At 37.6% G+C, this 72,089-nt stretch overlaps 2 long non-coding RNA genes and 1 pseudogene across 2 annotated transcripts; all 3 read left to right on the top strand.

Moving 5' to 3' along the window:
• Window positions 1-33,038: 33,038 nt before the first annotated feature.
• LOC147035389 (uncharacterized) lies at window positions 33,039-36,343 on the top strand. The gene is made up of 2 exons (XR_015062280.1): window positions 33,039-34,466; window positions 36,029-36,343. It is a non-coding gene; the product is annotated as an uncharacterized LOC147035389 (long non-coding RNA).
• Window positions 36,344-49,887: 13,544 nt separating this feature from the next.
• LOC147035387 (uncharacterized) lies at window positions 49,888-57,824 on the top strand. Its single transcript, XR_015062276.1, has 3 exons — window positions 49,888-51,735; window positions 51,898-52,124; window positions 57,159-57,824. It is a non-coding gene; the product is annotated as an uncharacterized LOC147035387 (long non-coding RNA).
• LOC147035388 (signal recognition particle RNA) lies at window positions 52,329-52,469 on the top strand (annotated as a pseudogene).
• Window positions 57,825-72,089: the final 14,265 nt, after the last annotated feature.

Raw genomic sequence — 72,089 nt, 5'->3', positions numbered from 1 at the left:
ATATATATATATATATATATATATATATGTGGAAATCTCATTTTGAAAAAGACATTGTGTTGGGTGAGGATTGAGTTGGGGTTGAGATTTTGAATGTGAGGGTTGGGACACACACACACACACATACACATCAACAAACAAAAGTTAAGCCTTGACTATTCAGTTGAGGATTCTGTGTTTGGGGTTCACAGATCTAAGAACGTCCACCCCTTGACACACATTATATACTGTTATACACCTCGGACTTGGCCCTCGAGTGTCCACAACGGTGTATAGTAGGAGGGAGTGAAGCGCCAACCTATTGCTCCAATTGCACACACACACACAAACAAAAGTTAAACCTTGACTATTCAGTTGAGGATTCTGTGTTTGGGGTTCACAGATCTAAGAACGTCCCCCTTGACACACATTATATACTGTAATACACATCGGACTTGTCCCTCTAGTGTCCACAAAGGTGTATTATCTGCTTAGTTTTGTCTTTTGTAATTCCTGTGAATAAAATGAACCTAAAATCTCTTCCCCTTCCAAATCATATATTTTATAAGTCCAAGGAACCGTATCTATTACATCAACAATTTTAAAAAGATCTTTCGTCCATCGTTCAGTAAAACCCTTTTCAAAATGAGATTTCCAGCTATATATTCTTACGATATCACCAACTTTGAACTTAGGTTTTCTGATATTAATCTCTTTTTCATATTTTAATTTTGTAAATGTTTCTGATGGTTTCATATTTGTTGACGTGTGAATCGTGTCATTATACTTATCCACAATATCCTGAATAAAAGATGACCATTGTTGTGAACCGAGTTGTGTGAATTTTTTATATAGTCTCTCTTTTAAGGTACGATTAAAATGTTCAACAAGAACTGCCTTCCCTTCATTAAAGGTACTGTATAATGTAATACTGTTATTTTTTAGAAAATTCATAAATGTCTTGTTATAAAACTCTCTACCCTCATCAGTCCACAATTTTTTAGGTTTTCTCTTACTTTTATTAAATATCTGTTGAAAAGCTAACATAAGAGTATTACCTGTTTTGTTTTTTAAAGGGACAACCCACGCATATCTACTCCTCAAATCAATAACGGTTAAAGCATACTTGTACCCCTTATCATTATTGAGTTCAATCAAATCAGCAGACCAGATATAATCAACTTCCTTGGAATAAACTTTTCTTCTCTGAAACTTTGTGAATATTGGTTTAAGTAATTCATCAGCTAATTGCTCTTCAGTCTTAATGGCATCATTAGAGCCTATAAGTTTTTTGAATTTCCAAGTCCAAGTTTCAATTTAGCACTAATCATCTTCTTCACGATGAACCTATCAACTTTTTCTCTCAAGGTTGGATTTTGTATCAGAGACAAATTATACAACATTTCTCTATCAGCTTCATGCTTTTCTTCCAACGTTGTGGTATTCCCATAATCAATATCGTGTCTCATGCACACTTCATCAACTCTATTGATTGGTTTACTCCAGGATTTAGGATTGTCTGCCTCATCTAATCTTTTATCCAAGTTTGTGCCTGGACCACAGAAAGAATACCCTGGAAGATGTAATTCCCTGGTATTCCAGTAGTTGTAAATTTACTTCCTGATAAAAACTTTTGTATATCTCCTCCGAGTTTGTGTTTGGAGATAAATTGATTTTTTTTTGAACCACACACCGAACATATACCTTTTTGTATAACCCTGTTATTTTTACTTTTAATATATGAAATATTTTTAGTATTAGTTTTCTTTTTACATTTGAGACAATAACTCATTTATTTATGAGAAAAATTCCTGCAGAGTGCAAAAACCTTTTTAGTTTCCAACATGCACATTTGAATCTTAATTTTTAAAACATAAAGAATCCTTAGAAATGCCTTCACTCTCTCCTCCATTTATTTAAGAAAAAAAAATGAAAAACTTGAATTAAAATCCATATCTTGTCGATGCTAATAGTCTTGTTGAAAGTATTGCAAATAGACTTGTCAATTCTTTGTTTTCCTCCTCGGTGGGTTGAGTTATTTTCTGTAATACCACCAATCTTTTTTGAATCTCACTGGTTTCCATATTTTGATATTTATTCATTCTCTCTCTTTCCTCCCTCTCTCTCTTCTCTCTTTCCTCCTTCTCTCTCTTCTCCTTTTCCTCCTTCTCTTTCTTCTCCCTCTCTCTCTTCTCTCTTTCCTCCCTCTCTCTATTCTCTCTTTCCTCCTTCTCTCTCTTCTCCTTTTCCTCCTTCTCTTTCTTCTCCCTCTCTCTCTTCTCTCTTTCCTCCCTCTCTCTATTCTCTCTTTCCTCCTTCTCTCTCTTCTCCTTTTCCTCCTTCTCTTTCTTCTCCCCCTCCTCCTTCTCCTTTTCCTCCTCTTCCCTCTCTTCTTCAACTCCTTCCTCATCCCTTACTATCCTTGAATCGTTTACACCCCATAGAATATTATACATATATTCATCAGGATTTCTTGTTATTCCTGTATCCAAAATATTTTTTTTTACAACAGGAAACCAATAAAATTTCTTTTGAATTTCTAAAAGAGCCTTACCTTTTCTTAACGTTATAATTTTTTCATTATTTAACATTCTAATTCAATCTAAAGTTGTCGGTTTATCAACATCAGCATAATGCCAATCTTTTATTGAAAATACCTCATTCTTATGTTGCAGAACATATTTATTAAAATAACGAATACCCTTTTCTTGAAGGTATGCTTGGACACAGAAATGATAATTTTCTTGAAGCCTTCTTGCTGTCATTTATGTATTAGAAATATATGTTAGAATAATATTATGGCACGAAACACCTCCCCATCTTCCCATAGTTAAATCATTTTGTATTTCCTTACTTATTATATATAATCCTGTTTTTTCTGTTTTCATGAGATAAACAAGGGCAAAACCATTATTATATTTACCCTTATTAAATTCTTTTATTTGTTGTTTACTAATCGTGGTTCCACAAAACTCATTCTCGATACCAAGTGCATAATATTCTTCCTTACGAGACTGATTTAATTGTTCCAGGTCTTCGAGGTTAATTTTAAATGACCAATTATACCCTAAATCATTCATATCATACCCCCATTGTTCTATTCTCATACAAACGATACGCCCTTCTTTATAAAAATTTATTTTAATTCGAACTGTGAATTCTGTATGACCTGGAGATAATATCAACACTTCTGTATCTTTGGAATACACAGCCGTTTTATTTAAGTATATATATATTGTGATAAATCGCTTAATCTCACCAAATCATTCGCGTCAGTCGGGCTTGAATAATTTTTTAATTTATAAGCATTTTTCATGTTAATATTTTTGTTTATTTTATATTTATGTCGTTCAGCCTGTGCCTTTGTATAATAATTTGATAAATCAATATCCAGTTCTTGAGATACACCAAAGATAGAACCATCTTTGCCAACATAAGTCATTTATATTAGATTAAAAATAATATCATAAAATTTTTTATTTTTGTTGAGTTGAAATAACACATATAGACATAATTGACCACAACACTTGGAATTTAATTCTTGGACTTGAAATGTTTGATAAACACCATTCTGTAAGAATTTTATGACTTCAACAGGTGGTGGAAGACCAAAACTATCAAAATAATATTTGTCTTGACTATTAAAAATACAAACCCAATGAGAACCGTTCCCGTCATTATCTTCTAAGTTCATAATAATATTCTTTGTATGTTTCGGCACATTTGTTAATTCATCTCTCATACAAATAACCACATTATGAATTTTTAATTTCTTACAATATTTGGCAAGTTGTAAATTTGATGTTGTATTCTTTCCAAATTCTTTCAACCACTCATCAATGCTCATTTATTTATTAGAAAGATATAATCCATTACCTCTTTTCGTTAATTTTACACCTGCTTGTGCTATAGAAGAAAGCATATCTCCAACTAACAATCTCGCTTTATCAGGCAGACCTTCAAGTTTTTCAGCAAAATCTACAATTACACCACTTCCACTAATTTGTTTCTCCAACTCTTTGTTATGTCTTTCCAATTCTTTTTGAGCCTGGAGTTGAGCCTTCCTTTCGTTGGCAGTTTTCACCGCTGTTGAAATACCACCCGTCAATGCTCCAACCGCACTTAAACCAGCAAATAAAGGAATTAGAAATGGGAGAAATCCTCCACTCGTCTCTCTTATTGAATATTTTTTCAACATTGGTTTTGTCATTTTAATTTTAAGTGAGCCAGTGTCATTCAAGATTTTAACCTGTTCTCTTGTGAGCAAAACATCAATTCTTACTGCTCCTTTTCTCTGAATTGTATTAACGTTAATCGTACAAGGCTTTTGATTTTGAACACAAGATGATAGTTTATGAAGATTGATTTGATTAACATATACCCCAGTTGGTACTTTGCCACTCATTTATTTAACAAAAAATTATGTGAGACTAATCATCACACCATTATCTGTATTAATCTGCAATTCTGTTTCTTCCAAAAGCAAATAATATGTATCAACTTCTTCACTCTCTCCTCTTTCAATGTATAGGGAAGTATCCACTCGATTAGACTTTATAGTTTCCTTTTGAGCGCTCAGGTCAAACGCATAGATTGTATACAAACTTTTAAATGCTGTCATATCCAAAATAGGTTCTTTATTTCCATTACTTTCACACACCTTTTGGTAAGACTTGTATGCTTCAGCAAAATCATTTTTTCCCAATTAATTTCCAATCTATCTCGTGGATAAAATGTTCCATCTAGAGAAACGCGAAGTTGTTTCACCTTAGCATTATCACTCAATGCATTATTCTTATCAGTCACAGTATCACCATCTGGCTTTTTAAAAATCATCCACAGATATCGTGGCTTTCCTTCCAGAACACCCAAATTCCACGTGTAAGTAGTTTGATTGAGTTTAATGTGTTGACATCTTCTTTTGAGGTATGATACACTGAGTGGTTTCTTTGAGTTAAGTCTTCGATTCAACATCTCTTCTGTTTTAAGATTAGGAGTATATTCACTGATATACCAACTCATCTCCTCAATTACAAATTTATTCTGTTCACCAAAAGCACTACCAACACCAAAAAGCAATCTATTTTCATTATCATTCCTTTGTAGTTGAAATCTAATTTTAAGACCATACAGAACTTTATCATAATCAGAAAATCCAAATATACCTTTAAGAGGAACTGCCACAGTAAAACTATTTTCTGCTTTTGTATCATCATTATACATTCCTTTCCTTTGAATATATCCAGGGTCTGTGTTTGTTCCCGTTGACATATCAGGAATAAAACCTTCGACAGACCCCTTTCCCATTCTATCACTGAATGTATAGAGTGTAAATTTCATCATTTCAGATACAGCAGAGACATAATCAACCGCTTCAACTTCTTGTGTTCCAATATACAATCGCACACTATCAAACATTTTCCAGAAGAAATCATTTACAAGTGTAGCGTTTGTGTTATTCCCAGCCTTAGTGAATTTAAATTTACACAACAAGAAACTTTCGGAGAGATTCAAATAGGTTTGTTGATTATTTATTTCAAAACTTTTTGTACCATTTGTATTCCAGTCTGTTCCAGTTATTGCATTTACCTTGAAGTAATCTTCTTTTAGTGGAGTTTGAGATAATAATAGTATCATCCAAATCATAGATACTATCAATTGCTTCCATACTTGTATTTATTTAGGAAAAAAGATGTTAAAACTTTTGAAACCCTGATCCAAGTATTTGAATTATTTTCTGTCGTTCTTGGGGTGACAACTGAGTTTTACCTTTCTTAATTTCTTTTATTGCTTGTAATTTATGAGATTCCTTCTGAGCATCTTTTATACTCTTTACAGCACCTGCTACATTTCCCACAGCAGAAGCAGTTGAACCAATTAGGTCTTTATGTTTAAGAATAGTTGAACCAATACCCATGAGAGTATCAATTATCCCATCTCCTCTAAATTGATGTCCGACACCCCTTTGTCTCTTAGGTTTATAGTATCCTCTACCAAGATACATACCTTCACCCTTGTAGTACGGGGAAAGGAACATCCCATCCCCTGTAATTATTTTATATTTTCCCAACTCGTGTTTCCTCACAATAACCATCGTATTTATTTATTGAAAAACTTCACGTAGGTGAATTCTGATAGATATAACTTCTCCATTAAAAGAAATCACACGATTATCTTGGTCGGTTATCCTAAAATTTACTCTGTGTATGGTTTTTCCTGACACAGGTAGATAAACCAAATTTTTAGGTTCCATATTGAATTTATAACCAATTGGGGTTGAGTATGCGCTGAATGAAAATATTGTATTTGTTTTTTTCCATCATTATAAGCACCATCAATCAAATCACAGTGAATTAACACCGAATTTATTCCTGAGGATATTTGAATGACATTATCACTGTAAAACGTCCCATTAGTTTCAATCTTTTTTGAGGAGAAACCTAATAACTCTCTAAATGAATTATCAATTGTGAAATCAACCTTGTAGTTATTTTTAACTTTAATCGTTGATTTTGAAGTATGTTTTTGAATGTTTATAACAATATTTTTTGGTTCATCACCCTGTTCTTTCATAAGACGAGCAATTTCGGAAGATATTTGAGAAATCTCGTATGCTCCGGGTGAGACTGTTATCGTTTTGTATCCACTTCCCGGATTATAACTAAACTTGTCATTTTTCTCGGTTATATTAAATAAGGTATTATAAGTTTCCATGGACAATAAAGATGCCTCATATTCTTTTGTTGTGTCAAGTTGTAGTGGGTATGGGAATGAAGATGTGTGGTCGCTTGTTGTGAAATTAAAACTCAGGATTGTGCTTCTCATCTTATTTAATATGAGATAAAATGTCTTTATATTGAGATTTATTAATTATTTTCATGTTCATCAACTGGTCTAAAATGGCTGATGCTTCATTAAAACAATTGTTATTTCCAGCCTTCTTACTGCCTAACAACAATAACAGTCTATTAACTAATTGCGATGGGTCATTTGGAAGAAAACTAATACCTGAACCAAGGATACTTAAAGCCTGAATAATGTGTTTCTCCTTCTCATTCTTCCTACTTTTACCAGAAAGAATAACCTTATAATTTAGAGTGTTCAGCAAATCAATATATACTCTATCATCATTATTTTCCATATCCAATGGTTTATCAATATACTTTGATTCATCCTCACAGTTGAACCTTGTCTTCCATCTTTTGTGAGAAGAAACATTAATCTCGGAGTTAGTTTAACAGGGGGTTGAGCAGAACTTAAGAACCTTAATTCATCATTAAATATCAATACCTTTTCTTGAACAAGATGAAATATTGCTGGTTGTTCTGTTGGAATGAGTCCTGCTTTAGTTTTTGAATCCGCTGAATATTCATTGTTTTGAACAGCATTCACAATATAATCAGGGGGTTGATTAATCTCTTCCAGTTGTTGAAATAAACCTTCATCATCATATTCTAATTCTCCTAAATGCTCTAATTCTTCCTCCGTCATTTGACTGAAATCTTTTAACATTTGAAGCTTTCTGGGAGTATATTCTACTGTGGGAACTGTGGAAACATCTTTCATTTTTTCTTGGGAAGTTTTTAAAAGTGGTTTAAAAAATTTCTCTTGTTTTCTTTCAAATGCTTCTTCGCCCGTTAGTTTCTGTCTGCGTTTCTTCTTTATGTCTTCCTGTTGTTTTACAACTTTTGAAACCAACTCTTGATGTTCCTTAAATCTTCTTGCTCTTTCTTTTGTATCCATTTATTTATTGTAAAATATCATTCAATGAATTGTAAAGATTAACAGGGAAATTTTCCTTTTCTTCATCATTCAAGTAGATGTGTTCAAATAAATCCTTTTCTTTAAATATTTCATCAAATTCTTTATGAACATTAATGCGAGTTGTAATTTCTTCTTCACTAATCCTTGCATCTCTGCTTTTCATACGTTTGCGTTGAGTTTCTTCATCAACATCAAAACGGAATGATAAAATCTTCACCCCGCTCAGATATTTAATAATTTGTCTCGTTCCTTCTGGATTAGTTTCTAATATCCCAACACCACCAGATTTTAGTTTCCTTAACTCACTCTTACAATGTGAATATTTTGTTGTACCAAGAGAAACCTCCTCAAATATTTGTCCTTCATTCCTCAATCGCATATGTTCCTCCACTGAAATATAGTGATAATCTTCACCTTTTACTTCTCCAGGTCTTATTGCTCTAGTTGTTGTTGATACAATGCGTATCACGGGGTGTTTTTTAAGTAAATTTACAATATTCTCATTTGTACTACACAAGAACCTTGATTTATGAAAGTTTTTTCCAGAAGCAGATTTACCCACAAGATTTATAATAATAGTTGTCATTTATATATGTAATTGTTTATAAAACAAAAAATATATCCCTTAATATCTCATCTTGTTTCACAACAATATATTTATATTTTTCAGTCGTGTGCTTCATGTAATCCTCAAATTTATTTTTACTACATAATGTAGAACAATTATCTCTCCAAAAATTATTGATATCTATTGAATTTAACTTGAATAAAATAAAAGTATTAGCATTGTTTCTGATGGAACGACGAGGAAGTTGAAAGTACGATTGACTAAGATAAATACAATTACAAGAAGAATGTCTCCCTCTTGTGTAGTAGCTGTCCATTACCATTTGGTTTCTCTCATTAACACAATCATCAAAGATAACGAGGTTCTTTTTTGATTTATCCAAATCTTGGGGAGACGGTATATCATCCGTATTATCACTAAGAATACAAGTTATAGGATTTGATTTCTTTTTACATCTCTGTGTATCACAAAATAGTTGAATTATATCTTCAATGTTATAATCATTTCGGTTTTTTTGACGTTTAAATAAACCGATTATATCTTCTTTTTGAAGACCAGCATTAAAACCTTGTGAGAGTAGTTGATACTCTGGTTGAAAACTCGACTTTGTGAAAATTATTAAATTATCATAATCTAAAAAGTTGGGAGTGAGGAGCATTTTCAAAAGTAAGCAGGTTTTTCCACATCCACTTGAACCAACTATGAGACATCTTAATGAATTTGGGAGATTTTTATGGTTGTTAAATTTTATCTTATTTTCCCAAATAGGTAAAAAATCATTCATTTATATATTTAGAAAACAAGTTATTTAATTTATTATTGGCTTTTTTAGAAACTCTATATTTTATCCTAAGTTCAGGTTTAATTTCAAGATAATCCATTATTTTATTTATACAATATCTTGTGTTGATATTTCCCTGAAAATTACATCCATGAATAATATATAACAACAATCCTTTGAACATTTCTCTTATACGTTCAGTTTCTTCCCTTGTAAGGAAAGGTGTGTTATCACCCTCATACTTTACATTCATTTCTCTAATCAATCTTGTAAAGTAATTCATTTTTGGTGTAAATCTAAAAGAATTATTTTCCTTTTTATATTTTTTATTATCATTAATTAGAAGATAATCACAGAATATACATTGTTTATAGGCTTTTGACTCTGTGTTTAACCCCCCTCTTTCACACACAGGACAATTCTCAAATTTGTCATATGAAGAATCAGGAAAGTCTAGCATATTTATAAAGTAAAACTTTACTTAAACTGAAATTCATCTATACTTTCAGTTGTATATTACCATCGATATCGATATACTTTTTTTCATTATCAGATTCAACGACAACATTTTTTATATTAAAGGTAATTTTAAAATTATCGTTAACTACTATTGAACGAAATGTCATTTCACCTGATATATTAACATCCTTTATTTCATCAGGATTTACATCTTTAGGGTTGTTGAAAAAAATACAAATTTATCCTTGCATATTACAGATGGTCTTATCTTTTCTTTCTAAAGCTTCATCCATAAGGTTTTTGTTCTTTGATACTTTTTCTTGTTTCATTGCTTTTTCTAGTTTTGAATATATTACTAGAAGGAGAGGAGAAACTTTTGTTAGAGATACTTTAATTGATGTTCTACCAGGTATACTAAAAGCCCTTCCACTGAAGGAAATTGAAGAACTCATATTATTTACCATAATAGTTTTTATCCAATAGTTGTTATATTTATCTTTGTTCAATTTTACATCCTTGACATATTTCTCAGTATCTTTAACAGATGAAGAGATTGATTGAAACTTGTCTTTTGTGTCTTGAAACATTGTATTTATTAAGTGAAAAAGTTGGAGGATAAAATGTTTTTAAGCACAGATTCACCTATAAATTAAACGAAATTTTCATCAAGAAAATTTTAGTTTAAGCGAAGTTTTATTCTATAAATATGGTGAATACAACGTACTGCGATGTTTGTAATCACGAATATAAACATTATAGAAAACACCTCCGAACCAACAAACACACATTTAATCTATTTCATCAAATATCTCCTCTTGAGTTGGAAAGAAAACATTGTGATATCTGTTCAAAGGATGTTTTGAAGAGTAGTTATAATAAACATCTTCAATCACAAAAACACAAGAAAAATGAGTTTAAAGTAAAGGGAGACTATTATATTGAAAACACTGATGGGGCATTTAAAGGGCATATAAAAATAAGGATTTTTCAATTTGGAGAACCCGGTCCATCATCAATAGCTGAATCAATTGAAATAGTGAAACCCGATGTTGAAAAATTTATTAAAAAGACATTAAAAGAAATGAAAACTTTAAAGTTTTATATGGGAGTGAAAATGAATATGAAAAGACAAGATGAAGAACATACTCCTTATATGAGAACAGGTCTTCATTTTATAACATCATTTCAAGATTTTTTGAATAGTGGGGTTTATGAAGAACTATCAAGACAAGAGGAGGATGTTGATAATACAGTGGTAGGAAGTGGATTCAATATTAAAAAAATCATCTTTTAGATATACACATTCTAAAATCAAACCCTCTTAAAGCTTCTTCTTATATTGAATTACCAAAAGAAATAAAACTAAAGAAGGCAGTTGTTAATATTAAGAACAATGATAATAAATGTTTTCTCTGGTCTGTTCTTGCTCACTTTCATCCACCAAAATGTAATTCAGAAAGAGTAAAACAATATATGAAATATGAGAATACCTTGAACATTAAAGATTTTAAATTCCCAATGCCACTAACAGATATTCCTAAATTTGAGAAAAAGAATAATCTTTCTATTAATGTATATGGATTAACGGATACAAACAAAGTTCAAATATTAAAAATTTCAAACAACTATAAAAATGAAGAAACACACATTGACCTTTTATATTTTAGTGTTGGAAAGAATTCACATTACACATACATCAATAATTTATCAAGATTAATCTCTTCTCAGGTATTCAGAACAGCAAACAAAATATATCCTTGTAAGCGATGTCTTAATTCATTTCATACAAAAGAACGATTAGAACAACATTCAAAATATTGTAGTAATCATAAATCAGCTGTAATTACAATGCCTAAACCTGGTGAAAAGATTTCTTTTGAAGATTATAATAAATCTATCATGCACCCATTTGTGATATACGCTGATTTTGAATGTATCCTTAAAAAGATAAATACTGCTTCTCCTAATCCAAAAGAACCATATACAAATAAATATCAAAAACATATTCCTTGTGGTTTCTGTTATTATATCAAATCATCTGTTGGAGAAAAGTAGAACAAACTTGAACATTATCGTGGAAAAAATGCTTCACAAGAGTTTGTAAAACGATTAGAAAAGGATTGTATAAGACTCACTAAATTAATGAAAGAAACAAATGAACCGATGAAATTAACCAAAGAAGAAAAATTAGAATTTAGAATGAACAATATCTGTCATATTTGTGAGGGGGAAATTAAGGAGTCTAAAGTTAGAGACCATTGTCATCTTACTGGTAAATATAGAGGTCCCGCTCATTCCTGTTGTAATCTTAATTATAAATTACCTTCTTTTATTCCAGTCTTTCTTCACAACAGCACCAACTATGATACACATCTATTTATAAATGAACTTTCAAAAACACCAGGGAATATTTCTGCCATAACAAACACAAGTCAAAAGTATATTTCATTTTCAAAAATGATATTCACAAAACCTTTAACTCGTATTAGGTTTCTAGATTCTTACAAGTTTATGGGAACACCACTAGCCTACCTCGCATCAAATCTAAGCTCCACGGACTCTTTTCCAAATCTTAATTCATTCTTTCCAAAAGAGGAAATTCTCACTAAAGAGGAAATTCAGATTAAAGAGAGAATTCAAAGTAAAGAGGAAACTCTAATTAATGAAGAAATTCTAACTGAAGATGAAATTCTAATTATAAAGAAAATTCGAACAATGAATGAAATTCTAACTAAAGAGGAAATTCAGATTAAAGATGAAATTCTGATTAAAGAAGGAATCCTTACGAGAGAGGAAATTCAAACAAGGAATGAAATTCAAAGTAAAGAGAAAATTCTTACAAGTAAGGGAATTTATCCTTATGATTATATGGATTCATTTATGAGATTTAAAGAAACACAACTTCCTTCAAAAGAAAGTTTCTATAATAACCTTTATGAAGAAGAGATAAGTGATAAGAAATATAAACACGCACAAGAAATATGGAAAATATTTAAGATAAAGAACCTTGGAGAATATCATGATTTATATCTAAAAACAGATGTTTTATTGTTAGCTGATGTGTTTGAGGCTTTTAGAACACTCTGTCATAATAAAAATTGTTATGGATTAGACCCTGCCCACTATTTCACAGCTCCTGGTTTAGCTTGGAGTGCAATGTTGAAAATGACAAAACAAGATATAGATTTAATCAGTGATGTTGATATGCTTTTGATGATTGAGAAGTCCAAGAGAGGTGGAATATCACAAGTATGTTCAAAAAGATATGCGAAAGCAAATAATAAATATCTCCCAAATTATGATAGTGAAAAAGATAGTAATTATTTGATGTATTTTGATGCTAATAATTTGTATGGATGGGCAATGTCTCAATCTCTACCTTATGGTAAATTAGAGTGGGTGGAAGAAAAGGATTATGAAAAGGCTTTGATGAATATTGTTATTTCTTCTCAAGAGGAATTGAATGACGAAGAAGAAGGTTATTATTTTGAAGTTGATTTGAGGTACCCGAGTGTTCTTCATAATAAGCATAAAGACCTTCCTTTTGCATGTGAGAAAGAAACCCCAAAGAAAGAATGGTTCAGTGATTATCATAAAAGTTTTAATATTAAAGGCAAATCAACAGAAAAGTTATTAACAACATTCTATGATAAAGAGGGATATGTTTTACATCAGAGAAGCTTAAAACAGTTTTTGAGAGAAGGATTGAGAGTAGCTAAAATTCATAGAGTTTTAAAATTTAAACAAAGTCCTTGGGTGAAAAAGTATATTCAATTCAATACAGATATGAGAGCAAATACAAAAGTAAAATTTGAAGGGGACTTTTATAAATTAATGAATAATGCTGTATTTGGAAAGACTATGGAAAATGTTAGAAACAGGCAAAACATTAGATTCGCAACATCTTGGAAAGAAGCTTCGAGATTGATAAATAAACCAAGTTTTGAGAGAGAAGAGGTTTTTTCAGAGAACTTTTCTGCAATTCATATGAAAAAGGAATGTATTGTAATGGATAAACCAATTTATATTGGAACAGCAGTTCTTGATTTATCAAAGATATTGATGTATGATTATTTGTATAATGACTTAAAGAAAGAGTATGGTGAAAATGTTTCATTGTTGTATATGGACACTGATAGTTTTATTCTAGATATAAAAACTGATGATGTTTCTGAAGATATGAAGAAAAATATTGGAGTATATGATACAAGTAATTTCAGCAAGAAGAGTGAGTTATTTTCCAAAAAGAATGAAAAGGTTATTGGTAAGTTTAAGGATGAGTTGGGTGGAAAAGTAATGAGTGAGTTTATTGGATTGAGAGCAAAGGCATATGCTTATAAGTATGGTGAACAGATTGATAAGAGGTTAAAGGGAATAAAGAAATATGTAATAAAGAAATCAATAACTTTTAGAAATTATTATAATTGTTTGATGAATAAGAAAGAAGAATATAGGAAAATGAATACAATAAGAAGTTATAAACATAACATATATAGTGAAGAAGTAAATAAAAAGGCATTAGGAGCCTTTGATGATAAGAGATTTATTTTAGACAATGGAATAGATTGTGTTCCATATGGATATTTTATGATAGAGTGAATAGAATAGATTGTGTTTTAACGATGGGAAGATGGGTTAGGGGTTTTTAAGGGCTACCGCCGCGTTTTTTCACAATATATAAATGGTTAAACCAAGTATTAATCAAACTAAAGAGTGGAGAAAATCTCAGTCTTGGTATATAAATGGAAAACATAATGAATGTGAAAAATATCAAATAAGTCTTATTGAAAAAATAACTAAAACAAAGGTAAATAAAACAAATAAGCGAATTAATTTAAAAACTAGTAAGTTAGAGGATGTAAAGAAAAAAATGAATATCCTTGAATGGACTGAAAACTTTGATGGTTATCAATTGAACAATGAAAAAACAATTTACTATAATCTCAAAATGATATGTGGCTCAGGAGGTGGTCAAACAAGAGCATTAAGAGAAGTTTATCATTTCGTAATGGCACAAAAGGGGTATCTTCAAAAATATAAAGATTCAAATGTTTTGTTTGTCAATATTTTAGATGGGGATTATTGTGCAAAGAAAATTAAACTATTGAAGGAATTTGAGAATGAACAAATCTTTATAGGTTCAATGAGTGAGCTGTTCAACCCCCAGGTGTTCAATTCAATGAGGTTCAACCTCCAAGTTAAAAGGGGAGACAAATAAATATACCTTAGGATAAAAAGGGGGATTATTTTTAGGGAAAAAAAAAGGGAATCGCTGAAAATCCCCCATTCATTTACATGGGGAAAAGTGAGCCAGAATCAGTATTCTTACCCTACTCACAATTGATAATTCATTTTGAGAGTTATTGGGTTTCTCCTCAGAAAAGATTGAAACTAATGGGACGTTTTACAGTGATAATGTCATTCAAATATCCTCAGGACTAAATTCGGTAATAATTCACTGTGATATGATTGATGGTGCTTATAATGATGGAATAAAAACAAATAAAATATTTTCATTCAGTGCAGACTTAACTCCAATTGGTTATAAATGCAATATGGAACCCAACAATTTGGTTTATCTCCCTGTGTCAGCAAAAACCATACACAGAGTAAATTTTAGGATAACCGACCAAGATAATCGTATGATTGATTTTAATGGGGAAGTTATATCCATCAGAATTCAACGACGTGAAGTTTTCCAAGAAATAAATATGATGGTTATTGTGAGGAAACACGAGTTGGGAAAATAGAAAATAATTACAGGGGATGGGATGTTCCTTTCCCCATACTACAAGGGTGAAGGTATGTATCTTGCTAGAGGATGCTATAAACCTAAGAGACAAAGGGGTGTCGGACATCAATTTAGAGGAGATGGGATAATTGATACTCTAAGGGGTATCGGTTCAACTATCCTTAAACATAAAGACCCAATTGGTTCAACTGCTTCTGCTGTGGGAAATGTAGCAGGTGCTCTAAAGAGCATAAAAGATGCCCAAAAGAAATCTCATAAATTACAAGCCATTAAAGAAATTAAGAAAGGCAAAACTCAGTTGTCCCCCCAAGAACGACAGAAAATAATTCAAATACTTGGGTCAGGGTTTCAAAAGTTTTAACATCTTTTTTCCTATATAAATACAAGTATGGAAGCAATTGATAGTATCTATGATTTGGATGATACTATTATCATCTCAAACTCCACTAATAAAGAAGATTACTTCAAGGTAAATGCAATGACTGTAACGCAAATGGTACAAAACGTTTTGAAAGAAATAATCAACAAACTTATTTGAATCTATCCGAAAGTTTCTTGTTGCGTAAATTTACATTCACTAAGGCTGGGAATAACACAAACGCTACACTCGTAAATGATTTCTTCTGGAAAATGTTTGATAGTTTTCGTTTGTACATTGGAACACAAGAAGTTGAAGTGGTTGATAATGTCTCTGCTGTATCTGAAATGATGAATTTTTCACTATATACATTCAGTGATAGAATGGGAAAGGGGGCTGTCGAAGGTTTTATTCCTGATATGTCAACAGGAACAACCACAGACCCTGGATATACTCAAAGGAAAGGAACGTATAGTGATGATACAAAAGCAGTTAATAGTTTTATGGTGGCAGTTCCTCTTAAAGGTATATTTGGATTTTGTGATCATGATAAAGTTCTGTATGGTCTTAAAATTAGATTTCAACGACAAAGGAATGATAATGAAAATAGATTACTATTTGGAGTTGCTTGTGCTTTTTGTGATCAGAATAAATTTGTAATCGATGAAATGAGTTGGTATATTAGTGAATATACTCCTAATCTTAAACCAGAAGAGTTGTTGAATAGAAGACTTAACTCAAAGAAACCAATCAGTGTATCATACCTCAAAAGAAGACGTCAACATGTTAAAGTAAACCAAACCACGAACACGTGGAATTTGGGTGTTCTGGAACGAAAGCCACGATATCTGTGGATCAATTAAAAAAAACACCAGATGGCGATACTGCGACTGATAAGAATAATGCATTGAGTGATAATGCTAAGGTGAAAGAACTTCGTGTTTCTCCAGATGGAACATTTTAACCACGAGATCGTTATGCTGTGTCCAAGCATACCTTCAAGAAAAGGGTATTCGGTATTTTAATAAATATGTTCTACAATATAAGAATGACGTATTTTCAATAAAAGATTGGCATTATGCTGATCTTGATAAACCGACAACTTTAGATTTAATTCGAATGTTAAATAATGAAAAAATTATAAACTCAAGAAAACGTAAGGCTCTTTTAGAAATTCAAATTTTTTTTAATTGGTTTTCTGTTGTCAAAAAATTATTTTGGATTAAGGAATAACAAGAAATACCGATGAATATATGTATGATATTCTATGGAGTGTACGCGATTCAAGGATAGTAAGGGACGAGGAAGGAGTTGAAGAGAGAGAAGAGGAGGAAAAGGAGAAGAGAGAGAAGGAGGAGAGGGAGAAGAAAGAGAAGGAGGAAAGGGAGAAGAAAGAGAAGGATAGGGAGGAGAGGGAGGAAAGAGAGAAGGTGGAAAACAGAAGGAGGAGAGGGAGAAGAGAGAGAAGAAGGAAAGAGAGAAGAAAGAGAAGGAGGAGAGAGAGAGAAGAGAGAGAAAATAGAGAAGGTGGAAAGAGAGAGAGAGAAGAGAGAAGAGAGAAGGAGAGGGAAGAAAGAGTGAGAATGAATAAATATCAAAATATGGAAACCAGTGAGATTAAAAAAAGATTGGAGGTATTACGGAAAATAGCTCAACCCACCGTGGAGGAAAACAAAGAATTGACAAGTCTATTTGCAATATTTTCGTTAAGACTATTTTCATCGGCAAGATATTGATTTTAATTCAAGTTTTTCATTTTTTTCTTAAATAAATGGGGGAGAGAGTGAAGGCATTTCTAAGGATTCTTTACGTTTTAAAAATTAAGATTCAAATATGCATGTTGGAAACTAAAAAGGTTTTTGCACTCTGCAGGAATTTTTCTCATAAATAAATGAGTTATTGTCTCAAATGTAAAAAGAAAACTAATACAAAAAATATTTCATATATATTAAACGTAAAAATAACAGGGTTATACAAAAAGGTATATGTTCGGTGTGTGATTAAAAAAAAAATCAATTTATCTCCAAACACAAACTCGGAGGAGATGTACAAAAGTTTTTATTAGTAAGTAAATTTACAACTACTGGAATACCAGGGGAATTACATCTAACAGGGTATTCTTTCTGTGGCCCAGGCACAAACTGGATAAAAGATTAGATGAGGCAGACAATCCTAAATCATGGAGTGAGCCCAACAATAGAGTTGATGAAGTGTGCATGAGACACGATATTGATTATGGGAATACCACAACTTTGGAAGAAAAGCATGAAGCTGATAGAGAAATGTTGTATAATTTGTCTCTGATACAAAATCCAACCTTGAGAGAAAAAGTTGATAGGTTCATCGTGAAGAAGATGATCAGTGCTAAATTGAAACTTGGACTTGGAAATTCAAAAAACTTATAGAATGTAATGATGTCATTAAGATTGAAGAGCAATTCGCTGATGAATCACATAAACCAATATTCACAAAGTTTCAGAGAAGGAAGGTTTATTCCAAGGAAGTTGATTATATCTGGTCCGCTCATTTGATTGAACTCAATATTGATAAGGGTTACAAGTATGCTTTAACCGTTATTGATTTGAGGAGTAGATATGCATGCGTTGTCCCTTTAAAAAACAAAACAGGTTATGTTATGTCAGCCTTTATGTTAGCCTTTCAACAGATATTTAATAAAAGTAAGAGAAAACCTAAAAAATTGTGGACTGATGAGGGTAGAGTTTTATAACAAGACATTTATGAATCTTCTTAAAAATAACAGTCTTACATTATACAGTACCTTTATTGAAGAAAAGGCCGTTGTAGTTGAACGTTTTTATCGTACCTTAAAAGAGAGACTATATAAAAAATTCACACAACTTGCTTCACAACAATGGTCATCTTTTATTCAGGATATTGTGGATAAGTATCATGACACGATTCACACATCAACGAATATGAAACCATCAGAAACATTTACAAAATTAAAGTATGAAAAAGAGATTAATGTCAGAAAACCTAAGTTCAAAGTTAGTGATATCGTAAGAATATATAGCTGGAAATCTCATTTTGAAAAAGGTTATACTAAACGATGGATGAACAAACTTTTTAAAATTGTTTATGTAATAGATACAGTTCCTTGGACTTATAAGATATATGATTTATAAGGGGAAGAGATTTTAGGTTCATTTTATTCACAGGAATTACAAAAGATAAAACTAAGCAGATAATACCCATGGGAGCAATGGGTTGGCGCTTCACTCCCTCCTACTATACACCTTTGTGGACACTTGAAGGCTATGTCCGAGGTGTATAACAGCATATAATGTGTGTCAAGGGGGGACGTTTACAGAATCCTCAACTGAATAGTCAAGGCTTAACTTTTGTTTGGTGTGTGTGTGTGTGTGTGTGTGTGTGTGTGTGTGTGTGTGTGTGTGTGTGTGTGTGTGTGTGTCCCAACCCTCACATTCAAAATCTCAACGCCAACCTTCACATTCAAAATCTCAACCCCCCACCCCAACCCTCACATTCAAAATCTCAACCCCAACCCAACCCTCGCCCAACACAATGTATTTTTTCAAAATGAGATTTCCACCTATATATATATATATATTTTTTTTAATGTTTTTCTTCTCTTCTTCCAATTCTGTCTTTTAAGGCTTTCAGTTTTGATGACGTAGAAAGGGGGAGTAAGCCTGCACTTTCTTCCCAGAACTAACAATATATATATTTTAATGTTTTTTTTTCCTCTTCTTCCAATTCTGTCTTTTAAGGCTTTTAGGTTTGATGGCGTAGAAAGGGGGAGTAAGCCTGCACTTTCTGCCCAGAACTTTCTTGATCTTGCTCCCATCAAGCACCATCCAACAAAGAACTACATCGATAGGTTTAGGTCCCAAAGAGTGATAGCATTTCAAGTCTCCAAAATAAATTCAACTTTCCAAGTTTTCAAGGTATAACCACATTCTTGTTGAGTTTCCAAGATATGCATCACATTGTGAGTTATCAAGCCAGAACCCACATTTCAAGTCTCCAAAATAAAACCAACTTACAAAGTCTCTAAGGGATAACTCATTTCCTGATTTTTTTTTTTTCAAAATTTGTGATGTCTCCGAGGTAGGTTTCATACTTAAAACCACCATGGATAACTCATTTTATAATTTTTTCAAAATTTGTGAGTCTCTAAGGTAGGCCCCATATTTGGAACCATCTTGGCAGAACCCTTTTCCTGAGTCTCCAAGATAGTTATTTAAACCATCAAGGCAGAACTCATTTCCTGATTTTTTTTTCAAAATTTGTGAGTCTCCAAGGTAAAACTTGTATTCTGGCTCATCAAGGTCGAGCTCGTTCAGTGGGTCTCCAAGGTATAACTCTTTGGTTGGGTCATCAAGGACGAGCTCGTTATGTGGGTCTTGGTCGCTCATAAGGTCTTCAACCAAGCCAACAATTTCGCCCCAAGTTCTAGCAAAAGCAGTGTTTTCATTTCGTATTTCAGATACAATTTCCTGTGAGAGAAAATAATAATGTATTATTTAAGTTATTTAATTATTAAATGAGCCGATGCTTTAATCAAACTGAAAATAGGAAAATAAAATCTTACCTCAACAGATAAGAGGTTTGAATCCAGTTCATCAACTTGAAGGTTTAGTTCCATACAAGTAGTAAAACTCCAAGGAACCCCAAAGTCAGTACAGCACTTCATTGTCAGAAAATTTTAGCAGTGTCTCACATAGCGAACGCTGCTCAGAGAGAGCTCGGTGTTGTTGTTGTTGTTGTTCTTCTTTTGTTCTTGTTCTTGTTCTTCTTCTTGTTGTGAAGACAAAACCTTAATCTCGAGGACTCGGCTCTTGTATATACAAGATCCGGATCTCCTTAAATACTGAGCACATCTACACATCCTCACATAGACGGTGCCTTTTGAGAGCGTCTATCATGAACTTTTAAATATATTCGGACATTTGCTTTAAAGTTTCGAAAAATTCACGTTACTATTTAAAGATTATTCCATTTATCGTATTGTAATTTCGTAAATACACGATATATCGTAAATACGTAGACATTATGACGCGTTTCGCTATTGGCTTACTCAAGGCACGTGACGAAATATCGGAAGTTGCTGTTGTTATTTTACAAATTTTTTTTTTTTTTAAGCCGACAAAATCTTTAGGACGTTGCTCGTGGACACATTTGTCCTTGTTTTTAAAATGAAGTCTGGGTTGAACCTTTTATAGAGAAAGACTGGTTGCTATGGTTTCCTTTTTCAACATGGAGGATTGTTTGAAACAAATTGCTAAACAGCCCAGACAAGCTTTGGAAATTTTTTCAAAACCTTAACATTCTAGAATTTTCTCGTGATTTCTTTGGGAGTCAGAGATGAACTGGAAATGATGTAAGAGTAGGCGGGGCTTAGAAAAAGTGGGCATGGCTTATAAAAAAATACCCCGTGAAAAGTTGGCGGGGCTTATGAAAAGTGGGCGTGGCTTATGCAAAAAATAATCTGAGGCTCAGGAGGTGGTCAAACAAGAGCATTAAGAGAAGTTTATCATTTCATAATTGCACAAAAGGGGTATCTTAAAAAAATATAAAGATTCAAATGTTTTATTTTTAAATATTTTAGATGGGGATTATTGTGCAAAGAAAATTAAACTATTGAAGGAATTTGAGAATGAACAAATCTTTATAGGTTCAATGAGTGAGCTAAACAATATGCATTGGTTATTTGAAAAAGAGTGTCCCTCGGCTTACATGTTTCAGATATTTCTTTAGAATCACCTTTAACAAATCACATTACTACTTTACTACTTGAACAAATCTTTATCTTATTGCATTGGTTATTTGAAAAGTGCCCCTAGGTTAAAAGGGGAGACAAATAAATATACCTTGGGATTTAAAAGGGGGTTTATTTTTAGGGAAAAAAAAATCCCCCATTCATTTACATGGGGAAAAGTGAGCCAGAATCAGTATATTCACCCTACTATGGTGGTTAGCATTCTGTTGTCCACTTTCAGTTGATGAAATATATTCAAATTGTCTGCCGATGCAGACAAGGATTAGCCTTCGCAAATATTATTATTACCCCAATCATATATTATATAACAGTCCAGGAGCTATACTATAAAAAGTGAATTTGTATATTTGTTTGTTTATATATGCTCAAAAAACTAAAAAACTATTGATACAAATACAACCAAATTTTGCATGTTGCCCAAGAGTACCCCAACTATGGTTTCTGTCTGGGTTGCATATCTGGGGGTGGCGGTTCAAGATTTGGGGAAGACCCCAATTCTCTCGATGTAAATCTGTATCGAGTAGCACCACCCAGTGGTATCTGTTATTATAAATCTACTTCTTCTTCTTCTTCTTCTTCTTCTTCTTCTTCTTCTTCTTCTTCTTCTTCTTCTTCTTCTTCTTATCTAAAGAAAGTTTAAACAACTTAACAATATGCATTATGGTGATGTTGAAATCTGAGTGAGAATAATTTGAAACTTGAAAATGCTTCATTTTACTAATTTTAAGCATAATGTTCAAACCAAAGAATCCACCATTGCTAACATTGAGTTTTGCAGTGAAGTGGAAGTGATTTTTGTTTGGCGCCATACAAAAGCAGCTCGGATGGTTGAAGAAAGTGATCTTGGCTGGCTTCCAAGCAGATGACCTCAGGCAAATTATTGAGCAAATAGAGCAGAATGGTTGTGAAGTACAATTTGTCATCTTTCAATGAAATCCATCAGCAAAGCGAGGGGTCAAAATGCCTCGTAGCATTATAAAACCAGATTCAGTTCATGGGGTGTCAAGGAAAGGTTAACATGCTCATCTCTGAGGTGTTTCATCCTTAGGTTGTAAAGATATAGATCCAGATTTCAGTCACTGAATGGTATTATTGCTCTCACAATATTTCAGAGGGGCCACTTGATAGATTTGGCATTCCTTACAGCAGAAGGCAATAGTAAGTAAGCCTCCCCCAAAAAGATACGGGGAGGCTCACACCTGTTGTCAGGTTTGTTTCTCCAATTAGTGCCCCCAATTTTAATGGTACAGTACTTCAGAGCTTCTTCGACCCCGAGGAGTACTAAACCACCATTTTGTTGTTTTTTTCCCTTCCTTTTTCCTGCCAATTTCCAAGCTGTATCTCAGAGCTGGCTAGGACTTTTGGAATTAAATTTTGCATCAATAATGGGAATAAAAAGTATGCAGAGTTGACGTAATTTTTTGACCTTAACATAATTGTTAAAGCCATGACCTAATCATGGATATTTGAACTTTTTTTTCACCATAACTCGACCAATGTTTGTCCGATCTGAACGAAACTGCCCTCTATAGGGCAGCGTAGCCTAGCATAGACGCATTTATGCTTAATTTAAATCATAACCCCCTGTGTTAAAGGTTAAGGTTTAACATGCCGAGGAGTAAAAAACCATCATTTAGGTTGTTTTTCTTTTCTTCCTTCTTTTTCTACCAATGTCCGAGCTGTATCCTGGAGCCAGCTGGGATTTTCGGAATGAAATTTTGCATCAACTATGGGAATAAAAAGTATATGGGTTGACCTATTTTTTGACCCTGACCTAATGTTAAGGTCATGACCTAATTATGGAAAACTTCACAGTTTTTACCATAACTCGACTAATTTCTGTCCACTCAGAACAAAATTGCCCTCTCTAGATAGCCTAGAGTAAGGCACTTTTATGCTTAATTTATATCATATTATCCCTCTGAGTTCAAGGTCAAAGTCAAATGGTGATCTGAAAAAACAAAACACGTTTTTTGTCATCGCTCAATTTTGCCAATGTGGAAATTTAAAGACTGCTTGGTCTTCCAAGATGCTCTTGCATCGTAATAGTGTACCTGCATTGAAGTTGTGCACCTAATATTTGATTTGTGTCCTTTACCTACTTTTTTCATATTGTGAAAATTAATTTCATACTTTCATACTTTCAATTAACAAAAAAAACCCTCTTTTGATTATAACTTGAATAATTTTCCTCCTATTTTCATGATGTTCAGTTTTATAGATAGACTGTCGATGGAGACACATTTCTTAATTTACACTGTCACGAAATGCTGAAGGTCAAGGTCATATGGCAGTCCAAAAATATATCTGGCGGTTCATCATTGGATCGCGGGTGCTGGGGAGGCTTATCCTTTGTGATTGTTTTGTAATCACAGTTATATAGCTGGTTATTCATGTGGTTTTTCGTAATAATTGCTATTGTGAATTTGTGTAAAGTGTGGTGTATTCGATATTGCTTAAGTTTGCAGTCATGTTCTTAGCAGATTATGAGCTAATTGTATTGCTCTTATTCAGTAATGTGCTTGAATTCCTACTCGTTTTCGTGGCAAACTGAATGGGACATTTTATCATGGGATTGATTGGTCAGTGAGAAATGCAGGTAAAGAAAGGTAGTGAAAATAGGTTTGGCAAATGAGTAAATAGAGAGTCAGTAAATCTGGAAGCCAGGATAACAGAGGAAGATTACAAATGGTGTGATAAATGTTTGATGTTGGCAGATTCAGGGATAATGGAGACATAGGCTAGTCTTTGCTGTACGTAGGAAGTGTGTATGAAGGGCACATATGAGGATTGTTACAGATAGGTTGAAGGAATGGATAGCTAATTTTCAGGAGTTAATGCAGTGTGATAAAGTGTAGATGAAACATGTTGTTTGTGGAGGAAATCTGCAAAGGGAATTGGCAGTGGTGAGGGTATATCAGTTGTAGACCAGGGTGAGGGTTGAAACAATTGCAGAATGTGGATCATTCTGCAGGATGGATCGCAGGCACAACGTTGTGTGTGGTTTTCGAAGGAGTGGGAGTGAGGGACATTGAAAGAAGGTGAAATGACCTTTTGGAAGCATGATGTGGAGCAAGGTTTTGCATTTAGAAAGCAATGAGAATCATTTTGAGGACAAAGGGAATGTTTCCATAATTTTGGTTTTCAATGGAATTGAGGATCCAATTACAGGGTTTTTAGGTTAGAGGAGGGCAGAGAATCTAGAAATTGAGGAACTGCAACTGATAAATGATGGATAAGGGCAGACAGGAAGGAATAATTACAGGAAGAGAAAAGTTCAAACATATTCTTAATCAATGTGGGAGTTTGAATAATAAGATTGAAGAGCTTGAAGTGAAAGTAAATAGCAAAGAGTATGATGTATAGTTCCAGTAAGTGAGAAAATAAATTAGAGCACACAACTGTAAAGTTACAATATTTATGTGTGGTCGGAAAGATAAAAGTCAATCTGAGTAAATGACAGCATTGCATCGAGAGAAAAGGGTGACGACATAATGGAAGGGAATTAATATGGACGACTCCAAGGTAAGGGAAGAGATTAAGGTTAATAAGATGTAAGGTGATGATGCTTTTGAAGGACACCTGGTGGAAGGGAACAGCAGGATAGAAGGGTCCAGGAATAATTTATGAAGGCATGTGGTAAGGGAAGAGTGTTGATTATGAGGAATTTTTATTTGCCAGGAATACACTGGGTCCAGGAAGAAAGAAATGGCTGTGATGTTGAGCAATTTCTAGCTGGAATACAGCATTGCTTTTCATGCCAATTTGTAGATGATCACAAAAGGGAGAATCTGTAGATAATCCAAGGGTTAGACATCTTTTAAAGTAATGATCTGAATTTGGTGCAGGTAGGAAGACATTTAGTGGCAAGTACCACAGCATATGGGGTGCAAGGAATCTTTTACAAGTTAGAAGTCGGGCAACAAGATTTCAAGTAGGTAAACTTTGAGAGTATGAGGAGAGAGCTTGTAGTTACTAAAGATTGTAACAGGCTAATACGAGGGCGATCAGCATCAGAAAAATAGGCAACCAATATCCATCCATCCATCGGGACTGTACTCTGTGCCGAGCGTCGGTGTTGCCGAAAAAGTCTCCTGGGCTATTGGGCACAATCCTGGATGGGTTGCCACTCGCATGCAAACAACCAATATAGGTTATTGAAAAATAATTCATGAAACAACATGTGCCGAACCTCAATTAAGTTGAACTCTCAAATCTTTATCCTTCCTCAAAGTGCTGTTTTCACTTTGCGAAGTCTGCCTCTGGTGTACGCTCAATTCCATTCTTTCACTCACCTTAAATCACACCATGGTTGACTGTTTAGATGAAGACCGAATGTCGCTACTCTGTTTTTGCTTCGAAATCTCAGGTACCCAACCGTCCCCGAAGCCCAGCCCTTCTTTTACCAATTGTTGTGTTTTCTTCCCTCTACTCTATTTACCTTTCCATTAATTTTTTCCATTGTTCTTTCACCCCTGGTTTTCATTTCCTCTTCTTTCAACCAATTAATTTTTGGACCTGAGCTTGTATTCAGCTTGTTCGACACTTCCTCCTTCCTTCCCTCCTTCCTTCCTTCTGCACAGCCAGCTCTTATTCTCTCATTCTTATTCTTTCCCATTCTTCCTCCAAGTGTCCCTATGCTCTGTCCCTCTACCCTGCTTTGGTGCATTTCCTCGTTTTCTACTGCATGTGTTGTCGCTGTTCTCTTTTGTTCGATATTATCTCTCTTCCGCGAGTCTCGTCTTTGCATAAAACCTTACTTGTGAGATAAAGTTTTTTTCACCATTAAAGGTGTAAATGCAGAATTAAATAATGTTTTAATAAATGATTTCCAAAAAATTGGTCTTTTTGATAATAATCGATTAATTGTGAATTCTTGGATTCAATGTCGATATCTAATTTGAGTATCAGTTATTATAATATTTAATAAACCAGAATAAATTCCTGCTTGTGACTAGTGTGAAAAAAATTCTGACTCAACCCAGTAGCAAAACCTAAAGACCTTATCACTTACACGGTGACAGACAGCCCACTGAGCTATTGAGTCTTTGGGTTAGTCTAAGGAGTTTCTCACATAACACTGCAAGCTGTATCATGGTCAACATCTTACTTGCATGTGAGGTAGACCCCAAATTTGTGTGTGTGTTTTGAACATGTTGGGAAGATCATTAATGTACATGAGGAAAAAGAACTGGGATCTCGAGGCTGCTTTGGCCTCCACTGAGAGAGGAGACGAGAGAATTTGATCGTGTGCTCCATGCTGACAGCATGAGTCGTGAACGTCAGCAAGTCAGAAAAGAAGGTGGCATTGCACTCTGAGGTCGAAAGCTTGGGAAGCAGAGCAGTGTGTCTGACTGCATCAAAAGATCAATACATCTCAAGAGAAACAGCCCTGACCACTCGCTTTTGATTCAGGGCCTCCTTCCTCCAGGGAGGGAGAAGTAGTGGTATATTAAAAGTTGAGTGGCTGAGACACAATCCAAACTGATGATCATATATCAGGCCATTTTATAAAACGAAAGACCAGATATCTGATGTAACAATGAATTCCATGACTTTGCTTATTGGAAATATGCTCGGTCACTTGTTGCTGAGAGAATCTGTTTTTTCATCTTTCTTTGCATATGGAGTGATGTTGGCTCTCTTCAAAGCAGAAGGGAGGCAACCTCAGGTGAAGGGCAAGATGAAGGAAGCACATAGAGGATACGTGAGAGCAGCAGAGGAGTTGATACTTTGTACATTTTTGGTGGTTGGTATTGTGTTTTTGCTGTACCCCGAGTGTAGTATGTTCTGTGTGCCATTCCGGTTGCCATGTCTTAGTGACCATTGAGCCATTAATGGAACGAGTTTAGATTGGCATGCCATGGCAGACCTGGTTGATCTTCCTGGATGATGGTTTTATTCAAATGCAAGGATTGAACCTGTTGTCAAAAATTTAATGGATGTTTTTCTTATTTGAAAGGAGCAGGGTTGACATGCCAGTTTTGTCAAGGAAAGGTGACTTATGTGGTTTACGTGATTAGCAATCAGGATGTGGCGACTGACCCCATGAAAGTTGCTGTAATGACTCGTTATTTCTTGTTGCACACTGATGGATGTAATCATTAATGTCTCGGCAAGGAGCTCCATGACCATGATTGGCCACTCAGTAAGACATTCCAGGTGAGGCTTCTTATTCTAACTACCTGTCTCCACCATTAGCTAGACATCGTATTCGATGTTCATGGAAAGTTAACGGTTAATTTTTCCACATTCCGTACAGCAGCCTATTTTTTAGGATTTTCACTTCAATCCTACATTTTTGTGCTCACGTGTATTCGAAGTATCAGTGATCCGCAGAGCGATGTATTTTTCACTTTTCTCGCTGAGTGGATGTCCAGGATCTTTCACCAGCGCCATCGCGAATCCGTATGTTCCCTGACAACAGCACGGTAGCACCACATTAGATCATTATTTATCGACACCAGCAGAAACTTGGATCCTGGCTCATCAACACCTTAACTTATTTGGATTCTTTCACAGCTTTAACTTTGGTGGGTGATACTGTGTAAAACCATCTGAGCGACCTTCAGCACAAAGGACAATGACCGAAGAATGACCACCTCACTCTGACGACGATTCTCAGGGAAAAGCGGGGTTAAGCAAATGGTTCATGTCCGCCTGTCTGTCTTTTCAGTTTATGATTGAGGAACAACTTATTTAAATCGAATGTTGTATTTTGAACACAAATCGGAACATGAATAGGACGACATGTTTGCTGTTTTACCTGTACTTTAGCTTTGAATTTGTCCCAACCGCACATGTACAGAAAGGAGTGATGATATTTTTACTCTGTGTACCTGCCTGGGAGTCAAACATCATTGAATATCATTCCAAACAGGAAACTTTCTGTTTTTAAGGACCTTATAAAGGACACAAGCAACAGGCACGAATAACTAATTTAACATGTTAGATATGGTGGTCCATCCATCCATCCATTGGGACCATACTCTGTGCAGAGCATTGGTGCAGCTTAAGCAGTCTCCTTGGCTATTGGCAAAATCCTAGATGGGTCGCCACTCCGACACAGTATACCTGCATGCTGGCACTCATTTTGCTGACCTCAGAAGGATGACAGGCCGAGTCAACCCCATCTTGTATTAGTTCAACAGCCAAGGGGGATTTGAACTCAGGATCCTAGGATCCAAAGCCTACCACCTCCTTCTCGGCTGTGTCTGTGTAAATTCTGCTTTCCTTGTTTTGTATAAGGCAAGATAGGATAATTTTTAGCTCACCTGGACTTTAGTCAGGTGAGCTTATGCAATCGAGCAGTGTCTGGAGGTGAGTGAATCAGCCAGTGAGTCAGTCAGTCCATAAACACTTCAGTCATTATCACTTGAATCAAACACATGATATTATGAAATTTGTCATGTACCAAAGTGCATTGACTGCATCAAAATATTCACTCATTAAGAGAGTCTACAGGGATGTGGGGGTGGTGACCACCAAAAGAGGTGTTTGCTCTCTTCTCCGAACCACACACACAATTTAAATGGGATTTGACCACAACCTTCATCACCTGTCATGTACCAAAGTTTGTTCATGGCATTAAAAAATCCAGGGTCTATGGGGGTTTGTGGGGGGTTTGAGTGACTGTTGCTCCTGATCCAGGTGAGCTTCAGGCCAAGTGGTCCTATTTTTTGTATGCAAAGAATCAAAACTGCTTCCTCTAACTCCGTGTGGTTTTTGTTGGCCTTTTGTCAAACCTTGTTATTGTTGCTTCTTACTTCTATCATTAGTATGTTCCTCGCTCAGTGGGAGACAGGTTTTTGCAATCACTGGTGTGTGTGTGTGTGTGTGTGTGTGTGTGTGTGTGTGTGTGTGTGTGTGTGTGTGTGTGTGTGTGTGTGTGTGTGTGTGTGTGTGTGTGTGTGTGTGTGTGTGTGTGTGTGTGTGTGTGTGTGTGCGCGCACGCGCGTCTGGCATTAACGCTTTTACCATTTGAGCTTTTGTCATCAAATTTTCAGCAAAGCTTTATTTTGAGAATATGGAGAAGTCAAATTAATAATTTGGTCAAAAGGTCAAAGGTCAGCATCACCTAAAATCATTATTTTTCATGGAATTGTCCTGAAATTTTAAGAATTAGCATATTGGGTCACTGAATTGGTTCACCAATCAAAAGCTCGAAGCCGATTGTTTATATTTTGGATCAAAAGGTCAAAGGTCAATTTTGCATTAAAATATCAACATGTCCTATCAATATGTCAGTGACCCAATTAATCGAGTGTAACCTGTGTTGTGTAAAGGTCGAAGGTCAAGGTCACAAAATCATTAATTTCCATCTGTTTTGAAATTTGAGCAGGGTTTGCATATTGGTTCACTGAAGTCGATTGCTTTTGAGGTCAAAAGGTCATGGTCGCCTAAAATCTTCAATATTTTTGTATTTATTTTTGCTGTTTTCGTCATGTTTATCATTCAGAAGAAGAGGTCTGAATACAAAGTGGACACGGATGGGCTTTACATTTTCAGATGCTTTCTAGTTATAATTGTAATCATTGTCCATTGATTTTATCAACCTATCTGCCATAACTTCTGGTCCTCCTTGCAACGAAATCTTGTTACATGCACAAATTCAAACCGTTGGCTTGTTTAAACTGGACAGTCATCCAAGCATGGAAAGAGAACTCTGTTATGGTGTCATGTGACAATATAGTCCAACTCCTGTTTCCTTTCTGGAAGCTAAGCTAAGACAATATCCTGACACTTCCTTGGAGTTCCTAATCACTCAAAAATCCTTCCAGTCCACCTTCATATATAATTAATCTCTTCATACAAGACTTTGCCTGAAATGTAAAATCTGCAAGCATACTGGTGAACAATCCACAAACAATAAGGAATGGACAGAAACTCAAATGATAAACTGTTAATACTGGCTAAATCACCGACAAGGCTTTCATCCACAGCTTGATGGAATACTGCTCTCCCATCCAGGGTAGCACCTCTGCCTCACACCTTGCTCAGCTTGATGCCATGGAAACCAAGAACTTGAAGATCATTGGAATCTCCCACGATGAAGCTGAGTCTATGGGCCTACCACTTCACCATCGCCAAAAAGTCGGTGGTCTCTCTGTCTTTTTCTGCCTCATTTTTGGTCTTGCTCTCTCTCTCTCTCTGCGTGCTTTACGCCCCACCCCCCCCACACCCTTCCCTCCCATGTATCTACAGGGCACACTCAGTCCAACGTCAACCCCCTTCTGGTAAACCCCCAAAACACAGCATCACTGCTCACCACTAATTTATTCCTCTTTTTCCTTACTTGTGGAACCAATTTCCACATTCTCTTCACTCTCTTTCTTCCCTCCAGGTCTTCAAGACAGCTGTTCAGCACCATCTCAGATAATCCCCCATCTTTGCTTCTGTATCCATCTTGTCCACCACTTGCATTCTCCCCTACCCCTCATTATTACCTGCATCCCTTGTTTGTCCGCCTCCGTCTATTTTCTCCCTCGGCTCTGTTGTTGGCGTTTCCCCCTTCTCCTTCTGCTGTTCCTTTTATTATGTTGCATCTTGATCCATTCTGTGTTATAGTTCTTCCACAAACCTTGACTCTGTAGACAAAAAAACTACACCCATAAATTTGGCAAATTAAACAAACAATTAACAACAAACACAATGATGACAAACTGCTTAATAAGTTGAATATTTCTTTGTTCACTTTTCCTGTTAACTTATCAGGAAAATAAAACAAGTAAAGGTGCTGAAAGAACACTCACCCTGAAGAAAAAATAGCACCCCCTCTCCAAAAGCTCACCTGGATCAGGATTAATAGTCAGTCAAACCTCCCCCCCCCAAGCAGACCCCCTTAGACCTTGAATTTTTTTAATGCCATGAACAAACTTTGGTGCATCATGGGTGATGAAGGTTGTGGTCAAGTTTCATCGAAATTGTGTGTGTAGCTTTGGAGAAGAGAGCAAATACCTTTTGGTGGGGGAGGGTTAACCCCCCCCCCACGCCACGTACACCCCCTTAATGAGCGCATATTTAAATGCGGTCAATAAACCTTCGTTAGGCATCAGATATGAAGTTTGTGGCCAAGTTTCATCAAAACCCTGTGTTTGTATCAAGCGATAATGACTAAAGTGTTTACTGACTGACTCACTCACCTACAGACACTGCTCGATTGTATAAGCTCACCTGACTAAAGTCCAGGGGAGCTAAAAAAAAAAAATGCAATTTTTGGTGAAAAACAATCTTTGAAAAAAACTCTTTTTTTTCCTACATTCCTATAGTTTTCCGTGATTTACTTTCAAGTTCTTCGTCTCAGTTGAAAAATATTGTGTTCTCCACTGGGTCCAAACAATTGAAATGCAGATTGGATGTCCTAAACATTCTCTTCTCTTATTGCTTTAAGGTTGGATGGTGATTATTGTTTTAAATGTTATTTATAAATAATAAAAGGATGGTGACAATAAGTACAAATATTCATTTATGTGAAATGTGCTATTTATCCATGTAAAATAGCAAGAATAGGTGTTTTAAAATATTATCCCTCCTCATCGAAGAACAAATATGCTATTGATGCATGTCGCTCAGACTGCATTGGACACCTTGTAAATCTCAGGCAAAATAAATTTTGTTCAGTCCTTGTATTATTTCCTTGGGCGAATGTGATATATCAATAACAACACAAGTGTAGACGCTTATTGGACTAATGGTTTGCTTTTATTTTGGTAAAATTGATTATCTTATCTGTAGAATTGTGCTGTGCTACTTTTACCAAGTGCACTCTTGAGTTGTATGTCACTGGCAAACTAAAATTAATGGAAACTCATAAATGATGGCCTGTTCAAACACTGCAACAAAAAAAATTAATCTGCAAGTCCACGGTTGTTTTCATTTAAATCATAAGTCGAAGATCTGTCACATTTTCTTGATCGTTAAATTATTCCTAAATTATTGATAATCACGCACTTTTGTAAAGTCAGTTAATGACACTTCCTTCCAGCAAAATGAAATAAGCTTAAATTAATATATATATATATATATATATATATATATATATATATATATATATATATATATATATGTTTTTAACTGAAAGTAAAATCTTTTTCAAGAAATAGATAACACACACACACACACACACACACACACACACACACACACACACACACACACACACACACACACACACACACACACACACACACACACACACACACACACACACACACTAGTATTTGTTTATTGTCTGCAATTGCCAAACCAAGATGCATCCAATTTGTTTATTTCACAACTGATCATCACATTGAACAGGTATTCTTGGTGAATGCTAATCAAATACAGAATGAACACAACCCTTAGCTCCCTTTTGCCAATTGGTATTCCCATCTGATCACTTGCTTCAATTGGGACCATACTCAGTGCACAGCGTTGGTGCTGCCTCAGCGGTCTCCTGGGCTATTGGGCACAATTCTGGACAGGCCACCACTCTGACACAGGATACCAGCAAGCTGGCATTCATTTTGCTGACCTCAGAAGGATGACAGGCGGAGTCAACCCCACCTGGTATTAATTCAACAGCTAGCGGGATTTGAACTCAGAACCCTCAGATCCCAAGCCCACCACTCCAGCCATTAAGTCAACACCAGGCATATCTGATCACAGATCTCTTCATACTGGAATCTCAGGTTCAATTCTGTCCATTGTGTTGATTTGTCTATTCTCTCTTAATATCCTCGCAATGCATGTTGAAGTGGAGTCATTTCTTCTCAGGTGCTTACCTTAAATGTAATAAGTGCACAGGCATTATCCACAAGCCTTTGACACTGTATAAATATTTATTTTATATCTATATGTAATGTAATTGCAAGTGTGGATGTGTAAATAAAAATGAACAGAGACAAAGGTGTGGACATACAAAAAGACATATAAACAGTCAAACTGACACAGATGAAGATAGACAGAAAGACAGGAATTCTGTGATCACAGACATTTTCTCCCCAGTTCCAGCAAGCCCAGTGAGCCGGGTGTGGCTCAGTTTGACACACAGCCTGACCTGTCCCTGCCCTGAACTTTGAGTGAACCTGCCACCACTCCTGCCAAATCTTCCTGCTGACGACCCGGCCATAGCAATGGGAGAGGGGTTGGAGGACTTGCAGGCTGAGGTGGCCGATGGAATGATGAAGCCACGAGGCTATCGTCCACGTGGCTAGCTATCTGTGCACCCCACTGCTTCAATGCCTGTGCAAGGTCAGCGAGAAGCTTTCAGATATGGGAATCTGGATCTGTTTCACCCAGACTTTCCTCACAAGCACCGACCACTTTTTTGCCTTTTCCAGCAAAAATGTGGCTATAATTTTTTAGATTAGGAATTATGGTGACATTTTATTATTATTTTAACAAATAATATAGTTTGAATGAACCAAGGTTATAAATTCAGAAAAAAAATCTACAAAATAATTAAAATTAGTGTTGATGTTTGTTTAAGTTGAATACATTGAATTTACATGGTTCCTAATCACTCCAGACATCTATTGAATATGGCTGGCAATCAAAATATAACTTATTCATCCTTATTGATCTATATTTTTAGAATACTTATGTTAGCTTGCAAAAATTATAAATTCCCAATATCAAGCTTAAAACCCATACAGAAGTGTTTTCATTATAAATATATGAAATGGTGTGCATGACATCAACCTTTGTGGTAATTTTACAACTTTTTTATTTCATACGTTGCTTGTTCATAACAGAATTAACAGGGTGCCTTTAAATTTCATTTGCAGTAATACCTCGCTTAGCACTGCCTCATAGAATGCTGATTTGTTTTAGAGCTCTTTGTCCGGGAGGAAAATTTCTACCCCCCCAAAAAATGAGTAAAATCAATAACACGGCGCTCCAAGAGTTATCACACCCACTTGTACTACATGCATATGCTCTGAGCCAATCAGCGCTGTTTAATCAGCCTTCATTTTGAACCTCCTACCTCATCTCCCACCGCTGCCATGTTGGAGGAGTCGGAGCATAGTAGCAGTGATGGCAATTGTTATTTTTATTGATGTTTGTTCATATTTTATCTTTTTGTTAATAATTACTGATGTTATTTTAATAAAAGATTATTATTTTTATTGATGTTTGTTCATATTTTATCTTTTTGTTCATACTTACTGATGTTATGATATTAAATGATTGTATTTTTATTGATGTTTGTTCATATTTTATCTTTTTGTTCATACTTACTGATGTTATTATAAGAAATGATTGTATTTTTATTGATGTTTGTTCATATTTTATCTTTTTGTTCATACTTACTGATGTTATTATAAGAAATGATTTTATTTTTTATTGATGTTTGTTCATATTTTATGTTTTTGTTCATACTTACTGATGTTATTATAATAAATGATTGTATTTTTATTGATGTTTGTTCATATTTTATCTTTTTGTTCATACTTACTGATGTTATTATAATAAATGATTTTATTTTTTATTGATGTTTGTACATATTTTATGTTTTTGTTCATACTTACTGATGTTATTTTAATAAAAGATTATTGTTTTTATTGATGTTTGTACATATTTTATCTTTTTATTAATACTTCCTGATGTTATTATAATAAAAGATAATTATTTTTATTTATAAAATAATGTTTACGATCTGTTTAATTCTTAGCGCTGTTACCGATACTCCAAAGAAGCCCTTAGAAACCACTCATGTGTGAGAAATAACGTTGTCAGGAACATGTCTCCATATAAGCAATGATATAATTACCCCTTTTAGCGCATTTTCGATTTATGCGCTCATTTCTAGGAATGTATCCTCAGTGCTATACAAGGTATTACTGCATATCATTGCTTGGTGTTGAAATACAGGGTTCAAAATAATAAACAAAAAATAATAAATAAACACAAAGAAATAAACAACAGAGCATTTTTGATGTGGATTTCAAAATTTTGTTGTCATCAGAAGTTTGTTATTACCACACATTTTTTGTAACATGTTCATAATCACTCACTGCTTATTTTATTTATGCTGACATTTCATTGTAAAATTGTTAAAATGGTGTTGTTTTGAAAGAAAAATATTCTGCTTAGCCCACTGTTATTCAAATCAAACCAGTGGATTTATGAGAGTAATAATATGTATTATATATTTGTTTTACTTCAGGAAGCATCATTCTTGGTGAAAATGTTACTTGTAGATTTACATTGGATTTTAATAAACACACATGAAGGTGCACAAGCGTTTTCAAAAAGTTATATGCAGGTGATACTCACAATAGTCCAGCACAGGTCAAAAATGTAATGAGGTGTAAATATTGATATGTGCAAGCTTGGGGTGGGGGGGGGGGTCCAAAGCTAGACTGTGATAAGTGTAACATGGACTGAGTTCTGAGTCGGTTTGATTGCTAGGCATGTATCAGGGACCTGTCAGAGTAAGTCATTTTGCTACATGTGAGGCTGAGGAGGCAGCGTATGTAATTTATCGATGGTATAGTCAGGGTAAGATTGTATGTGTTGGCACCTTTTGTTAGCTGGACTTCCGGCCACAAAAAGGAACACGGGAAAGCGCGACATGCTTCAAAAGTACCGATCACGATCTGTCTGGCCGGTGTGTGCAGGCCCTGGTGGTGAGATGTGCTATATGGCGCTAAAGTGGCAATGGACTATTATTTTCATTGGGACTGCCTCGTGGGGGGGCATCTTCCTGGAGGAAGACATCTTCCACGAGCAGTGGACAACCAATGATGGACCCACGGCAGGCAAAGGCAGTCCCAGAGTATGGAGGGCTGTCTGGAGAAGCTTGGGGAAAGAGGCTCGGTGTGGAAAAGTAAGGGAGTCACGAGGGCTAGTTTTGGCATGCACTTACTGAGTAGAGTGGAACCTTGGGAAAAAGAAGATCTTGTTCTCTGGCTCTCCTCATTTTTTTATTGCTCCTCATCTCTGACTCTCCTCATCACTGACTCTCCTCTTCTTTGGTGCTCCTCATCACTGACTCTCCTCTTCTTTGGTGCTCCTCATCACTGACTCTCCTCATCACTGGCTCTCCTCGTTGCTGGCATTCCTCGTTCTTTGGCACTCTCTTCATCGCTGGCATTCGTTGTTTCACACCTGCATCCATAATGAGCTGCACCATCGCCCTGCACTCGATGCATCACCAAAGGGAAGTCCTCACCTGCATTATCTATTGTTTGAAAAGTGCAGTCTGTGGCACCTCGTTGGGATAGGAATTGTTCTTTATTCATCAATGTGTGTGTGGAAGTTGCATTTCTCCCTTTTCCCTGTTTGCTTCTTTTGCTTCGCTTGGACTGTTCCGAATTGCATGTCCCATCCACCTTTCTCCCTGTATTCATTATAAATAAACCATTATAAAAGTAAGAAACGTCTTTATTCCATCTGTGTAGCATGTGCCACCGCAACAAATTTGGTTTATTTGGGGGACCTTGGGGAATCGTAAATTGTACATTAATTAAATTGTATGCAATAGCTCGAAGCAGTTCATCCGTTTCTGGGACAAAAGATCCCAGCGCTGAGGCATATCGTGTTTGTGAGCTTCAGACGTAACAATATACAGTATATACTTCATACAGGGTGATCCATAATAATAATAAAAAAATGACCGTTTTTATAGCCATTTTTCCCTGCTGTGCAGGGGTTTGGCTTTTTCTTGAGGCAATGTTTTATGGCCGGATGCCGGGTGATCCATAATGAAGTCCTTATTATAAATACAGAAACACCACATTGTTAACGTAAACAAAACACCAAAATTTATGTTTTTTTTCTGAAAGGACATTTATTTCCATTTTAATTAATTTGTGAATATCAAATTTCAACATAAGCTCCTGTTCTCAGCACATTTTTTTTTCAATCGTTCAACAACAATTTCATTCAACAATGTTTTCTGATGAGATCGCTGTCGTATGTGTTCCTGATCTTTTTACGTCCTTGACTGAACCAGTTGTTATAAGCTTTTGGTGATGGTATATAATCGTTTTTGGATCCAAAATGGCCTGCCTTCCCATTTCTTACTGCCACCATCTTTGAACTGCAACAACAGATGAACAAACCTTATACTGTGCAACAATTTGTGCTCTTTGAGCAACAGTTAAAGTCTTAGCCATAATGGGTAAATCTAAAAACAAAGAAAAAAATATTAATGGCAATTCACAAGCTTTCAAAGGGATTTTTTAATGTTCTACCTTAAAATAACAACAGAGTATTTCTATATTTAAAGTAGGGACTTAATCATGGATACATATATACTACGCCTGGTGTGTATATATATATATGTATATATATATATATATATATATATATATATATATATATATATATATATAAATATATATATATATATATAAATATAAATATATATATATATATAAATATATATATATATATATATATATATATATATATATATATATATATATATATATATATATATATATATATATATATATATATATATATATATATATATATATATATATATATATATATATATATATATATATATATATATATATATATATATATATATATATATATATATATATATATATATATATATATATATATATATATATATATATATATATATATATATATATATATATATATATATATATATATATATATATATATATATATATATATATATATATATATATATATATATATATATATATATATATATATATATATATATATACCGGGCGTAGTGCTGTGCGCCTGTAATCCGGATACTCGGAGGCTTGGGTTTGAGGATCGCTTGAGGACGGGAGCTCTGCTCTGGGCCGCGCTATGAGAGGGTGTAGGGCAGCCTGGAATCATGGTGAAACCCAATCCTTATCCCTGTGTCGTTAGAGGCAACTAGGGTTGCATCAGGAAGGGCATCTGGCGTAAAACCTGTGCCAAATCAGTATGTGGATCATAACGGATGATCCGCTGTGGCGACCCCTAACGGGAGCAGCCGAAAGGAGAAGAAGAAGAAGAAGACATATATATATATATATATATATATATATATATATATATATATATATATGTATATACACACACACACAGTATATACTGTTTATGTATCGAATAAATTATATCTGTCTGTTCTACTTTTCTGCAAAGACCGCTGGGCCAACAGCCACCAAATTTGACACACAGACCAAGTCTGACCTGGGGATTGTTCTAAGCGTATTTTCATTCACTATCTCAGCCGTTACAGATCCCTAAGACTCTTAATACCTATAAAACCCTGAAGACCCCTTACACCCTTCAGACATATTAGACTGCTTGGACCCTTGACCATTTATAGCTTTAGTCCACTTGGACCTTTTTAGACTCTTTTTAAATGCTTGAGAGTCTCGCCATTTTCTACCCCTGAGAGGCTTAGCCGCTAACTACAATTGGAACGTACCCTTTAGACCAGCGTTTCTCAACCTTTGATGGCCCATGGCCCCCCTTCCGAGTCGCTTAACATTCTTGGTCCCCTGCCCTTCAATAAAAGATGCAGATTACGGTTTATGAAATTTATTTACTCAGTCTTAAAAGATAAATCAATGTAAACATTTTTCTAAGCAATACAATCAATGAGACACTTGCTGTTGAGCTTATCTGACGAGGCCTCTTATGTCCGGCTCCGTCTTGGACACAGCAAGACGAATATCGTTCCCAACGTCAAGAGGGTTTCTGGACTTCGTTTTAATGGTCACAAGGTCAGAAAATCCAGATTCGCAAAGATATGTTGTGGCGAATTGAATGAGCATTACGGATACCTTCTTGCTGAGTAGTGGATACGCATCCTGAACAGACAACCAGAAGGTGGAGTGGTCTTCTTTGTTGCTGAAGACCAGCTTCATTGCTTTTGAAACCTTCAACTCTGCCAGCTCCTCTGCTTCGTCTTCAGTAGGTTCAATTTTGGCGTTAAACGGGTCTTTGTGCCACGGAACATCTAACGGTGCGTCGTCGAAATACGATTTGAACACAGCGGAAAGATCGTCGAGATGTCTAGTGATGCAATCTTTGATGCCAACGGGAAGCTCAATCCTCTGCGTCTGCAGGTGCTCGTCCAAGAAAGGAAACGAGGCAGTGGACCCGGCCTTGATTCGTGCCTGCCAGACTTCCATTCTAGCAGACAGTCCGGCAGGCTTGTCTTGAACGTCACTGACCGTCACATCACGGCCTTGCAAGGACTGGTTCATTTCGTTGAGTCGGCCGAATATATCGGCCAGGTAGGCGAGCATCATGACAAACTCTTCGTTGTCGAAGTAGACATGGAGGTTGTTTTCGTTATCTCGCAGGAAGATTTCTACCTCAACCCGGAGTTCATACTGCCGAGAGAGGCATTTTCCCCTCGATAGCCAACGGACTTTGGTGTGGAACAGTAGTCCAACATGTTCCGCTCCCATTTCGTTGGCCAGGAGTTGGAAGAGCCGATGATTTTTGGCCTTCGCACGAATGAAGTTGATCACTTTGACCGCGATGTCCATGACTTCCAGCAAACGAGGCGGAAGAGTCTTTGACGCAAGAGCGTATCGGTGTAGCGAACAGTGGGAGGACGTCACATGGGGCCATTCGTTCTTCACAAGCGTGACGAACCATCCTCTAACGTGACGCCGACCATCACTGGGGCACCATCAGTACAAATGTGCTTGAAATTCTGCCAACCGAGTCCATTAGCTTCAAAAAAAAGTCCACAATAGTTTTGATATCTGCCGCTGTCATTGTGGTTGGTAGGGTATTGCAGAACAAGAACTCTTTCTTCATCTTTCCCTTTCTCTCGTAGCGAGCGAAGGCGATCAACTGGCTCTCCAGGGCGGTGTTGGTAGACTCGTCTAATTGAAGGCTAGCCTGGAGCGTGCTTTGTTTGATTTCGTAGCAAACTTGATGGCACACATTAGTGGCCATGTCGTCAATCCGTCGTCGGATCGTGTCATTAGAGAGCGAAACTTGCTGGATCTTCTTTTTCGCCTCTGGTCCGATCATCAATTCCACCATTTTCTCTGCACATGGCTTGATAAGGTCCTCAGCAATAGTGTGCGGCTTCTTGCACTTCGCAATTCGGTATGCCACTTCGTAGCTGGATTGAAGAGCAGGTTTTTCTTCTGGCCGGAATCCAAATTTGGGAATTGTCACTTCACGGTCATATCGTGATCGTTTCGCAGACAGAGCGTCGATATTATCTTCCTTCCTTCCGGGATGCATCTTGTCACAATGGTTTGAAAGTTTGGAAGGATGTAGTGACGCATTTGACATCACGACCGAGCGGTGCAGACATTGCGGGCAGTCCATGCCATCTCGACTGACATTCGGGAATCCAAACTTGACATAGCTGTCATTCCATTTTCGAACCTTCGACATCTGAGAAAATAATTGAAAAAAACAAAATTCTAACGTTTTTGTAAACATTGGTTTACTATGAATGTTCTGTGGGCTCCGCCTTCTCTTTTAAAATCGTGGTTAAACTCATCTACCCTTTTTACTTTGACACGATGACCGGAGACTCGTCACCTTAATTGTACATTACAAGCTTGTGCATTCTGAATCGCAGTTTTTCGGTGTCCGCTCATGGCCCCCCGGTCGAAGGCCGATGGCCCCCTTGGGGGACCACGGGCCCCCGGTTGAGAAACGCTGCTTTAGACCATCTATAACCTTTTAAATACACGCCACACAAACATTTGTATTCTTACAAAATACAGACTATACATTTTTCACCAAGTAATGCACAAACTTGACCCACTCGTGGGTACTGCTCTGCTTTCTATAATAATTAATTAGTAAGGAAGCCACCGGGAAAATTACCGAGATATATTTTTGTACATCTTTATTTTTAGAAGTTATTGTGTACATTTAGACTTCAATATACACCCTGTGAAAAATCCTTTGTGGGAAGTGAGAGGAGGGAAGGCAAGGGGTGGGTAGGATAATTGAGGGCAAGGGCACGGTGGAAGGGAGGAGGCAGGGGAAGGGTGGGATGAGGGAGGGCAAGAGGTGGGTGAGAGGGAGGGGAAGGGGTGGGGTTGGAGTCTGGAGGGAGTGGGTTGGAATGGTTATTATTGGTTATTCCCTCTGTTTCAGCTGATTGGTTATTCTCTCCATTCGCAGGTGAGAGATGTGGGTGTGTCTTTCTTTTTCATTATCTTGCCAAAACGAAGTTTTTGCAAGATATGTTAGTCAGCTTGTATGTTTTTTTTATTTTTTATTTTTTTTGTTTGTCTGTAATCACGTATCGATCACTCTGCAGAGCACAGTTATCACAGGAAATTTTTGTAACTTCGCATATCAGAGGCCTATAGAGGTCCCTTTCAGCGCATAAAATTTTCAAGGTCAAGGTCAAAGGTCAAGGTCACTTTGTCGCAAATCAGGGGAGTCGACGAAACCCTTATTTTTTGAGTAATTTTGATCGGATCGTCTTCAAACTTCATGGGAAAATAGTTCATAATTTGGCGCTCAGCTGATTAATTTTTGGTGGCGATCGGCCTTGACCTTCATGGTTAGCGCTGGAGGTCGAAAGTTTTTGACCCCAAGGTCAAATTTTGAAATCTTAGGTACCATATCGTGTAGTACCTCAAATTGAACACCTCGATGATTGCTTTCTTGATATGTCAAGCTTGAGACATTATGACGTCATTTGGTGACGTTATGAGGCAAACGCATATTTTTCATGGTTACTCTGTAGAACGATTCTCATCGGAATCTCTCGTAGGCAGATATTCCTCAAGGAGTAGCTCCTGGTGGATAGCAGCTCTGTTCACCTCAGTGTGACCTTAAAGAAGTCACACGTGGTCAGCTTTTGGCAAGATACGGGTCTTTTTTTATTTATATATTGACTGTATTCAACATTTGTACATGGTACATACTTGGGAGCCTCGTCGGTTTGCAGTTCTATCTGCGCTGTCGCTGATGATTCACCAATATGCAATGAAACCAGACCAGCAGCTTGAGGGTGTGTGTAGCATTGGGATTCTCATGTGTGTACTCTATCGGTCAAAAGTTTTAGAACACCCCCATTTTTCAGTTTTTACTGAAATTTAAGCAGTTCAAGTCCAGTGAATAACCTGAAATGGCACAAAGCTAACCGTAAACTCCCAAAGGTTAAAAAAAAATGTTTAGGTTACCAAAAACTGAAAAATAATGTAAATTTCAGAGTTGTTAAAAAAAATATATAGGCACTTTTCAGGGAACAAGTAATGGGTTAGCAACTGCAGCTGTTCTGCAGCAATGGAAGTAAATTAAACCTTGAAAGTTGATGCAAACAATTCCAAAAGGTGTCCCAACTTTTGTTGATTCGTTGCAAACACTGTATAAAAGTAGTGTTGCAACAGATTGTGTTGCTATGTCCTCTGAAGCATTATTTGGACAATATTGCACTGCAGGAAGTAGTATATTGCTATCATAATGGCGAGAAAAAGACAATTAACAAAGGAAGACAGACAGACCATTATAACCGTTAAAAGTGCAGGTCTTTCCTTCAAAGAAATTGCAAAGAAGTCATGGTGTCAGTGAGTACAATTTCCTACACCATCAAAAGAGACTTGGAAACTGGAGGAAACTCTGACAGGAAGAGCTCTGGCAGACCCAAAGCCACAACACAATCAGAAGACAAGTTTCTGAGAGTCAACAGCTTGCATGATAGGGGGCTCACAGGACAGCAGCTTCAAGCACAGCTTAACACTGGTCGAAGTAAGGAAGTCTCAGTTTCAACTGTGAAAAGAAGACTTCAAGATGCAGGTTTGACAGGTCGTGTGGCAGTAAGAAAGCCATTGCTAAGATGGCAAAATAAGAAAAAGAGGCTTGCCTGGGCCATGAAGCACCGCCAGTGGACTACTGAAAACTGGAAGAAGGTCTTATGGACCGATGAATCAAAATTTGAAATCTTCGGTTCATCACGCAGGGTTTTTGTACGCCGTCGAGTCGGCGAAAGGATGGTTCCTCAGTGTGTGACACCAACTGTCAAACATGGAGAAGGAAGTGTGATAATCTGGGGCTCTTCTTCTGGATTCAGATTCGGCGACTTTCACAGATTGACTGACACCCTGAACCAAAAGGGCTACTACAGCATTTTGCAGTGCCATGCAATACCCTCTGGTCTCCGCCTAGTTGGTCAGAGGTTCATCCTACAGCAAGATAACGACCCAAAACATACCTCCAGGCTATGTCAGAACTACCTTAGAATAAAATAACAAGATGGGAGGCTTCAAATCATGGAATGGCCAACACAGTCTCCAGACCTAAACCCCATCGAGCTGGTTTAGGATGAACTGGACAGAAGGGTGAAAGAAAAGCAACCTACAAGTCCAACACATTTGTGGGAACTTTGCAACAGTGTTGGGAAGAACTTTCCAAACAATATTTAATTTTCATTGTCGAAAGAATGCCACGAGTATGTTCGGCTTTTATCTCTGCAAAAGGTGGCTACTTTGATGAGTCAAAAATTTAGATGAAATTTTGTTCAACAAAACGATTCCATGATTTCTTTTTTTATCTGCAATTGTTTATTTCTTGTATGCTTTAATTTCAGAGTACTTTGAAACATTAAACTTTTTAAATTTCAGTAAAAACTGGAAAGATGGGGGTGTTCTAAAACCTTTGACCAGTGGAGTACTACTTTTAAATATCTTTACAGCTGTGGAGGAATTCTGGGAAGGGTTTGACACATAAAAATGGCTAACCTTGGTAACCTTTCTTGGTTGCTTTATGCAGCTTCTTCGGCTGGAATAGCATGGGAGGATTCGCCATATATATATATATACATTATACATACATGTGTGTATATATATATATATATATATATATATATATATATATATATATATATATATATATATATATATATATATATATATATATATATATACCAGAGAAGACCCATCCTTATGGATTGCATAATTATCCAGGATTGGCATTTTTTAGTATAACTTGTAATGCCTTTTCCCGCTAGGAGCTGCACCATGCCACACATATTTACATAGAAATAATTGGCATCATTCCCCAACAATGAACCCACAAGACTATTAAATATAAGTACCGCCTAAACTTTTCTGTGTACACCCCGAGTCCAATTAATTATCAGTTTTCAACTCATTCCATATAGCAGTTCAGGAATGCATATAAGTCAAAGAAATATACCAACAGACACTGCTCAAATATATTATATGTAGTCTGATGATTCTTCATGATTAAATAAACTTGTATGTTAAAAGATAAAAACTGTTGGTTTATTTTCAACAATTGTGACCATCTCATTTGTATAATTTTTTTTCAACGCCCACTACATGTTGGAATTGCTTGCAGAAATTACTTTGAAGTGTTTAGAAGTTTTGTAGTGATCAATATATCATAAAAACAATATTAATAACCTTAATTCAAAATATCTAAGTGCCACTTGAAACTACACGAATGATTTTCCATATAGGATCAGAGGGGATTTTCTCACTGATGATATACAATAGAACATTCGACCTCAATAAATGGTTTACAAAAATTCAAGTTTTGTTGATACAAACATGATTAGATTTCTACAGTTTAATAATTAGTTTTCCTATTCTAGGTAATACGTGAGTGGCTCAAATATCAGTTCAATTTTAATTTGTAATGAAGCTTGTACGGTATATAACCTTGGCAAGCAATCATGACCATACTGTGCAGCCGAGTGTTTCTAAATTTAAAACAGACTTGGTGTTATTGTTAACCATAATTTTCATAATATGATTCAATATTTCACCCTCTTTGGTATATCACTTTTCTGGTGTTTGATTTTCAGCATCTGCCTTAAAGCAGGAATTCCATGGTTACGGGGTGTTGGTTACCAACACTCTAAGACAAATTCCTTCAAAGATTATTTAATTTTATGCATTATCTTTCCTTTTATAACAAAGTCCAGGAAAATTGTGATTTTTATCCATCAGAATTCGGAATGTTGCATTTGGCTAAGATGTGATGTTAAATGCAATTTTGAAAATGGACGCTCCTTTTGCATCGCTTTAACAAACAAGTTACTCACCTTTTCGAGAATTTACAAACGGTACACTAACTGAAGTTATGTCGTAAGATTAATGAAAATGTAAAAAGCCAGCAGCTCTTTCCCTTTATATTATATTTATTTGTTTTTTTTTTTTTTTTTTTTTTAATTTTTTTCACCTTTTTATTATAGGAAGGGATGGAAAAAAAAGAATGCTTGGTTTGAGTACAAAAAATGAAAAGCTTGTACAGGTGTCCTCCCAGGTTTTGTCCTTTAGCAAATCTACAGTCTGGATAACCATGTTGTTTTCATTCATCGCCTTTCCACAAAATCACTGGATGTCAGTACATGAATGAATACAAACATACTTTTAAAGCTGATATAATGTTTTCAGTTATCATTCTCCTGTCATTACTAAATGAGAGAACATTTCTTTTCACTTTCAGTTTGCATGATTTTCTTCCAGAAAATAATTTGCTTGAGGTAGGCATGGTGTTGATGGGAAAGCCCCATGCCTTGGGCAAAACAAGTTAAAAAGCCAGCTCTCTTGGTGAATATGGCATGAGGAGAGTTCATGCAGCCCAGTTCTCCCTTGCAGGCGGCTCACCCTGCCATGAACCCAAGCACGTTGTTTTCAGCAAGTGTAAGCGCTGCCAAAGGCTGACAGATAAGAGGGGTTCAGCAATCGGACATGCGGGGAGGGAAAGAGCACAGGGGAACCGGGTCGGAGGCGAAAGGAAGGTGAAACCACAGGCACAGAGGGACGATTGGCCGTGTCACGGGGTCAGCAGGACAACCAAGCTCCACCAGGTCAGCAGAATGAACATTGCAGCCAGATGCATGTCCTGTGCTTGTCCTCAGTAGGTACAGCACCCCTAAGAAAGGTTTTGTTCAGTCGAGATTATTACAGTTGGATGGATGTTTACAACAGGTCAACCTAATCTTTAAAGGAAGACTTTAATACCTTGTAAATATACGATGTAAAAGTGTTTGCTTCAGTGGAAAAAATTGAAAATTAAATTATATTTGCTTACTGTTGCACTAATTATATCAAAATAATAATGTTGTGGAAATTAAGTTGGAGTTAATCGAGTGGGGGGGGGGGTGGAGGGAGTGGGGGATGGTAATTGTTCATGAGTTATCTCTTAATGAATGTTAGCATAAGTGTTTGTAATTGGACGTCAAGGCAGCCCCACTGCCATCCTCATCCTCATATCTGTCTCTTCTCCCCATTTTTCCTCTGTGTTTTACTCTCAAACCACTGTTATTGTCCTTTAACACCAAACAACTCTATTTCAATATGATGTGTCCATGTGAGCCATTGCTACCCCTCGCACATGCTCTGGAGCTTGGAGGAATGGTGCTTCCATTTGTACTACTTCAACATTTCGAGAGTGCAGGCATGACACTCACAAGGAGTGGGGGGGGGGGGGTAGAGGGGCCTGGCTATAAAAGATAGAGATGTTTTAGAAATGGTAGAGACCTTTGGAGATGCCAAGGTGGAAAGACCAAGGGAGATGCTACAGTGGAGAGAACCAGAGAGACGACCAGCATGCCTGACAAGACATGTCACAACAATGGAGAAGGCAATGTGAAAAGGTGAAAATGGCAAGGTGAAATGGAGTCTAAAGGGTGAGCCTGCTGTAAAACGCCATTGCATCTCTGCGCAGCCTGCGAGGAAGGGCTTTTAGAGGAGATCCAAGCAGGAGTAGAGGAAGTAAAGAAACAGGTGGAAAAACTATGCAATGACAAAGCTCCAGGGCTGGATAATATGCATCTGAGAGTATTGACGGAGGTGGCAGGGGAGATCAGCGTGGTGTTATGGGATACCTTTTACAAGTCGTTGGAGTCAGGGCAGGTTCAGGAGGATTGGAGAGGAGCAAATGTAACAAAATTATTTAAGAAAGGGTCCAGAGAAGAAAACTGGGAAACTATAGACCTGTTAGCTTCACATCAGTTGAGAGTAAGGTGTTCGAATCGAAGTCAGGTGTTAATCAAGGTACATTTGAATAAGTTGAAACTAATTAAAGGTAGTCATCAAGGATTTACTTCAGGGAGGTCTCTGGGGGCAGTTTATGACTGGGTATGTATCTGGTAGTAGTGGGGTTGAGGGAGTATTAAGATTGTGGCCTGATTGTGCAGGCTTGGTGGGCCTGATGGCCTCCTTCTGCATTGAAGCTCCCTGTATTTTATCCCTGTTAGTGGAATATTTCCATGGAGTGAGGACAGTGAAGAATGTTGAAATACTGAGAGCACATTCTCTTGTCGTCCAGACCTACTCACAGATATCAGAATCGCTACACACAAACATAATGTCTTTATCTCCCCCATTCCACTTTGATCATCCGTGAGTTTGTAAACCTGCTGCCCCTTGTCGTTAAGCTCTGCCACAATCCTAGATTTGTGCATCCAAAAAATAATAAGTAAAAAACATACTGAACCGCATCATTAGGGACTCACTTAGCTTGGCCTGCACACGCTCACAGGTCATACGGCAATAGCTGAACATCACCAGTTGCTTTTCCACAAGCATGTCATGCGCAAGCACACACACGGACACACACACAGACACACACACGGACACACACACACACACACACCTCATAAATCATAACTAAAGAACTTCAACATACATCTCACTTCTTCACATCAATGTCACTTATCACTTCTCAAGGTCACAAATAAATAATTTAATCATTCATATGCTGCACGTACCTGCAGGTTTCCATCATTACTGAGAGTGCAACTGTGCTGGTGATGCAGTGCCGTCCTGTAAGTGAAGGTAGCATTTTTTGTTGTTGTTGTTGTTGTTGTTGCAAGGTACCGGTGATAACTCGCCTCCTCTTTCCGAAAGACACCGTGAGATCTTTAACATTCACCAATAACCAGTGTTTGCATTCAGGTCCTCCAGCTTTCTAGCCTAGTGATGGATGGTGCATGAATGGACGGTTGTCATGTGTGCAAAACACCAGGGTGACAGTTTCTTTTTAGCCACATCAAGATCTGACACAGGCTAGACAGCTCAAAAATGAGGGAACGTACTTTCAATCTATCCTGCCAGCCTTGAGAACAAGAATCACCGATATTGTCATCTCCGTACCCCTGTTTCTGCGACTGGACCAGTCCCCCGAAACAAGTTTTTTGAAGATTTTTTTTTTAATGGGACACTCATTAATTCCCTTGTAAAAACTTCACCAATCATCATGAATCATATTCTTACCTGATGCTTCATCTGATCTGCCTATCACTGTCCAGCTTCACAAAAAGTTAAGGTTTCTGTGCCACCTTTTCATATTTAGTTCCATATCTATTGGAAAGGAAGAGTTATGACTTTGAAAGACATAATATTACGGAAGGGTTGAGTTAATAAGGGTGTACAAGAGTAAATACAGCACAGATGAATGAAGGAGTGGATTTATTGAAACACAATTGAATAGCCTAACAGAACCAGGAAAGGTGCGCCAAAGTCTGTACGACAGAGAGAATGGAGATTGGGAGAAAGTCTCGACAAGTGAAAGAAAACCGAGAGGGGATTGTCAGGTAAACAATTGTTCGACCTAAAGTGACTGGAACAGAACAAAAGAATTTTGATGTGAAGTGGGATGAGACCTGGATAAGTGGGGAAGGGTAGGGGTAAGGTTGATGTGCCTCCTACAAGTGAGAGGTCTGCCAACCTGCATACCAAGGTGGGTCAGTGTCTAACCCTCTCCACCTGTGCTATATATCAGCAGATGGCAGTGAATATCACCCAGAAGATGTATTCTCATTACAGTACACATTTTGTTTCGCGAATGTTTACAACAACGGTGGCGTTAAAGAACTGAGTTGCACTTAAATGCTCAACTGGAATAAAAGAATATGGTTGATAACTGATGGGGACTGCAAGACTTGCTGAAAGCCAGCTTAAATTAATGAATCTCTGCAAACTGTGATGAGATTGTGAGATGAAGTACCTAAAAGAGCGGTGTGCCAAACGGTTAAACATTCGGGCTTTGGAGAGAGAAAGAGACCTTAGTCATCCATTCTAGAGGATAGCATGTTACTCGCTTCCCCAAATAGTTTTTCTAAGCTATTTCCTGGTTTTTCTAAGTGATTGCGTGCCTATTATCCAATAAGTAGCCTACCAGTGGTGGAAGACATAATAATAAACTCCTATTTCTTCCTCGTCCTTAAAGGACACAATTATTCTAACCTTATGAGGTCGGCTATGGGATCACTGGTTCCGGCTATAGCCTTTCTGTAACTAGCTGCCTGTCCTGACATTAAATTGGTGGAGGTTTGGAAATTATCCGTGGTGTGGCAGTTATCCAAAACTCCGCTTGACGGAAGACACCGTGGGATATTTAACATCCACCACCAAACACCTTCAGTGCGGACAGACTGGTCCTCCGGCTTCGCATCCTTCCGATGGACGATGCACACATTGGTGGCTCATCCTGCATGCGAAGCACCAGGATGACAGTTTATAACTGGGTCGACATTCAAACCCAAAGGTGAGTCTGCATACACCTAGCCTGTTGCTTTGGCAGTTAATATATACTGGCAATTTATCATTCTACAAACACTTTAAAGACAATAGTGGTCTCCACAGGCCACTACTACAGGGCTCCACTTGCACTAAAAAGGGTAGTGTGTATTGATCATTGATGCAAGCAACAGTTTGCTTCAGTTCTCAGAATAGAGAAGGGAGATTCAATAGGAAATCAAACAGCACCTAGTTACAAGGATGCAAGAAAAGGTAGTTTATCAAAGTTGCTATTGATGTGGGAGTTTGTGACGTGTTTGTGGGGAATGAGGTCTAAAAGGAGAGGTGAAATAAAGGTTGATGTGGTGACAAGAGGGTGGGAGTGACCGCAATTTGCAAAGGCATTCCTGACTGGGGACATGAACTTCACTCTGGCAGAGGAACTGGAGGCAGGCAGTCAAGTGTGAGTCACAGCTGATGGAAAATTATGAAAACAGATATTTCAGATAAGACTGCATTTTGGTTTCACGGTTGTTTTGAGAAAGGTTGATGCATTGCTTTTGTTGCCATGGTAGGCAAAAGAGATTGACTGGCAGTTTTTTTTTTTAAATAAAGCATTGCGATTCACAATGATGTGGTGACGCATGATGTGAAAACCATGTTTTTGGACAAATATGCACATGTTGACGTACAATGGGAGCTGCGGCATTGCTTGATGGTCTGACGTCTTATCACAATGGCATTTGCAGGAAGCACATGAACTCTACCTAAACTACCCCCAAATATTCACAGGCATGCTGGTAAAAAGTGACTTGGGTGCATTCCAAGCCAAAGAATTGAGATTGTTACAGGAGTGTTACGTTGGATATCTTCACAACCTCTCGTACATGATAAAGTACAATGAAAATAATCAGGTTATCTAAATATGAATGTCGTTTTATTGTGGTCAATTTGTCTTAGGAATGTGATAAAATAGTTCTGGGATTTGAGTGTGTGTGTGTGTGTATATACAGGGTGTGTGTGTATACATGATGTGTGTATGTATACATGGTGTGTGTGTGTGTGTGTGTGTGTGTGTGTGTGTGTGTGTGTGTGTGTGTGTGTGTGTGTGTGTGTGTGTGTGTGTGTGTGTGTGTGTGTGTGTGTGTGTGTGTGATGGAAGCTGTTTTTTTGCTGATCACAATAGGCTATAATTGAATGGTGATTTTATAGTCCATTGTATAACTATAGTAGTTGTGCCCTATTTATTTGGTGCATAAAAAGACCACTCTGGATAGTTATAGAACCTGGTACTAGTGTTGCAAAAATGAAATGATTGGTTAAGGGAATTCATGTGGAATATTAATGCAAGTTATCAGCTAAAAGGATATTAGTTTATAATTATATACCACATATTATTATAGAGTACAGTACTTTGGGCTACTGTTGTATCTTGATCTACATTGTTAAACAAAATATTTTTTTCTTCATTTGTAGTTGTGTAAAAACATGATAACCCTGAACACAAATGTAGTCATGCAGGTAACTGGTATGATACTGCCATTATTAATAGAATGATTGAAGTTATTTTCAACGACCAGGAACAAGTTTTTTTTGTAAGTTCTACATTCAACAAATAAAAATATCAAAAAGAAAGTGTAACACGTAATTTATCACAATAAAACGCGACACCACAAACCCAATCATGTAACTCACATGACCTACTTAGAAATATCAGTTTCATTAACTTTTTATTATAAGAGATTGTTTATTGTTGTTGTAATGAAATGCTACATTATGGCTCGATGAAAACCACCATGAGCAGGCCCAGAGCCCCTCGATGAGTCTGCTGATGAGGTTCTCCCTGTTGCCTGCATCGCCACCTTCCATCACATGATTCGTCTTCTTGCTCATCCCATTGTCTGGTGCGTATTGTTTGAGAAAATAAACACTCAGTAATAAATTGCCATGGACAATAAATTCGTCTTCATATAAGTGGTTCATTTTTCCTATGTTGTCTTATTTGACAGTTGAACTTTTCAAGCATAATATTGTTTTTTGGTGTTGACATACCATCGTCTTTCCAGAGAGCCGGTGCTGCCAAAGCAGTTTCTTTGCAATGGTTATACGAGGAGGTTTGCCATTGCTTTCTCAGCCTTGTTTGTCCATGCCCTACACTTCTAAATGCTGAGTTTCAAGCAAGGAAGCAGCACGTACCATTTTTTAAGTCTTTGTTTTGACTCCGACGGAGTTTGAATCACCGACCAGACGATCTAATCATTATTCCGTCGTCTGGTTCATAATATTAGTAAAGGTAATAAAATTTTAATTTATAACAATCATTATTTCATTGTGTATACAAGTTTTTTTTTAAAAACTATCACTTTTCTAAAAGGAATATATATATATATATATATATATATATATATATATATATATATATATATATATATATATATATATATATATATATATATATATATATATATATATATATATATATATATATATATATTCGACCGGGCGTAGTGGCGTGCGCCTGTAATCCGGCTACTCGGAGGCTTGGGTTGGAGGATCGCTTGAAGACGGGAGCTCTGCTCTGGGCCGCGCTATGAGAGGGTGTAGGGCAGCCCGGAATCATGGCGAAACCCAATCCTTATCCCTGTGTCGTAAGAGGCGACCAGGGTTGCGTCAGGAAGGGCATCCGGCGTAAAACCTGTGCCAAATCAGTATGCGGATCATAACGGATGATCCGCTGTGGCGACCCCTAACAGGAGCAGCTGAAAGACGAACAACAACATATATATATATATATATATATATATATGTTTATATATATATATATATATATATATATATATATATATATATATATATATATATATATATATATATATATATATATATATATATATATATATATATAATCAATTAAATTTCAACAATGGGACTACAACCACAAAAAACCTACTGGAGGGTTAAATGAAATCAAAGTTTACAGTTTGGGTAAGATTAGCAGGTCATAAAGTTGTTAACACAAGAAAGGCCGAACCTCTCCCTGCGTTATCTCATTGCCCCTCAGGTCTCATGTAAGAACAACACATTATCTGTGTGTGACATGGGTTGAAAAAACAGTGCAAAGACTTTTTTTTTGCCTCTGTCCTTCGCTCGATCGTTTAGTCTGCTCAGGCACTGTTGTCTGGGTCACGACACCACGACCCGGCCAGTGGGAGGGGAAAGGGGACTCCAATGGTATCACAATCTCTCTGGCTTGACAGACCTGCTTTTGACGAATGTCCTCTTTAATAGAGCACAGCATGATATATGATCGCATGGTGATGGCCTTCATTGTTGCTACTTGTTGTCATGACTTTATGTTCTTCAATTGTAAATCATAACACCATAAGCTGCAACTCATATTTTTTAGTCATGAAGGGTAATCTAGGGGTCATTCCCTCGCACTGTAGAAAAAAAAATCTTCCACATCATCTCTGCCAGCAGTAAGTTTTGTTTTTTGAGAATGACGTAAATGCCCCAGTTCTTTGGTGAAGAGTTATTGGTAAAATATAAATGTTGAATACCTCTGCCACCAAAGGTGGATGGAAGTTTGGTATTCCCCTCTGTTTGGTTGTCTGTGAGCAAGGTATCTTAAAAAGTTATTGACGGATTCGGATGAAACTTGGTGGACAGGTTCGGTGTTTCACAAGGATGGATTTGTTAGATTTTGGTGAAAATCCGAACGCGGATCCGGATATTAGGCTTTTAAAAACTGATTCTTCACCATTGAGAGATAGGGCCAAAAAACGATATATAGCACGATAACTTAAAAAGTTGTGTATGAGTTTGGTAGGTGAGAAGAACAAGGCGATTCGATTTTGGTTCAGATCTGCATGCATATCCGGTCTATCAGTGGAATACAAAACGTAAACTGTTCAGCCTGGCAGAGGTATACGTTCTACTGGCTGCTGTTGTAGTTAAATAGTCGTGACTGGTTGAATAAAATGGTTGAAGAGTACTAAAACAACGATGTGGAAGCACTAACTTGTTGTTTTTTTTGTTGTTTTTTTTTTTATCATGCCAAGCCATATCATGAGAATTTAATTCTCACCCCTTATAATCCTATCAGCACTTGTAAATGATTTATTTACTTAATGATCATGTTCGGGGGGGGGGGGGGGCGGGGAAATGGAAGAAGCAAAAAGTTCACACTACGACTGGATGAAAACTAAGCATTTAAACTGAATATATCGACGTGTTCTTTCATTTCAGTAACTTCTCAGAAGATGTCAAAGTGTCAAAGGAAAAACAAACAAGGACATTCAACGGAAGCATCCTTTGGAACAATCCTAATTTTTAACAAACAACCTTCCCCATACTTTTAGGTTTGTTTTCAATCGAGCATATTTGAAAATCTTAACTTCTTGTAAACCATCAAACAATAAACCTTCCTATTATCTCCACTCTCAGGGATATATGTGCGATCATAGCAATCCAGAAATTGTTATTAATTAATGATAATAATACTTATTAATATTATTGAATTGATTTGAAAAAGAAACTGAAAGATTACCCAAACGATTGAAATGGCAAGAAAAGCTTTTTTTCATATAAAACTGGTGGAGAGTTTTCCGAGCAATAATCTCATGGAGTTTACCGTTGCTGTAATAATAAAGCTAATATCATAGCAATAATCGTAATAATTTGCTTATTTTCATCGTGTTATCTTGAGACAACGCCGGTGCTGTGCATGTAGATGCCACGACTGCTTTCATAGCCTGCCTTATTGTCCTCGTTTTAAGACCGGACGTTATGCGCTCACAGCCCTTTATCTTTCCCTGGTGAGTGTAAAGAGTTGAAAAGTTGAGAGTTGAAAAGTTTACGAGTGCAAAGCGATTTTTGTTTGCATGGGCATGCTTCTCTCTTTTTTTTTTCTTTTTAAAAAAAAAAAAAATTCTTTACGATGCAAGGCTTTCTCTTTTGTTTTGAAGAGGAAATAATGCATCGGAACACCGCACCGCATAGTACGTTTGGGCATTTCCTCCAGCTGAAAGCAAAAAAAGGAGTGTTCAACCCTTCTTATTGCTTGTAGTCATGCATGACATTCAAATATGATTTTTTATCAAGTACACCAATTCATCACAACATCTGAACTCCCACATCCTAAAAACCCTTTTCTTTATAGATTGCTTGGGATAAGAATGATGGTGAATTGAAATGACATCTTCTTTGAACCGAAACTTGATTGGCCAATATTTAAATAATCTGAACGTCAACCCAAGTTGTCTTTAGAAAATTTGTTCTGCTGCTTGGGTCGAGCTCTCAGAGCAAAATCTGGGGATGGGCCTTAGGGTGAAGAAACTAAACTCCATATTTTATCCTAACTACACAGCTGTTGTCGATTGTTGAGGGAGGTTAGCACGTTCGCTCAATCATGGTTTGCAGATGTGATTGGAGTAAAAATGCAAATTTAGCACAAGCAAAGGTGATTTGTTCAAACCTGCTCCGTATCACCTTCACAACATTCCTTTATTTGTATGGCCATGCACCAAAAGTGTTACCATGAAAAGTGAAGGCTGTAAACACAACACAGGTTCTCCACACCTGAAATATTTTCCAACCTTGTTATTTTGTGATCCAGCAGTCTTTGCCATAAAATAGTCGGTGGACATCTAGTAGATGCAGATATTCAATGATTTCTTGGATAGAAGTCATGTAAAGGAAATGCAAGGACTTAGCAAAAGAGGAAAAAAGTGGTGAGTTGGGTGTTTTGATAACCTTTAATATTTATTTATTGTTGTTGTTGTTGAGAAAAAGAATTACATGACATTTCGTTTTCACTTGGACCTCAATATAGACAGGGAACGAGAACGGCACTCGTTGAGCTCATCGCTCAGCCAGGCTAAACAGTTTACGTTTTGTATCCACTGATCAACCGGATTTGGATCCAGATCTCAAGCAAAATCGAATCGGCTTATTCTTGTCATCTACTCAACTCATCCACATAGTTTTATCACAATCCGTCCATAACTTTTTGAAATATCATGCTGTATATCGTTTTTGGTCCCATCTCTCAATGGTGAATAATTTTTTAAAAAATTCTCAGATCTGGATCCGGATCTTCAACAAAATCGAAATACTTTTTCCTTATCACACACTCAACCTGTCCACCAAGTGTTGTCCGAATCCATCCGTAGCATTTTGAGATATCATGCTCACAGACAGACAAACAAGAAAGATGTCGTGCAGAACACACTACTTGTGAAATCCAAATAAATGACATGCTTCTAAGTTTTGATGGGTGATCCAATCCATTGACCCAATAGGCAAATTCTGTTCAAATCAGCAGAGTACCCAGGTGTGTGGAGATTGCACATTACTTGCTGAAAAAAGTAGTCTTTGTATTGCAAGAAGACTACAGATGTTTGTGTATTGAGCGGATAAAGGGGTCTAACGGGTCTACAGGTCTAAAGCGTGTAAGGTTCAGTATCTCTTCTTCTTCTTCTTCTTTCGGCTGCTCCCGTTAGGGTTGTATATCTAACAAATCATCCGTTTTGATCCACATAATTATTTGGCACATGTTTTACGCCGGATTCCCTTCCTGACGCAACCCTGGTCGTCTCTTACAACACAGGGATATGGTACACCTATTTTAACTGGGGTATACACCGGCCCAGTACACTGGTACTCACTTCGCCGACCTCGGAAGAATGACAGGCTGAGTCAACCTCCTGGTGTATTAATTCAGTGACCCAACGGGGCTCGAACTCAGGACCTTTTGGATCCCAAGCTGCTGCCCTAACCACTGCGCCAACACCAGGCTTCTGTTTTGATAACCTTTCATATTAATTTAAGTGTAAGGTTCAGTATCTGACTACATTGGTGTTCCAGTGTAAGGTTCAGTATCTAAGGGGTGTAAAAGGTATCGAGGTCTAAAGGGTCTAAGTTTTTCAAAGGGTCTATAGGGCTCTATAAGGGTCTTATGGGGTCTAAAGATCTAAAGGGTAATTTCCAATAGCAGTGAAAGTCTAAGACTGTCTGAAGGATCTGAGTCTAAAGTGATTAAAGAAGGTCTATAATGGATCTAAAAGTGTAAAAGGTCATCTGAAAGGGTCGGAGGGACCGGACCCCTTGAAGCTTCGATTTCGCAAGTAGCAATCAGACAAACAGAGGTGAAAAGATAATCTCCGTCCACCATCGGTTGCCGAGATAATGAGATGTGTTGTGTTTGTAATAGATCGATGTTCGTCTTCCTTGCCACCTTGTTTCTGTCTCAAACCACCATTCCTTGCAACACATTAATTTAATGTTTTTATCCTCTGTTATCTGTCTGAATGTTTTTCTTTTAAAGTGCTCGCAAGAAATTGCAGCGTGAACCAGGCGGGGAAATAAAGAAGTGCCATCAAAAGACAGTGAAATCACCTTGGTCTCATGAAGCAACTCATGCCGTTGAACTCATGAAGCAACCGCTATGAGTTCATGCTCCTGCCGGTACGACCAAGTTGGCCTGCCCATCAAGTCGAGTGGTAACAATGGCAAGGAGAGGGAAGGACGCACAAATTAGAATTGATAAAAGGCCAGATGCTCATGATCTGAGCAAAGAAGGCTCATTAGGGAATGGTTCGAATGGTCACCTTGTCCCTCGAACTGCCAAACGGCATCATGCCACTCAAACGAGCCATGCCTCTCTTTCTCTCTCTCTCTGGCTCCAGAATGATCTCCCTGCTGTGGAGTCGAACTGCCTCCAGAATTCCTGCATGACTTTGCCGGGTTTGATGACAATCTCTTCTTGTCCTACCAATTCCCTATCTATATCTCTCTTCAAGTGATTGATTGGGAATGGGATAATTATTCATTTTCTGATCGTCCGTTGGCATTGAGAGCGCGTATCGGTAGGGGTTAAGGGGTTATTTTATTGTTGGTGATTATTGTGTGGCTATTTATCTATTGCATGCATGTGTTCTTTTTTTTTTGCCTGTTTTCCTTTGAAATAAATCTGACTTGGTCTTGGGTTTTATTCTGATTATTGTGGTTCTCTTGAGGTGGTCAATTAACACCTGCTTAGAGGGTATTGGTCGTGGCAATCATTGCCGCACTCCCTGTCAGTACGAGTCACCTACGGCTCATTCAGCTCGATTGGTTCAGGGCCCGGGTAGTTAAATAGCAGAGCTTGGTTGGTTCGACAGGTCCAACGGGGAAGGTCGCAGAAATCAAAGTCCATGACCCTACCTTGAACCACCGAATCAACTGACCTCTGTGGTCATGATTAAAATGACTCGTCAGGTTCGTTCTGGGAAATCGGAGTGACTGACCCGACGACTGTTACAATATGACACAACCTACAATTTATGCTTTTGGAAAGAATCATGACCTTTTGGAAGAAAGAGGTTTGATGTGGATTTGTAAGAGGTTATTCAATGAGGTTGAATGTTGTGATTGCAGAGTGAGTCAACTTTGATGATCGGTTGGTCATGTTGAGAGCCATTTTATCAATTTTATTGGCTGGTTTATTATTTTATGATTCTTTTTATTTCTTTATCCAGTTCCTTTAAGTTGTGGCTGACTTCTGGTGACATTCTTGATCATTTTTTTTTTCCAAACGTTCCTATCCTACACTGCTTTCTGAAGCACTGGCAGAGACAGCAAGGTAGTCTTTACCCCATCCATCAGGCACAACCATGATCAGCTTCTTCCTCTTCTTCCCACAACCACACCTTGCATGGTTGACTTCTCCAGACTCTGGTTCTCTGCATGCATGCTGCGCCCAAAGTATGATAGTGTCTGTTTTAATATCAGCGCTACTAATGTACATGGTGGTGTAATTTCTTCAAGCACTGATTTGTTTGTTCTTCTTGTAGCCCATGGAATTTTTAACATTCATCCCCAACACCACATTTCAAAACTGTCAATCTAGTTCATTTATTTATTTTCACTGTCCATGACTCACATCCATACATTGCAACTGGAAATACCAGATCATTCACCAGCCTCCTATTGGTTACTTTTGTCACATCTTTGTCTTTCCAGATCTTTGGTCAATCCTGACATTGTTCTTCTTCCCAACGCTACCGGCTATGAATTTATCCTCCACATTCTCCACTCACTTCAATCTTATAACCCAGGAAGATGAAACTTTCCACTATTTCCACCTGATCTCCCAATTCTTAACACAGCAATCTTCACAGTTGACAAGATCTTTCGTTTTTTTTTCGGTTTAAATCAAGACCAGATTTTCACTTTCCTCCTTCACCGTCTACAGAAGTTTCATCAAGTCCACTTTACTTCCTGCCAACAGAGTTGTATCATCAGCATACCTCCAATTTTTTACTTATTTTCTTTACTACCAAGATTTTTTGATTGATTGATTTATTTACTTATTAGTTTTATAAGATTTTATTGCCTCTTTACATTCTCTCGAAGTGGGGGCACTCTTTTATTGGGTGCTGACCTGCCTCATCATCGCCACATTATATTTAGTGGGAAAACACAGCGATGGCAATGAGGTCCGCAATTTATGATCCAGTCAGTGAGGCATGCTTGTTGGGCAAGTGTAAATGTGGTGCATGACATCAGTGATGATCAGCCTCAGACAAAACCTCTTTGTCCCTCCCTACATTACCTCCTCATTTCCATTAAATTCTGGACACAATGACTTTTTCACCCATGACTTTATGTTAAGGACAGCCTCGAGTCTGTCTGCCTTGGTGATGGGTCCAAAAGACATTAGCCCCCATGTTTTCAAAATGTGCTGTGCTGTACTCGTTTGCTCTCTTTAGCGTACTCTTCACCTTCGGGTGCCTCTCTTCTGCTTAGAAGGTATCCAATATAACTGCAATGCATCAGAATAATGCAAAAACAGATACAGTCATCTCCAGACCCATTAGTTTCCTTCTCTATTTAAGCAAAGTGATGGAATTCATTATTGCAGCTGACATTAAGTCCTTTTCACAAATGGTCTAATCTCTGACCATCATTTTGGATTGTCCCACCACTTAAATTTGAGAGGCTGCTGCATCTCCCACAATAATGGATGAATGCTCTGAGTCATAAGGAAGAGCGATGCCATAACGGTCTCTTGACATCCGTCCATCCATCTATTGGAACCATACTCTGTGCAGAGCATTGGTGCTGCCTAAGCAGTCTCCTCAGCTATTGGACACAATCTTGGACAGGTCGCCACTCTGACACAGTATACCAGCAAGCTGACACTCATTTTTGCCGACCTCAGAAGGATGACAGGCAGAGTCAACCCCACCCGGTATTAATTCAGCAGCCGAGTGGGATTTGAACTCAAGATCCTAGGATCCCAAGCCCACTACCCTAATCATTAAGCCAACACCAGGCATGTCTCTTGACATATCTCAAACATTCTAGACAAAGTCTGGCATCCTACTTTTCTTGCCAAGGGCTTGACCTGTGGAATTCAAGGCCATGTTCTTTCCTGACTCTCAAATGTATTCCTTCACTTGTGCTGTAATTGTGTATCTCTCAAGAGAATCATCTCACCTGCTCCAACAGTAGAGGCTGAAGTCGGTACCACAAGGCAGCATCTTAGGCTCAGTTCTCGTGTTCCATTTTGACTTCTCCGCCGATCTGAAAATGCTGCTTTTCTCTTCGGAGATGACTCCACATTACACTGTACAGTACCATATCCATCCATCCATTGGGACCAGACTGTGCAAAGCATTGGTGTTGCCGAATCAGTCTCCTGGGCGATTGCGCACAATCCTGGATGGGTCATCACTCCAGTGCAGGATACTTGAATGGCTAAATCATCCCAGCAAGCTGGCACTCATTTTGCCGACCTCAGAAGGATGACAGGCTGAGTCAACCCCACCTGGTATTAATTCAACAGCCGAGCAGGATTGGAACTCAGGACCCTAGGATCCCAAGCTCACCACTCTAACCATTAACCCATCACCAGGCACAGTACCATATCCGAACGACAAACTGTCAGTGACTTCCATTTTTGCTAACTTGGAAATAATGAAATGCTGGTGTAGCATTTGGAAAATGACTTTCGATTTACTTTGATCTCAGATTCTCACCCTGTCTGTTGGGAGGATTGCAAATGAACTCATGCATCCATTTCCACAATCAACCAATGGAAGAAAATCTATTTTGAACTTCTGGGCTGGACCATCACATATGATCTCTCCTGGGTAGACCATATATTTTTCGCTTTATACTGCCTCTCCTCAGGTCTTGCTCCCTCTGCTCTTTCATCCCTTTCTCCCTCCTCAGTCCATCCAGTTTTCACATGTCCTTTCAGAAACCCCTCCTTTTGAAAATCCCCAAATCCAGACTTACTGCTCATCTCCACTCCTTTGTCGAGTCTTTTTACTCAGTCTGTGCAACCCCATTCTTCCCTCCAGAGATTAACATTGGCAATGCAGGTTATCCTTTATCCATGTGATCTTCTCTGTTCTCATGAACCTTCTCATACCTTTCCGAAGTTAAGTTTCTTTCTCTGTTCTTTCTCCTCTTCCTGTGTCATTCATGTCCTTTGTGCAAGAAGATGTTGCATTGCCCCAACTGTCAATGCATGACTTTCTACCATCCATCACCTCACTCTTCCATTGAAACAAAACGTTTCTTTGGAGAAATTTTTATATTGCTAGTGCCTGTATTTTAGTGTGTGTGTGTGTGTGTGTGTGTGTGTGTGTGTGTGTGTGTGTGTGTGTGTGTGTGTGTTTCCAAACAAAAGGAAAACCAAGCTTCCTCTTAAGTATATTTTTTAGAATTATAAATCGACATCAATAATAACGAGAATGGCATTCGTAGAGTGCATAGTCTCGCTTCGCACGTTCATTCTGAACAAATATATCATCGTTAACTGAACACGCTACTATTATGGCCCACTGCTATTATGGTCCATATACCCATGTCATCCATTCACCCTGTTATGTCACATAGTTTCTTGGCATGCATTATGACATCCTAAATTTATTTCTTCATTCACATCAGGTCAAAGATGAAATATATGAAGTTGCAGATTTTTCGGATAAGGATTTCAATTGAACCAATTATGGCTGGAATACCGCTTCAGTGATGACGTCATCAATGTCACCCTATATACTCCATGGGGAGTTTATGACATGCCAAGTTTCAATTTTTTTTCTTTGAGCAGTTTTGGAGAAAATTATGTCCAATTTTTTTCCCTTTAATCCACTGTGGCTGCCATACCATGTGACCTTTAACGTCAGAGTTAGCAATTAAAGGTTATCCTTGGGAAGCCCCTCCTACGTTTGAAGTTTTGTACCAATCGGACAAGCGGTTGCAGAGAAAACCATTTTAAAATCGAAAATATGTAAACATGGACAGACACACAGACATACAGACGGGGCATCGCAGTAGTGTTGTGTCCCCTTTGTTGCGAGACAAATTTATTTCACACCAAATTATTTGATAAACGAGATGCTTTTCCATTCCTCATTGTACGAATGCCTTTCTTCGACAGCAAGATTGCTAAGAAGCTATTCTATTGTACAGTTGCAGATGAAATAATTAGGACTATGAAATAATATGTGTGATGAGAGTTATGACATTGTGATAATCATACTAAGATATGCAATTTGGTGTCTGTCCATCTGTCCGTCTGTTTGATCGAGAATCATTTAGGCATTACTTATCGAACCTCAACCAACCTTGACAGGAGGACTAAGGGTCACACAATGGTTGTTGTAATGACCTGGTTCCCCCACCCCCCTTCACCAAGGGGTTTTCCGCCTTGGGCAAAATCCATGTTCAGGTGTAAATCCATGTTACGAGAGCTAATCGTCACATTTTTTTCCAAGGCCACTTCTAATAACAAAAGCAATAACAACACAAATGATAATAGCATAATATTAATGTTATTATAAAACAATATTAACACTAATAATATCCCCTCTCCCCAATAGGTTTTTTTTTTCTTGGACAAATGCCATATTGACGTGTATAAATAGCTTATCATAGCATTTTGTAAGGCACCTCTACCGGAAGTGAAAAAAACAATACAAAAATAATTATATACCACAAGCACGTATGATGACCTTTTAAAATAGTCGCTATTGCTGTTTAACACTAAACATAAAGGAAGGAAACCCGACGTTCTTGAGGCATTATATGAGCTGAGATGTTCTATAAATGCAATTTACAGGTAGTGGACAAAAAATTAAAGCACTAATGTAAAGTCACATAATAGGATGTTGGGCCACCACGTGCGGCTAGTACGGCCTGTATGTGCCGTGGCATAGAGTCCATCAGCATCTGGAATTCTGCAGGAGGTATGCGGCACCATTCTTCCATGAGAAAGTCATTCAACTCACACCTTTCAATGGAGGTGGAAAACGCTGTCTTCGGTGTCATTCCAGAATATTCCATAAATACTCGATTGGGTTCGGATCTGGTGACTGAGAAGGCCAAGACATATGGATAACATCAGTGTCATGCTCATCAAACCATTGGGCAACTGCAAGTGCTCTGTGGATGGCAGCATTTGGGGATCTCCTCTTTCAGCCACGCTCGCCATAATTATAGGCAACCAGGCGTGTGCAGCATTTCTATACATGACCCGAAGCATGCTGGGATGTCATTTGCTTAATCTACATATGGGCCACACTTGTGTAGAAGACATTGCTTCGTGTCCCTCATTTACCCTGCTGTTTCCATTTTTTTCTCCACTACCTGTGTATACCCCAGAGAGAATAATAACTCCCTGATGCTCCTGCAAGGAATGGGTGTATTAGTACATTAAATCCTCCAGCGAGAAAAGTGTGATTAGTGATGATGAATTGATAGGTGGACTGTGCCTGGATGCAACTGAGGTTGTGGATCTACTGATGTAGACAATCTGCTGATGTGGATCCACTGTTTCGAAAGGCTCTGGGCTGAAAGGATCGAAAACCTCGAGGAAGAACAGTGGCCAGCTGATGATGCGGAGAGTCAGGAAATCAGTCAATTGCTTACAAGTTCAGGTCCTTACTTTAGGTAAAGTAATTATTTTGAGGTTTACAATTAAAATAAAGTTTAATATCACGTGTTGTGACATTAACACCTTTAACAGCAATCCTTTAAATTGTATTTTTTTTTTAAAGAATAATTGATACTGTACAATAAATAAATAGAATTGTGAATAACAGACATGAAAAAACGAGGTTGTGTGTGTGTGTGTGTGTGTGTGTGTGTGTGTGTGTGTGTGTGTGTGTGTGTGTGTGTGTGTGTGTGTGTGTGTGTGTGTGTGTGTGTGTGTGTGTGTTATATTGCCTGTGTATTATACAGGATGTTTATAAAGTCCTTGTGCAACTTTAAACTTTAATAACTTTGGATGTAAGATAGAAGCAATCCGTTAACGCCATATATGATAGAATCTGGAAGAATAAATGTCAGTCAGTCAGTCAGTCAGTGTGTTTCCTCCATAAATCCGAAACCATGAAACCGAGCAGGCTAAAACTTTCCACGCATATGAAGGGAACTCCAAGGAAGTGCGTGAATGAAAACGGTGTTTGGGTGAATTTAAACACCCCTCTTCAATATAAATAACGGACTTATTAAATTCAAAAAACGGCTTTAGCCTTGGTCAGCCAGCCCTCTCTCGCACGGGTTTTGAGCTTTGTTTTGGCCTGCTCAAAAACGCCTTGCCTTGGAACAGGCCGCAACGGTTTCTTCATGATTAAGCACTCATACCAAAACATTTTTTCACTTTCGTCACACATCATCAAATGCCTGATCTTCGTACTGACAAATTACTGCATGCATCACTTTTGTAGCTGCTGTAGTTTTCAAATTTAGAGCTTGGAGTAATTTTATGCATTGTATGATGCCGTTTTCCATGATCTACTCTCATGGACTAATCCAATATATAAAGCTCTGTCTAACCACCAGCTGACTCACCAGCTCACTCACTGACTGATATTAAAGACAGGTGCCTTCTGGGTGATGTAAAAAGCTGAAATTTTGTGTGCCAATGGACATCAAAGCCGGTGTGTGTGCCAATCAATGGTGGACAATGGACGATGGCCAATGTGTGTGGACATTTTGTGTGCCAATGGACACCGGGAAAAAAAAACACAGCATCATCGGACAACATCCGAAAATGAGAAAATATAAATAAATTAAGATTTTAATTTTTTTTTTTAAATGAAAAAAATGCAGGTGAAGGAGACCCGAGACAATTGGGAAACATGGTTCATATGCCTACATATTGTGTTTGCAGAGCCCGCTAGTTAAAGTATATCATCGAAATATGATTTCGGATTTTAGGATTGAATCTCATGGATGAAACTAGAAGGGTACTCAATAGAGCGCAAACCTCCGCCATGCATTTCCTGATCCAGTAGAACATATCGGCCCAATAACTTTGTGAGATATCATGTTATATTTCGTTTTTAGCCTTGTCTCTCAATGGTGACGAATCACTATGAAATTAAATACTTAAATATAATAAAATAAAATTAAATATAATAAAAGTGAGCTGAAGCAACCATGTTATTTAGAGGGAACAGTGGAGTTGGTGGAAATCATGGAGGAGGAGGGGTGGACAGCATTAAAGAGGATGAGGAAGGGAAGAACATCAGGTATTGATGAGGTGTGTGTAGTGATGCTCGTTGCTGTGGGACAAGTCAAAGTTAATTGGAAGAAGAGGCTGTTGAACGTATGTGTGATCGAGGGTTTGATTCTGGAGGATTGTAGGACAGGGAATATTATGCCAATATGGAAGAAGAAGGACGATCTCAAAATGGTGGTACTGACAGAGAAACAACAACAGAGGTTGGAGGTCTGTGAGAACAACTGGGTCAGGGGGATTGTGGGAGTGAAGATGGTGGATAGAGAGAGGATGGTTGAACTGAGGGAGAAGATTGGTGTGCAGATGAACTTGACGAGGAAATTGATAAAAAGCCGGCTGAAGTGGGCTGGACACTTGGTATGGATGGGGGAAAAAAATAATGGAAAAGAGAGAAGACAGTTTAAAGGTCCACAGAAGCAGAAAATCATGTTTGGTTGAATGAATAGATATGGCTTCATTTCACACTTAATCATTTTTTTCTTGAATAAATATCTTGAAAGGATGATTTTAATGATATTTGGTGCCCTTTTATGCTTGATTGGTCCCACCCCTCCAATTACATCATCTCGACCTCCGGTTCATACATGTATATGGTGTGACAGCACCGTATGCCTGGTGTTGGCTTAATGGTTAGGGTGGTGGGCTTGGGATCTGAGGGTTCTGAGTTCAAATCCCACTAGCTGTTGAATTAATACCAGGTGGGGTTGACTCCGCCTGTCATCCTTCTGAGGTCGGCAAAATGAGTGCCAGCCTGCTGGTATCCTGCATTGGAGGGGTGTCCCATCCAGGATTGTGCCTCATAGCGAAGGAGACTGCTTCGGCTGCACCAACGCTCTGCATGGAGTATAGTCCCAATGGATGGATGGACAGCACCTTATACACAATGATTTTGACTGTTGGCATAATCTGGGGATTCTTTATCAGAAAATTATTTGTCAAATTCACTTTCTGACGAGTCCAAAGAAAGTTTTGCAGCCATTATCCATTGTGTGCTGACAATTTCTCCTTCGATTACATCATAGCGGTTTATCTGGAATTATTGGAGGTGTTACCCGACAGGATTGCTTTCTTAACTGTAACAGCTAAAAAAAATTATTAGAATTGAAAACCACATTCAGTTCTTTGTCTCTTACTTAAAAATCAATATAATCACATCAAAAAAAATAAAAAAAACAATTCTGATTCTGTGGACCTTCAAGGGAAAATGGTATGAGGAAAGGTGGCGAACCACAGTTGAGATGGAAAGATTGTGTGAGGAGGGATATTAATCTGGTGAAAGTGGTTGGAGAGTGGAGAGAGTTAGTTGAGGACAGCGGGAAGTGGAGGCGTATTATGGGCAAGGTAGGGCAGAAACTTGGTAACGTTGGACCTACCCCTTATAAAGAGAGAGAAGGAAGTAGGATAATAATAATAATAATAATAAAAATAATAATAATAATAATCTATATATAATTCCAGCAATGTGTGTGTGTGTGTGTGTGTGTGTGTGTGTGTGTGTGTGTGTGTGTGTGTGTGTGTGTGTGTGTGTGTGTGTGTGTGTGTGTGTGTGTGTGTGTGTGTGTGTGTGTGTGTGTGTGAGAGACCGCTGTTTCTCGACAACCACTAGTCCGATCTAATTGAAACTTGCCAGGTATATTGCTGGGGACCCGAGTATGTGCCTTTTCAAGGTTTGATATTAATCGGACAAGTGCTTCCCAAGTTATGGCCATTTATTTACCAACCAATGAAAGGACACGTTGCTGCGTGTGCGCAGCCAGCCGACGATGACGTCACGTGCCGTGCCGGTTACGATGTGGATCGATCGGTGCCTTAGTTCTCGTGGCGTAGGAGTGGCAATGGTCAATGGCAGCGGATGTCATGGCAAGCAAAGACAGGGAGGTAAACTTGATTTTAATTTTGATTTTAATTAACTCTGTGTGTGTAAGTATCACAGCAGTTGTTACTTCAATGAAAGCGATAATTCGTGGAATACATCTGAACATTCCGTACGGGCACGCACCACTTCCGGATATTGATGACTTACTGTATTCTAATAATTTCTCGATTTCTTATGCACATTTATAGATAAACACAATGCCCCAATCCAGTCATCGTTTACGAGAGTGAAGGAAAGGCCTGTGTGGTTGTTTCTGGCTAGCGGTTTGAAAGTTTTTTTGGGGGGGGGTTGCACGTACGGGCACACACGTACGGGCACGCGAGAGCGGAGGAACGGCCTGTGTGGTTGTTTCTGGCTCACGGTTTGAAAGTTTTTTTTGGGGGGGGTTCACGTACGGGCACACACGTATGGGCACGCGAGAGCGAAGGAACGGCCTGTGTATTTGTTTCTGGCACGCGGTTTGAAAGTTTTTTTGGGGGGAGGGGTTTGCATGTACGGCCACGCACGTATGGGCACGCGAGAACGAAGGAAATGCCTGTGTGGTTGTTGTTTCTGGCTCGCTGTTTGAAAGTTTTTTTTTTGCACGTACGGCCACGCATGTACGGGCACGCACGTACAGGCACGTACTAGTAATAATAATAATAATAATCATAATAATAATAATAATAATAATAATAATAAGAAGAAGACGAAGAATGTGTAATTTTTGAGGATATTGGTCATTTGTTCAAAAGCAGTTTCTCTTTTTTTTTTTCTGCATCCAGATATTTTTGTCCTGTTATTAAAATGGTAAAACATCTCTTCTGCAACGATTCTGGTTGAGAGATTGATGGAAGACATAATTTTTACCCTCGCCGAAGGAGAGGGTATTGCATTTTGGGTCCGTTTGTCTGTCTGTCTGTCTGTTGTCTGATTGTTTGTCCGCACAGAACTTTCGTGTTTTTCTCCGCACCCGCTTGTCGGATTGAGACAAAATTTTCACAATTGGTGCACCGACTCATGCAGAATGTTTCAATGATAATTATGACGTCATAGGTCACATGATGTGGCAGCCATAATGGAAAAAGGAAAACTTTGGACTTCTGTTTCTCTGAAACCGCACAAACGAAAAATTTGAAACTTTGCACATAGCAAGCACTCCTCATGGGGAAGGAGTGTGATTTTTTATGACATCATAGTTGCCCTCGTTATGACATCACAATTGCATATGTAGAACGCCACATCTGATCAGTATGAAAAATTTTGAGGGTCATCTAGGGATAAAATGGTCCAAAGAAAAAAAATTCATGGCGTCATCAGTCACATGATTCGGCAGCCATATTGTTTTTTTGCAAAAAAAAAACTTCAAAAATGTTCTTATCTGAAGTGGCTGAACAGATTGAGGCGAAACTTTACACATATGACCACCTGTCCATTAAGGAACAAAAGGTTTTCGCATATAATGCCATTGGCACATGGTTTGGCAGCCATGTTGGATTTACCGTAAAACCTATAAAAGTCTTCTACAGAATGGCTGGACTAATCGAGGGGAAACTTCACACAAGTGTTCCCCCAGCCAGGGGTGTACAAGTGGCACATAGCCAGCACTCCTCATGGGGAATGAGTGTGGTATTTTTATGATGTCATAGGTTCTTGCCTTCATTATTACATCATAAATGCATATGTAGAACGCCACATTCGATCAGTATGAAAATTTTTGAGGGTCATCAAGGGATAAAATGTTCCACAAAAAGGTTTTGATGACGTCATCGGTCATGCGATCTGGTAGCCATATTGTTAAAAAAAAATCTTCAAAAATATTCTCTGAAATGGCTGAACTGCCAGCAGGTATAAAGTGGCAGTTCTAATTATGTCTCTTATTCATTTTGTGACACACCAGGACACAAATGCCACACAAAATACACCACACAAAAAAGTCCTGGTGAGGGTCTGCAATCTCTGATTGCTCTTTTTGGTGTTTAGGTATATATTTATGAGGCAGTTGTATTTATTCATTATTAGTTTGGGATGTGAAGGTGTTGCTTTCTCTTTATCATTCAACCAGTGTGTTTTTTTCTTCGGATGAGTTCATGTGTGTGTGTCTTTGGTTGTTATTTCCATAATTTGGGTTTCAGAATGTAGAATGGGGTCCTCGCCCCAGGGTTCAAAATATCCACTTCGTTTTCGGTGAAGAACCTCAAATTCATGGACTAAGTTGTGAAGTTTTGTTGTTCTCAGAGTTTTGTTCCGAGGGATCTTTTCATAATTGCCGAGCCCCATGCACACATCACGTCGCCCATGATGTGTGCATGTAAAATGGTAACAAGTCATAAAGTCTTAGCCAATATAAATACAGTTTGAATGTCAAAATATTTCAAGTACAAACACGTGAAAAAATACAGAGTACAATATATATATATATATATATATATATATATATATATATATATATATATATATATATATATATATATATATATATATATATATATATATATATATATATATATATATATATATATAACACCAGACCACCATCGAAATTGAAGAAGCATTTATAAATTCCAAATCGGAATTGCTGAGAATGACAAAAACAATGTGAACGTCCGCCCGGCATCCTCTCATCAATATCCATCATGCCGCTCCAAAGGAAGCAACATCCGCGTGACCCTAAAGCTGATACCTTCTGCACCATAAATGGTCACATTTTTAATCAGAAGCACCGGAGGATGTTTTTTTTCTTCTCTCGACATTGTAGCAATACAAATATCCTGCTCAACAGCCAGCTGCCAACTTGCTGCCACTCAAGGCCAAGACAATCAAATGGTTTCAGGGGGGGGGGGAGCACGATCAGACATCTTCCTTGCCATTTGCCTGTTCATCATCTTCCTCCAGCTGCACCCTGGAGATGAGACTCGCGGTTCAAGTAGAGTTCAACCGTTGTCTCACCCCGTAGCTGGGTGCAACGACCCACCGATAGCCATTTTCACTTAAAAACGATTGCATTAAGAAATTGATTTTCTTGTTAATCGCGCACTTAAACCCATTGACTCATGGACAAAGAGAGTCTCATTGTCCATGAGTCAATGTCTGCCGTTACAACATTAAGGTTTATTGTATTTCTCCGGTCAAATGCCCTTATTGCCGTTTTCGCAAAGAATGGATAATCTTGAGATTATTGAGAGCTTTACGTAAATCCCCTTTTGTGCATTCTTTATCTTAATTAGCTTTCGGAAATTTATTTGCTTCGGAATTATATGTACAATCTCTTCTCCCTGCGATGTAACAAGTTCGAGCTCTACCTGGGGTGGCGAAGTTGGAGAAAACCTGAAATCGGACAGAAAGGAAAGAGATAGAGATTTTGCTTCATCTGTTGTTTTCCAAAACACAAATCTCTGCTTTGAGCGATAGACCTTTGCAGGTAAAGGTGTTTCACAGCAAAATGAAGAAGCATTAGAAAGATGAGTGTTTGCTGAGCTGGATTTGTTGTCTTTTCTTGGAAGAATACTTTTCACATCTCAAAGGTGTTCTACATGGGGTTTGCTGCACTGTCATTTGTTACACTGTTTTTATTTTCAGCTCACCTGGAACGTAGTTTCGGGGAGTTTATGGGATGGAGCATTGTCCGTCCATTCATCCGTCCTTCAATCCGACCGTCTGTCCACAAATATTTGCAACTTCTTCTCCGAAACTACACACACAATTTTGCTGAACCTTCACCACAACCTTCAACATCCGTGATGTACCAAAGTTTGTTCACAACATTAAAAAAATCGGGATCTAAGCGAGTCTACGGGAGGGGGGGTGTTGCCCCCCCCAAATATGTATTTGCTCTCCTCTCCGAAACTACACAAACAATTTCGATGAAACTTGACTACAACCTTGGTCACCAGTGATGTACCAAAGTTTGTTCATGCTATTTTTAAAAATCGGGGTTGATGGCGATTTACAGGGGGTGGGAGGGTTGCCCCTCAAAATATGTGTTTACTATAACATTGGTACATTGGTACATTGGTACATTTTGCTGATTCTGTCCCACATTGACTTCCTCCTCAATATAATTATTCTACCCTATGAATGCCCAGGAGTGTTGCCCCTACTTTTATTTATTTGAATGCAGCCTGTGGCTGTAGGCTGCAGTCAACCCACCTTGTGAGTCAACCCACCTTGTGAGTCAACCCACCTAGTGAGTCAACCCACCTTGTGAGTCAACCCAACTTGTGAGTCAACCCACCTTGTGAGTCAACCTACCTTGTGAGTCAACCCGCCTTGTGAGTCAACCCACCTTATGAGTCAACCCGCCTTGTGAGTCAACCCACCTTATGAGTCAACCTACCTTGTGAGTCAACCCACCTTGTGAGTCAACCTGCCTTGTGAGTCAACCCACCTTGTGAGTCAACCTTCCTTGTGAGTCAACCCACCTTGTGAGTCAACCGACCTTGTGAGTCAACCTACCTTGTGAGTCAACCCACCTTTGAGTCAACCCACCTTGTGAGTCAACCCGCCTTGTGAGTCAACCCACCTTGTGAGTCAACTTACCTTGTGAGTCAACCCACCTTGTGAGTCAACCGACCTTGTGAGTCAACCTATCTTGTGAGTCAACCCGCCTTGTGAGTCAACCCAGCTTGTGAGTCAACCCACCTTGTGAGTCAACCCGCCGTGTGAGTCAACCCACTTTGTGAGTCAACCCACCTTGTGAGTCAACCCGCCTTGTGAGTCAACCCACCTTGTGAGTCAACCCACCTTGTGAGTCAACCCACATTGTGAGTCAACCCACCTTGTGAGTCAACCTACCTTCTGAGTCAACCTACCTTGTACTGCAACCACGATGCACGTGGTCGGCCCATTGGCCTCCTCCAGTCACGAGACTCCCTCGGTGA

The sequence above is a fragment of the Eptatretus burgeri genome, chromosome 1, assembly GCF_056783735.1.
Source record: "Eptatretus burgeri isolate ZD-2024b chromosome 1, Ebu_testis_v1, whole genome shotgun sequence".
Lineage (NCBI taxonomy): Eukaryota > Metazoa > Chordata > Myxini > Myxiniformes > Myxinidae > Eptatretus > Eptatretus burgeri.
The sequence above is the reverse complement of the archived record's forward strand: the minus strand, read 5'-3'. Positions and strand labels throughout refer to the sequence as shown.